The 60,948-nt window shown below is 53.5% G+C and overlaps 2 protein-coding genes across 3 annotated transcripts; both read left to right on the forward strand.

Annotated features, from left to right (window-relative positions):
- Nucleotides 1–19,098: 19,098 nt before the first annotated feature.
- Nucleotides 19,099–41,699, forward strand: LOC116958220 (uncharacterized). Its single transcript, XM_076056107.1, has 6 exons — nucleotides 19,099–19,467; nucleotides 19,569–20,925; nucleotides 32,135–32,373; nucleotides 34,218–34,343; nucleotides 36,033–36,270; nucleotides 37,483–41,699. Exons 2-6 carry the CDS (start codon nucleotides 20,127–20,129, stop codon nucleotides 38,040–38,042), a joined length of 1,962 nt encoding a protein of 653 aa, XP_075912222.1. The 5' UTR covers nucleotides 19,099–19,467; nucleotides 19,569–20,126; the 3' UTR covers nucleotides 38,043–41,699.
- A 5,164-nt stretch (nucleotides 41,700–46,863) lies between these two features.
- On the forward strand, nucleotides 46,864–60,715 carry LOC142907084 (tudor domain-containing protein 7-like). Of its 2 annotated transcripts, none has more exons than XM_076056108.1 (7): nucleotides 46,864–46,991; nucleotides 51,806–52,010; nucleotides 56,959–57,061; nucleotides 57,400–57,693; nucleotides 58,365–58,426; nucleotides 59,507–59,556; nucleotides 60,377–60,703. In XM_076056108.1, exons 2-4 carry the CDS (start codon nucleotides 51,816–51,818, stop codon nucleotides 57,480–57,482), a joined length of 381 nt encoding a protein of 126 aa, XP_075912223.1. In that variant the 5' UTR covers nucleotides 46,864–46,991; nucleotides 51,806–51,815; the 3' UTR covers nucleotides 57,483–57,693; nucleotides 58,365–58,426; nucleotides 59,507–59,556; nucleotides 60,377–60,703. The 2 variants fall into 2 exon arrangements, with proteins under 2 accessions (XP_075912223.1, XP_075912224.1); XM_076056109.1 differs by lacking the exon at nucleotides 46,864–46,991 and adding an exon at nucleotides 49,559–49,763 and having other exon boundaries at nucleotides 60,377–60,715.
- Nucleotides 60,716–60,948: the final 233 nt, after the last annotated feature.

Raw genomic sequence — 60,948 nt, forward strand, 5'->3', positions numbered from 1 at the left:
TGTGATGCATTGTGTGTGCATGGTGTGTGTGTGCATGGTGTGTGTGTGTGCGTGGTGTGTGTGATGCATGGTGTGTGTGTGCGTGGTGTGTGTGTGCGTGGTGTGGTGTGTGTGTGCGTGGTGTGTGTGCGCGTGGTGTGTGTGGTGTGTGTGTGTGTGGTGTGTGTGCGTGGTATGTGTGTGTGCGTGGTGTGTGTGTTTGCGTGGTGTGTGTGTGTGGTGTGTGTGTGGTGTGTGTGTGGTGTGTGTGGTTTGTGTGTGTGGTGTGTGTGTGGTGTGTGTGGTGTGTGTGGTTTGTGTGTGTGGTGTGCATGTGCGTGGTGTGCTTGTGCATGGTGTGTTTGTGGTGTGTTTGTGGTGTGGGTGGTGTGTATGTGTGGTTTGTGTGTGCGTGGTGTGTGTGTGGTGTGTGTGATGCATGGTGTGTGTGGTGTGTGTGTGCGTGGTGTGTGTGGTTTGTGTGTGTGTGTGTGTGTGCGTGGTGTGTGTGTGCGTGATGTGCGTGGTGTGTTTGGTGTGTGTGGTGTGTGTGTGGCTTTGTGTGTGTGTGGGGTGTGTATGGGTGTGTGTGTGTGTGTGTGCGTGCGTGGTGTGTGTGTGGTGTGTGTGTGATGCATCGTGTGTGATGTGTGTGTGTGCGTGGTGTGTGTGTGATGCATGGTGTGTGTGTGCGTGGTGTGTGTGCGTGGTGTGTGATGCATGGTGTGTGTGTGGTGTGTGTGTGATGCATGGTGTGTGTGCATGGTGTGTGTGTGTGCATGGTGTGTGTGTGTGCGTGGTGTGTGTGTGTGGTGTGTGTGGGCGTGGTGTGTGTGGTGTGTGTGTGCGTGGTGTGTGTGCGCGTGGTGTGTGTGATGTGTGTGTGTGTGGTGTGTGTGCGTGGTATGTGTGTGTGCGTGGTATGTGTGTGTGCGTGGTGTGTGTGTTTGCGTGTGTGGTGTGTGTGTGTGGTGTGTGTGGTGTGTGTGGTTTGTGTGTGTGGTGTGCATGTGCGTGGTGTGCTTGTGCATGGTGTGTTTGTGGTGTGTGTTTGTGGTGTGGGTGGTGTGTATGTGTGGTTTGTGTGTGCGTGGTGTGTGTGGTGTGTGTGATGCATGGTGTGTGTGGTGTGTGTGTGCGTGGTGTGTGTGGTTTGTGTGTGTGTGTGCGTGGTGTGTGTGTGCGTGATGTGCGTGGTGTGTGTGGTGTGTTTGGTGTGTGTGGTGTGTTTGGTGTGTGTGGTGTGTGTGTGGCTTTGTGTGTGTGTGGTGTGTGTATGGGTGTGTGTGTGTGCGTGCGTGGTGTGTGTGTGGTGTGTGTGTGATGCATCGTGTGTGATGTGTGTGTGTGCGTGGTGTGTGTGTTCGTGGTGTATGTGGTGTGCTTGGTGTGTGTGTGTGTGCGTGGTGTGTGTGTGTGGTTTGTGTGTGTGGTTTGTGTGTGTGGTGTGTGTGCGTGGTATGTGTGTGTGGTTTGTGTGCGTGGTGTGTGTGTGTGGTGTGTGTGTGGTATGCGTGTGTGGTGTGTGTGTGCGCGTGGGGTGTGTGTGGTGTGTGTGCGTGGTTTGTGTGTGGTGTGTGTTGTGTGCGTGGTGTGTGGCGTGTGTGTGTGGTTTGTGTGTGTGGTGTGTGTGTGCGTGGTGTGTGTGTGGTGTGTGTGTGTGTGTGCGTGGTGTGTGTACGTGGTGTGTGTGATGCGTGGTGTGTGTGATGCGTGGTGTGTGTGGTGTGTGGTGTGTGTGTGTGCGTCGTGTGTGTGATGCATGGTGTGTGTGTGTGGTGTGCGTGGTGTGTGTGCGTGTGGTGTGTGTGTGTGGTGTGTGTGTATGTGTGGTGTGTGTGTGTGCTGTGTGTGTGTGCGTGGTGTATTTGTGTGTGTGCGTGGTGTGTGTGGTGTGTGTGTGTGTGGTGTGTGGTGTGTGTGTGTGTGGTGTGCATGTGCGTGGTGTGCTTGTGCATGGTGTGTGTGTGATGCATGGTGTGTGTGGAGTGAGTGTGTGCGTGGTGTGTGTGGTTTGTGTGTGTGTGCGTGGTGTGTGTGTGCGTGGTGTGTGTGGTGTGTGTGGTGTGTTTGGTGTGTGTGGTGTGTGTGTGGCTTTGTGTGTGTGTGGTGTGTGTGTGGTGTGTGTGTGTGCGTGCGTGGTGTGTGTGTGGTGTGTGTGATGCATCGTGTGTGATGTGTGTGTGTGTGATGTGTGTGTGCGTGGTGTGTGTGATGCGTGGTGTGTGATGTGTGGTGTGTGATGTGTGGTGTGTGTGTGGTATGGTGTGTGTGTGTGGTGTGTGTGGTTTGTGTGTGTGTGGTTTGTGTGCGTGGTGTGTGTGATGCGTGGTGTGTGTGGTGTGTGGTGTGTGTGTGCGTGGTGTGTGTGGTGTGCGTGGTTTGTGTAATGCGTGGTGTGTGTGATGCATGGTGTGTGCGTGGTGTGTGTGATGCATGGTGTGTGCATGGTGTGTGTGTGGTGTGTGTGTGTGTGATGCGTGATGTGTGTGTGTGCGTGGTGTGTGTGTGCGTGGTGTGTATGTGCGTGGTGTTTGTGCATGGTGTGTGTGTGGTGTGTGTGATGCATGGTGTGTGTGTGTGTGCGTTTTGTGTGTGTGTGCGTTGTGTGTGATGCATGGTGTGTGTGTGCGTGGTGTGTGTGTTATGCATGGTCTGTGCATGGTGTGTGTGTATGTGTGCGTGGTGTGTGTGTGTGTGCGTGGTGTGTGTGTGTGCGTGGTGTGTGTGTGCATGGTGTGTGTGTGTGCGTGGTGTGATGCATGGTGTGTGCATGGTGTGTGTGTGTGGTGTGTGTGTGTGTGATGCGTGATGTGTGTGTGTGCGTGGTGTGTGTGTGGTGTGTGTGTGCGTGGTGTTTGTGCATGTTGTGTGTGTGTGGTGTGTGTGATGCATGGTGTGTGTGTGTGTGCGTTTTGTGTGTGTGTGCGTTGTGTGTGATGCATGGTGTGTGTGTGCGTGGTGTGTGTTATGCATGGTCTGTGCATGGTGTGTGTGTATGTGTGCGTGGTGTGTGTGTGCGTGGTGTGTGTGTGTGCGTGGTGTGTGTGTGCATGGTGTGTGTGTGCGTGGTGTGTGTGCATGGTGTGTGTGTGATGCATGGTGTGTGTGTGCGTGGTGTGTGTGTGTGGTGTGTGTAATGCATGGTGTGTGTGTGTGGTATGTGTGTGTGTGATGCATGGTGTGGGTGCATGGTGTGTGTGTGTGATGCATGGTGTGTGTGTGTGCGTGGTGTGTGATGCATGGTGTGTGTGTGTGTGCGTGGTGTGTGTGTGTGTGTGATGCATGGTGTGTGTGTGCGTGGTGTGTGTGATGCATGGTGTGTGCGTGGTGTGTGTGTGTGTGTGTGCGTGGTGTGTGGTCGTGGTTACTTATGCCCCCACCGAAGATGAACATCCGTGGAGGGATGCAGGTAAAGCCGATGAGTCAGATGCCTTCTATGACCTTCTGTCACAGGTGCTGGCTAAAGTGGCCCCTCTGGATAGAGTCATCATGTTGGGTGACTTAAATGCCCGAGTTGGTCATGATACTGGCACCTGGTCTGGAGTGATTGGAGGGCATTGGCCAGATCAGCTCAATAACAACGGTAGGAGGCTGCTAGATTTTTGTGCAGCCCATGGGCTTGTAATTACCAACACGCTGTTCCGGCATCGGCGCATCCACACAACATCATGGATGCATGCCGGGTCCAAGCAAGAACATCTGCTGGACTACATAGTGACGGACCAGCGAATGCGAGCCCATGTCCTTGACACCAGGACCTACCGTGGAGCTGATCTGCCCTCTGACCATCGACTAGTCATCTGTAAGATGCGCCTGCCATTCTTCCACTCCGGTGGTGGGTGTACACCCAGGACCCCATTCGAACATAAAGTGGCCTGGTCTCAGTTATCTGATGAAAGTTGCAAGCGAGAATTTCATCATCGCGTGCGGCTGGGATTGGCATCGTCCCCGACTCCTCCTGATGTCGAGGGTAAATGGGCGAGGTTTAGGACTGTGACTCATGCAGCTGCAATGGCTGCTTTGGGTACGCGGTCCAGATCTCCCCAGAGACCCTGGCTGACAGAGGAGGTGTTCAGGATGGTTGAGAAAAAGCGACAGGCCCACTATCATCGGCTACAGAATCCCACGTCAGAGAATGAGGAGGCTTACCGCAGCCTTCGCTCGGAGGTTCGGAGAGCCGTAAGGCGCTGCAAGGATGGGTGGTGTTCGCGGGTTGCTGAGGAGATGGAGTCTGCCTCAGTGGCCCGTGATCACAAATCTCTATTTAACTCCATCAAAAAAGTAACCTGCAGCGCCACACCTATTACCATCATTAGGGGAAAAAACGGTGATCCAATCTCCGACCCCCAGGAACAGGTTCGCAGATTTGCTGAGCATTTCTGTGAGGTCCTGGGGGAGGGAAAATCCCTCAGCCAGGAAAACATCGTGGCACAAAGTGAGGATGACCCTGCTGAGGCTGCGGTGCCTCAAATATTGGAAGAAGTCGCCCCCTGTGAGTGGCTGGCTGAGGTGCCATCTGCTGAGGAAGTATTGAAGGCGATCCGGAGTCTGAGACCAGGAAAGGCAGCGGGCAGAGATGATCTCCCAAGCGAAATGCTGAGGGAGGGTGGCGTTTGTGCACAGACTGCCCTATATGACATCATAACAACAGTCTGGACCACTGGACGGGTTCCGCAGGATTGGAAGGATGCCATGGCGGTCCCCCTTTTTTAAGAAGGGGGACCGCACAGACTGTAACAACTACAGGGGCATCTCACTCCTCAGTGTGCCAGGAAAGGTCCTGGCAAGGATTATTCAGCATCGCCTTGCCAGGCACGCTGAGGAGAGGCTTGCGGAGCCCCAATGCGGTTTCAGGAAAGGGCGGTCCTGCACAGATGCCATATTTTCTGTCCGTCTGCTACAGCAGAGGTGTAGGGAATTCCAACAAGACCTACATCTCTGCTTTATTGACCTGGTCAAGGCCTATGATACCATCAGTAGGCCTGGGCTCTGGGTCGTTCTTCGTGCTTTTGGAGTACCTGACCCTCTGCTCACGATCATTAAGGACCTTCATGATGGTGAGCGGGCCCGGGTAAAACTACGTGGCCGGGAGTCAGAGCCATTCCCTGTACACCTTGGGGTGCGACAGGGATGTCCTCTGGCTCCCACATTATTTAACATCTATTTTGACCACGTAGTTTGTGAAGCCTTCAATAGCTGTACCGGGGGAATCTCCATATGGTACAGATATAATGGGAGGCTAATCGATGCCCGGGTGCGGTCAAGGGATGGCTCCCTATTGCTCAACCACGTTATGTATGCTGATAATTTGGTAATAGCTGCTCAGTCAGAGGAGGAGTTGGAGACGCTGCTGCTGAGACTGGAGCGTGCCACTAAGCGGTGGGGCCTTACCATCAGCCCCACCAAAACTAAGCACCTGCCTGGGTATTTTGTACCATCGGACACTCCACCCCCACAACTCCCAATCGGTGATGGGGCAGTTGTGGAGAGAGTGGAGAGTTTCCCATACCTGGGCAGTGTGCTTATGACTGGCTCCAGTTTAACAGCAGAGGTCTCACTCCGAATCAGTCGAGCGGCAATATCTTTTCATCGGTTGCGTAACGCTGTGTGGAAGCTACCTGGTCTGTCGCTCCGCACTAAGCTTCAGGTCTTCTCGGCCACGGCCATTCCCTCCCTTCTCTACGCTTGCGAAACGTGGACCCCCCTAATGGAACATCTTCGCCGGTTAGAAACATTTAGGCTGGCCTGCCTACGATCCATCCTGGGTTTAACCAGACTGGATTGCGTGAGGAGCTCACAAATCCTTGAAAGATCTGGGCAGGGTCCCATCGGTGAGCTCCTCCGGCAGGCAAGGCTGCGATGGTTGGGTCATGTAGCCCGCATGCCCAGCCACCGCATGCCGAAACAGCTTTTGTTTGGCCGAATTGAGGGGGCTAAGCGGGCGCGGCACGGGCTAGAGAAGAGATGGAGTGGTGTGGTACAGGAGGACGTGGAGCTGAGTGGACTTGCCGATGACTGGTACCAGCGGTGTCAAGATCGGCCTCTGTGGAGGAGGCTCGTGAAGGATGCTACTGGGCAGTTGGAGGCAGTCGCCCTCCAACAACAACGGAGGGCGGAGGAGCGACGCTCAGAACAACGAGCGGAGCGCTGGGTGGCTAAAGTACAGTAGGTTGGCACAGTAGGGGGCACAGGTGGTGCATCAACCAGTCATCTCAGTCGACCCGTGGCACCTGGGTCTGCCCCGTGACCTCCTGCCAGCGGGCGTTCGACACTTCACGTGGCCTCAGGGTGCACATAGCCTGGCACAAGCGTCGTGGTGACGTCACCGCCACTTAGTGGCGAATGGCGGTTGTTGTTGTTGTGGTGTGTGTGCGTGGTGTGTTTGTGATACATGGTGTGTGTGTGTGTGCGTGGTGTGTGTGAGCATGGTGTGTGTGTGTGGTGTGTGTGCGTGGTGTGTGTGTGATACATGGTGTGTGTGTGATACATGGTGTGTGTGTGTGTGGTGTGTGTGTGTGATGCATGGTGTGTGTGCATGGTGTGTGTGTATGATGCATGGTGTGTGTGTGGTGTGTGATGCATGGTGTGTGCGTGGTCTGTGTGTGCGTGGTGTGTGTGTGTGCGTGGTGTGTGTGTGATACATGGTGTGTGTGTGCGTGGTTTGTGTGTGCATGGTGTGTGTGTGGTGTGTGTGTGTGGTGTGTGTGTGATACATGGTGTGTGTGTGTGTGGTGTGTGTGTGTGATGCATGGTGTGTGTGCATGGTGTGTGTGTGTGATGCATGGTGTGTGTGTGTGGTGTGTGATGCATGGTGTGTGTGTGGTGTGTGTGCGTGGTGTGTGTGTGTGTGGTGTGTGTGATACATGGTGTGTGTGTGCGTGGTGTGTGTGTGTGTGATGCATGGTGTGTGTGTGTGCGTGGTGTGTGTGTTTGTGTGTGCGTGGTGTTTGTGTGCATGGTGTGTGTGCATGGTTTGTGTGTGCGTGGTGTGTGTGTGTGTAATGCATGGTGTGTGTGTGCGTGGTGTGTGTGGTGTGTGTGTGTGTGTGATCAATGGTGTGTGTGTACGTGGTGTGTGTGTGTGCATGGTGTGTGTATGTGGTGTGTGCGTGATGTGTGTGTGCGCGTGGTGTGTGTGTGTGCGTGGTGTGTGCACGTGGTGTGTGTGTGGTGTGTGTGTGGTGTGTGTGTGATGCATGGTGTGTGTGCGTGGTGTGTGTGTGCGTGGTGTGTGTGTGTGCGTGGTGTGTGTGATGCATGGTGTGTGTGTGTGTGCGTGGTGTGTGTGTGTGCATGGTGTTTGTGTGTTTGTGGTATGCTGCATGGTGTGTGTGTGTGTCCGTGGTGTGTGTGCATGGGGTGTGTGTGATGCATGGTGTGTATGTGCGCGTGGTGTGTGTGCGCGTGGTGTGTGTGTGCATGGTGTGTGTGCGTGGTGTGTGTGTGTGGTGTGTGCGTAATACATGGTGTGTGTGTGGTGTGTGTGTGTGTGCATGGTGTGTGTGTGTGTGCATGGTGTGTGTGCGTGGTGTGTGTGGTGTGTGTGTAATACATGGTGTGTGTGTGGTGTGTGTGTGTGCATGGTGTGTGTGTGATGCATGGTGTGTTGTGTGCGTGGTGTGTGATGCATGGTGTATGTGTGCGTGGTGTGTGTGCGTGGTGTGTGTGTGTGGTGTGTGTGTGTGATGCATGGTGTGTGTGTGATGCATGGTGTGTGTGTGATGCATGGTGTGTGTGTGGTGTGTGTGATAAATGGTGTGTGTATGTGCGTGGTGTGTGTGTGCGTGGTGTGTGATGCATGGTGTGTGTGTGTATGTGTGCGTGGTGTGTGTGTGCGTGGTGTGTGTGTGTGCGTGGTGTGTGTGTGATGCATGGTGTGTGCGTGTGCGTGGTGTGTGTGTGTGGTGTGTGTGTGTGTGGTGTGTGTGTGGTGTGTGTGCGTGGTGTGTGTGTGCCTGGTGTGTGAGCATGGTGTGTGTGTGCGTGGTGTGTGTGTGTGATGCATGGTGTGTGTGTGTCTGCGTGGTGTGTGTGTGTGCGTGGTGTGTGTGGTGTGTGTGATGCATGGTGTGTGTGTGCGTGGTGTGTGTGCATGGTGTGTGTGTGCGTGGTGTGTGTGTGGTGAGTGTGTGCGTGGTGTGTGCGTGCGTGGTGTGTGTGTGTGCGTGGTGTGTGTGTGATGCATGGTGTGTGTGCGTGGTGTGTGTGCGTGGTGTGTGTGCGTGTGATGCTTGGTGTGTGTGTGGTGTGTGTGTGTGTCTGATGCATGGTGTGTGTGTGTGTGCGTGGTGTGTGTGTGGTCTGGTGTGTGTGTCGTGTGTGTGGTGTGTGTGTGGTGTGTGTGCGTGGTGTGTGTGCGTGGTGTGTGTGTGTGGATCGTGTGTGTGTGTGGTTTGTGTGTGATGCATGGTGTGTGTGTGCGTGGTGTGTGTGTGTGGTGTGTGTGTGCGTGGTGTGTGTGTGTGGTGTGTGTATGCATGGTGTGTGAGTGCGTGGTGTGTGTGTGTGGTGTTTTTGTGAGTGTGTGTGTGCGTGGTGTGTGTGCGTGATGTATGTGTGCGTGGTGTGTGTGTGCGTGGTGTGTGTGCGTGGTGTGTGTGTGTGGTGTGTGTGCGTGGTGTGTATGGTGTGTGTGGTGTGGTGTGTGTGGTGTGTGTGGTGTGTGTTTGTGGTGTGTGTGTGATGTGTGTGTGTGGTGTGTGTGTGGTGTGTGTGGTGTGGTGTGTGTGCGTGGTGTGTGTGTGCGTGGTGTGTGTGTGGTGTGGTGTGTGTGGTGTGTGTGTGTGGTGTGTGTGGTGTGTTTGTGGTGTGTTTGTGGTGTGTTTGTGGTGTGTGTGTTTGTGGTGTGTGTGTGGTGTGTGTGTGGTGTGTGTGTGGTGTGGTATGTGTGTGTGGTGTGTCCGTGGTGTGTGTGTGTGGATGGTGTGTGTGTGTGGTGTGTGTGGTTTGTGTGTGTTGCATGGTGTGTGTGCGTGGTGTGTGTGTGCGTGGTGTGTGTGGTGTGTGTGTGTGATACATGGGGTGTGTGTGTGATACATGGTGTGTGTGTGCGTGGTGTGTGTGTGGTGTGTGTGTGTGATACATGGTGTGTGTGTGTGATACATGGTGTGTGTGTGTGATACATGGTGTGTGTGTGGTGTGTGTGTGTGTGGTGTGTGTATTGTGTGTGGTGTGTGTGTGGTGTGGTGTGTGTGTGGTGTGTGTGGTGTGTGTGTGGTGTGTGTCTGGTGTGTGTGTGATACATGGTGTGTGTGTGATACATGGTGTGTGTGGTGTGTGTGTGTGGTGTGTGTGTGGTGTGTGTGTGGTGTTGTGTGTGTGTGTGGTGTGTGTGTGTGTGGTGTGTGTGTGGTGTGTGTGGTGTGTGTGTGTGATACATGGTGTGTGTGTGATACATGGTGTGTGTGGTGTGTGTGTGTGGTGTGTGTGTGGTGTGTGTGGTGTGGTGTGTGTGGTGTGGTGTGTGTGTGTGGTGTGTGTGTGGTGTGTGTGGTGTGTGTGATACATGGTGTGTGTGTGTGATACATGGTGTGTGTGGTGTGTGTGTGTGGTGTGTGTGTGGTGTGTGTGTGGTGTGGTGTGTGTGGTGTGGTGTGTGTGTGGTGTGGTGTGTGTGGTGTGGTGTGTGTGTGGTGTGTGTGTGGTGTGTGTGTGTGGTGTGTGTGTGTGTGATACATGGTGTGTGTGTGGTGTGTGTGGTGTGTGTGGTGTGTGTGTGTGGTGTGTGTGTGTGATACATGGTGTGTGTGTGGTGTGTGTGTGGTGTGTGTGTGTGTGGTGTGGTGTGTGTGGTGTGTGGTGTGTGTGGTGTGTGTGTGGTGTGTGTGTGTGATACATGGTGTGTGTGTGGTGTGTGTGTGTGTGTGTGGTGTGTGTGTGTGGTGTGTGTGTGTGGTGTGTGTGTGTGTGATACATGGTGTGTGTGTGGTATGTGTGTGTGTGGTGTGTGTGTGTGGTGTGTGTGTGGTGTGGTTTGTGTGTTGTGTGGTGTGTGTGTTGTGTGTGTGTGGTGTGTGTATGTAATACATGGTGTGTGTGTGGTGTGTGTGTGGTGTGTGTGTGTGGTGTGTGTGTGGTGTGTGTGTGGTGTGGTGTGTGTGTGTGGTGTGTGGTGTGTGTGGTGTGTGTGTGGTGTGTCTGATACATGGTGTGTGTGTGGTGTGTGTGTGGTGTGTGTGTGGTGTGTGTGTGTGTGGTGTGTGTGTGTGTGATACATGGTGTGTGTGTGTGATACATGGTGTGTGATGCATGGTGTGTGTGTGTGATGCATGGTGTGTGTGTGTGTGTGATGCATGGTGTGTGTGTGGTGTGTGTGTGTGTGATACATGGTGTGTGTGATGCATGGTGTGTGTGTGTGATGCATGGTGTGTGTGTGATGCATGGTGTGTGTGTGTGGTGTGTGTGTGGTGTGTGTGTGATGCATGGTGTGTGTGTGGTGTGTTTGTGTGTCATACATGGTGGGTGTGTGATACATGGTGTGTGTGTGTGTGATACATGGTGTGTGTGTGTGTGTGTGATACATGGTGTGTGTGTGGTGTGTGTGTGTGTGTGGTGTGTGTGTGGTGTGTGTGTGATACATGGTGTGTGTGTGGTGTGGTGTGTGTGGTGTGTGTGTGTGGTTTGTGTGTGGTGTGTGTGTGTGGGATACATGGTGTGTGTGTGATGCATGGTGTGTGTGTGTGGTGTGGTGTGTGTGGTGTGTGTGTGGTGTGTGTGTGTGATGCATGGTGTGTGTGTGGTGTGTGTGGTGTGTGTGTGTGGTGTGTGTGTGATGCATGGTGTGTGTGTGTGATACATGGTGTGTGTGTGGTGTGTGTGTGATGCATGGTGTGTGTGTGTGATGCATGGTGTGTGTGTGTGTGTGATGCATGGTGTGTGTGTGTGTGTGATGCATGGTGTGTGTGTGTGCTGACTGCAGCACCCCACCACCGGCGTATTGATGCAGGTGGGGTCCCTATTGAGATTCGCGCGGTGTTTATTCAGGTGAGGCCCTTTGAGATTCACGACGTTTTGTGGGCAGCACCTGCCACGTTGCCCTCCCCCCAGATTGCCTCCCCCCACCTCCAATAGGAGGCGAGGCGACTGTTCACCAAATGCAAGTCGGACACGTTCCGTGTCAATAGCAGTACTCGCTGTGGGTGTGTGTGGGAGGGTGTGGGTGAGAGTGTGTGTGTGTGTGGGTGTGTGTGGGTGAGAGTGTGTGGGTGAGAGTGTGCGTGTGTGTGGGTGTGTGTGGGTGAGAGTGTGTGTGGGCATGCGGGTGTGTGGGTGAGAGTGTGTGTGGGTGTGTGTGGGTGTGTGGATGTGTGTGTGGGTGTGTGTGTGGGTGAGAGTGTGCGTGTGTGTGTGGGCATGCGGGTGTGTGGGTGAGAGTGTGCGTGTGTGTGTGTGACAAGGCCGTAATTATAATAATTATTTGGGGGGAGGGACATATCCCCCACCCATGGCACCTGCTGGGTCTGTCCCGTGACCTCCTCCTGCACCTAGCTTGGCACAGCAGTCAACCCACGGCACCTGCTGGGTCTGTGCCGTGACCTCCTCCTGCACCTAGCCTGGCACAGCAGTCAACCCATGGCACCTGCTGGGTCTGTCCAGTGACCTCCTCCTGCACCTAGCCTGGCACAGCAGTCAACCCATGGCACCTGCTGGGTCTGTCCAGTGACCTCCTCCTGCACCTTCTTCATCCTGCGTTTAGGAAGGACAGCGATCATTGTGATTCCTCGTGGGCATGGCGGGGGGGGGTGGCGGCGGGGGGAGGGGGAGTGGGGGGGACTCAGCACAGGAAGCTGATTGGCTCAATTACCTCCGCCCGTGCGGCGTCCTTTGGCATCAACATCACAATGGCCCCTCCCCCTCCTCCTTCCTCTCAGCCACGAGCCCAATACACACAGACACACACACACAGACACACACACAGACACACACAGATACACACACACAGACACACACACAGACACACACACAGACACACAGACACACACACAGACACACAGACACAGATACACACACACAGACACACAGACACACACACACAGACACACACACAGATACACACACAGATACACACACAGATACACACCCACAGACACACACACAGAAACACACACAGACACACACACACAGATACACACACACAGACACACACACAGACACACAGACACAACAACCGCCATTCGCCACTAAGTGGCGGTGACGTCACCACGACGCTTGTGCCAGGCTATGTGCACCCTGAGGCCACGTGAAGTGTCGAACGCCCGCTGGCAGGAGGTCACGGGGCAGACCCAGGTGCCACGGGTCGACTGACTGAGATGACTGGCTAATGCACCACCTGTGCCCCCTACTGTGCCAACCTGCTGTGCTTTAGCCACCCGGCGCACCGCTCGTTGTTGTGAGCGTCGCTCCTCCGCCCTCCGTTGTTGTTGGAGGGTGACTGCCTCCAACTGCCCAGTAGCATCCTTCACGAGCCTCCTCCACAGAGGCCGATCTTGACACCGCTGGTACCAGTCATCGGCAAATCCACTCAGCTCCACGTCCTCCTGTACCACATCACTCCATCTCTTCTCTAGCCCGTGCCGCGCCCGCTTAGCCATCTCAATCCGGCCGAACAAAAGCTGTTTCGGCATGCGTTGGCTGGGCATGCGGGCTACATGACCCAGCCAACGCAGCCTTGCCTGCCGGATGAGCTCACCGATGGGACCTTGCCCAGATCTTTCAAGGATTTGTGAGCTCCTCACACAATCCAGCCTGCAGCTTAAACCCAGGATGGATCGTAGCCAGGCCAGCCTGAAATTTCTAACTTGTGCAGATGTTCCATTCGAGGAGTCCACCATTTCGCAAGAGTAGAGAAGGGAGGGAATGACCGTGGCCGAGAAGACCTGAAGCTTAGTGCGGAGCGACAGACCAGGTAGCTTCCACACAGCATTACGCAACCGATGAAAAGATATTGCCGCTCGACTGATTCGGAGTGAGACCTCTGCTGTTAAACTGGAGCCAGTCATAAGCACACTGCCCAGGTATGGGAAACTCTCCACTCTCTCCACAACTGCCCCATCACCGATTGGGAGTTGTGGGGGTGGAGTGTCCGATGCTACAAAATACCCAGGCTGGTGCTTAGTTTTGGTGGAGCTGATGGTAAGGCCCCACCTCTTAGTGGCACGCTCCAGGTTCAGCAGCAGCGCCTCCAACTCCTCCTCTGAGCGAGCAGCAATTACCAGATCATCGGCATACATAACGTGGTTGAGCAATAGGGAGCCATCCCTTGACCGCACCCGGGCATCGATCAGCCTCCCATTATATCTGTACCATATGGAGATTCCTCCGGTACAGCCATGGAAAGCTTCACGAACGACGTGGTCAAAATAGATGTTAACTATTGTGGGAGCCAGAGGACATCCCTGTCGCACCCCAAGGTCTACAGGGAATGGCTCAGACTCCCGGCCACGTAGTTTTACCCGGGGCCGCTCACCATCAGGAAGGTCCTTAATGATCGTGAGCAGAGGGTCAGGGACTCCAAAAGCACGAAGAACGACCCAGAGCCCCCCCCACCAGTGCCTGACCCCCAAGACCGCACGAAAATCCTCTACAACACCTGCAGAGCCGTCCCCTGGAAGGGGGGGGGGGGGCGGTGGAGATCGGATCGCCGTTCGTTCCTCGTAAGGATGGCGACGGACGAGGCGCTGCGAGTTAACTTTGTTCGATCTGTGATCGCGGGCCACTGAGGCAGATTCCATCTCCTCGGCAACCCGCGGCCGCCGCTTACCCTCGAGGCACCTCGCGGCTCTCCGAACCTCCGAGCGAAGGCGGCGGTGAGCCTCCTCGTCCTCCGATGTTGGATGTAGGGCCTGTCGCCTTCTCTCAACCGGCCGGAACTCCTGCTTCAAGGCCAGGGCCTGCTGGGCCGGTGTTGCCCGCTCGTAACCCAATGCCGCCGTCGCAGCTGCACGAGGCGCAGTCCCGAAGGTCGGACCCCATTCTCCCCGCAGCATCGGAAGGATCGGGGTGCGATGCTGAACCACAGCCGCAGGCGATGTTGAGGTGACTGCCCGTGACCATCCTCGGCTAGCTGACACAGACGAAACAGAGACAAAGATCCCCCGTGTAGCCTTAACAGAGCGTTGGGGAAAGTGCTGTTAGCGAGCTCCGTAAACACAGACCCACTCACCCACTCACCCCACCCACTCACCCACTCACCACTCACCTCACCCACTCACAAACACCCACTCACCTCACCCACTCACCTCACCCACTCACAAAAACCCACTTACCCCACCAACTCACCCACTCACTCACTCACTCACCTCACTCACCTCACCCACTCACAAACACCCACTCACCTCACCCACCTCACCCACTCACCTCACCCACTCACCTTACCGACTCACCTCACCCACTCACTCACCTTACCTCACCCACTCACCCCACCCACCTCACCCACTCACCACTCACCTCACCCACTCACCTCACCCACCCACCTCACCCACCCACCTCACCCACTCACCTCACCCACTCACCCACTCACCTCACCCACTCACCACCTCACCCACTCACCTCACCCACTCACCTCACCCACTCACCACCTCACCCACTCACCCACTCACCTCACCCACTCACCACCTCACCACCTCACCCACTCACCATCTCACCCACTCACCTCACCCACTCACCACCTCACCCACTCACCTCACCCACCCACTCACCCAATCACCCACCCACTCACCCACTCACCACCTCACCCACTCACCACTTACTCACTCACTCACCCACTCACCACCTCACCCACTCACCTCACCCACTCACCTCACCCACTCACCTCACCCACTCACCCACTCACCACTCACCCCCTCACCCACTAACCTCACCCACTCACCCCCTCACCCACTCACCACCTCACCCACTCACCTCACCCACTCACCTCACCCACTCACCCACTCACCTCACCCACTCACCCCCTCACCCACTCACCACCTCACCCACTCACATCACCCACTCACCCACTCACCTCACTCACCCACCCACTCACCCACTCACCACCTCACCCACTCACCCACTCACCTCACCCACTCACCTCACCCACTCACCCACTCACCCACTCACCACCTCACCCACTCACCCCCTCACCCACTCACCACCTCACCCACTCACATCACCCACTCACCCACTCACCTCACTCACCCACCCACTCACCCACTCACCACCTCACCACCTCACCACCTCACCAACACTCACGCACTCACGCACTCACCTCACCAACACTCACCAACACTCACCCACTCACCCACTCACCTCACCAACACTCACCTCACCAACACTCACCCCACTCACCCACTCACCTCACTCACCCACTCACCCACTCACCTCACTCACCTCACCCACTCACCTCACCCACTCACCCATTCACTTCACCCACTCACCCACTCACCTAACCCACTCACCTCACCCACTCACCTCACCAACACCCACCTCGCCCACTCACCCATTCACCTCACCCACTCACCCATTCACCTCACCCACTCACCCACTCACCTCACCCACTCACCTCACCAACACCCACCTCACCCACTCACCCATTCACCTCACCCACTCACCCACTCACCTAACCCACTCACCTCACCCACTCACCTCACCAACACCCAGCTCACCCACTCACCCATTCACCTCACCCACTCACCCACTCACCTAACCCACTCACCTCACCCACTCACCTCACCTCACCAACACCCACCTCGCCCACTCACCCACTCACCAACCCACTCACCCACTCACCACCTCACCCACTCACCACCTCACCACCTCACCCACTCACCACCTCACCCACTCACCCCACTCACCTCACTCACCCACTCACCACTTACCCACTCACCACTCACCTCACCCACTCACCTCACCCACTCACCTCACCCACTCACCTCATCCACTCACCGACTCACCTCACCCACTCACCACTCACCCACTCACCCCACCAACTCACCCACTCACCACTCACCTCACCCACTCACCACTCACCTCATCCACTCACCCACTCACCTCACCCACTCACCACCACTCACCCACTCACCCACTCACCTCGCCCACTCACCTCACCCACTCACCGACTCACCTCACCCACTCACCACTCACCCACTCACCCCACCAACTCACCCACTCACCACTCACCTCACCCACTCACCACTCACCTGATCCACTCACCCACTCACCTCACCCACTCACCTTACCCACTCACCACCACTCACCCACTCACCTCACCCACTCACCTCACTCACCCACTCACCACCTCACCACCTCAACAACACTCACCCACTCACCCACTCACCTCACCAACACTCACCTCACCCACTCACCTCGCCCACTCACCCACTCACCTCCCCACTCACCTCACCCACTCACCTCACCCACTCACCTCACCAACTCACCCACTCACCTCACCCACTCACCCACTCACCAACCCACTCACCAACCCACTCACTACCTCACCCACTCACCCACTCTCCACCTCACCCAATCACCCCACTCACCCACTCACCACTTACCCACTCACCCACTCAGCTCACCCACTCACTACTCACCTCACCCACTCACCTCACCCACTCACCTCACCCACTCACCGACTCACCTCACCCACTCACCACTCACCCACTCACCCCACCAACTCACCCACTCACCACTCACCTCACCCACTCACCTCATCCACTCACCTCACCCACTCACCTTACCCACTCACCACCACTCACCCACTCACCCACTCACCTCGCCCACTCACCTCACCCACTCACCGACTCACCTCACCCACTCACCACTCACCCACTCACCCCACCAACTCACCCATTCACCACTCACCTCACCCACTCACCACTCACCTCATCCACTCACCCACTCACCTCACCCACTCACCACCACTCACCCACTCACCTCACCCACTCACCTCACTCACCCACTCACCACCTCACCACTTCAACAACACTCACCCACTCACCTCACCAACACTCACCTCACCTCACCCACTCACCTCACCCAATCACCCACTCACCTCACCCACTCACCCACTCACCTCACCCACTCACCTCACCCACTCACCTCACCCACTCACCGACTCACCTAACCAACTCACCACTCACCCACTCACCCCACCAACTCACCCACTCACCACTCACCTCACCCACTCACCACTCACCTCATCCACTCACCCACTCACCTCACCCACTCACCTTACCCACTCACCACCACTCACCCACTCACCCACTCACCCACTCACCTCACTCACCCACTCACCTCACCCACTCACCTCACTCACCCACTCACCACCTCACCACCTCAACAACACTCACCTCACCCACTCACCCACCCCCTCACCCACTCACCACCTCACCCACCTCACCAGCTGACTAAACAATGTCCACACGATTCCTCCACTCGCTCCTTCTAATCCGCTAATGGCCCCCAGCTGCGAGACACCCCTGGAGACAATTAGCAACGCCTCGCCCCCCCCGCGGGGGGCTGATGGCTCCCCCAGGGGGCAGCGGATGGGCACGCGTGTGGGGGGCAGGGGTGGCGGGGGCGGCAAGAGCTAAAGGTCACCCGTATAGCCTCGCCACAGACCGTGCTGTCCGCAGCACTTGCCCCGACAGTTTGTTATAGCTGCTACTGCTACTACTACACGTGTAGTAGTAGTAGCTACTATTACACGTGTAGTAGTAACTGCTACTATTACACGTGTAGTAGTAACTGCTGCTACTACTACACGTGTAGTAGTAGCTGCTGCTACTACTACACGTGTAGTAGTAGCAGCTACTACTACTACACGTGTAGTAGTAGTAGCTACTACTACACGTGTAGTAGTAGTAGCTACTACACGTGTAGTAACTGCTGCTACTACTACTACACGTGTAGTAGTAGTAGCTACTACTACACGTGTAGTAGCTACTACTACTACACGTGTACTAGCTACTACACGTGTAGTAGTACTACACGTGTAGTAGTAGCTACTACACGCGTAGTAGTAGCTACTACACGTGCGGTAGTAGAAGCTACTACATAGTAGCTTCTACTACTACATAGTAGCTACTACTACACGTGTAGTATTAGTAGCTACTACACACGTAGCTACTATAAATGTAGTAGCTACGGGCCCCGCACTTTCAAGGGCCCCGCGCTAAATGCTTTCAAGCTATCAACTCCGGTTCAGTGATTCTTCACTTGCTCTATTACTATAGTACTATACCGCCTTCAACTTTTACTAACGACCGGGTGTTTAAGGTTAGCGATTTGTCGTATTATCTGGCTGTATAGCAAATGAAAAACTACAATTACTTTACTATGCAAGTTCAAAAATTGTGTTTTAATATTAACGTGCTTTTTTTTATTTAGGGCCCCTTCATAGCAACAAATGCGACTACAGTCCCAGCACTAACTTCATCCGGTAGTGGTGGTGGTAGTGGTGGTAGTGGTGGTGGTAGTTGGTGGTGGTGGTAGTGGTGGTAGTGGTGGTGGTAGTTGGTGGTGGTAGTTGGTGGTGGTGGTGGTGGTGGTAGTAGTAGTGGTGCTAGTGGTGGTGGTAGTGGTGGTTGTTGGTGGTGGTAGTTGGTATTGGTGGTGGTAGTGGTGGTGGTAGTTGGTGGTGATGGTAGTTGGTGGTGGTAGTTGGTAGTGGTGGTAGTGGTAGTTGGTGGTGGTGGTAGTTGGTGGTGGTGGTAGTGGTAGTTGGTGGTGGTGGTGGTTGTTGGTGGTGGTAGTGGTAGTTGGTAGTGGTGGTTGTTGGTGGTGGTAGTGGTGGTAGTGGTGGTGGTAGTGGTGGTGGTGGTGGTGGTTGTTGGTGGTGGTACTGGTGGTGGTGGTGGTAGTTGGTAGTGGTGGTTGTTGGTGGTAGTGGTGGTAGTGGTGGTGGTAGTGGTGGTGGTAGTAGTGGTGGTAGTTGGTGGTGGTAGTTGGTGGTGGTAGTGGTGGTGGTAGTGGTGGTGGTAGTGGTAGTAGTGGTGGTGGTAGTTGGTGGTGGTAGTGGTGGTGGTAGTGGTGGTGGTAGTTGGTGGTGGTAGTGGTGGTGGCAGTGGTAGTGGTGGTGATGGTAGTCGGTGGTGGTAGTGGTGGTAGTGGTGGTGGTGGTAGTGGTGGTGGTAGTAGTGGTGGTGGTAGTTGGTGGCAGTGGTGGTAGTGGTGGTGGTAGTTGGTGGTGGTAGTTGGTGGTGGTGGTGGCGGTCTTGCTAACACGACCTAGGGAGGAGGAAGTCTCCGATATTTGTTTTCGTCTTTACAGAGAATTATATTGGGGCTCCTTTTCAGCCCACACGCAAACAAGAGCCGGCGGACTGTGTACACACACACACGTGGTGTGTGTATACAACACGTGTGTGTGTGTTCACACACGTGTGTGTGTATATATAGGGGCTTACCGAGGCCACGGGTATAAACGTGGACACGTCTAGCAACAACCATAACCACGACTACTCAGACCCCCAAGGTTTAAACGCGGGCATCACGGCGTGAGCGGCTTGCAAGGTCCCCCAACTCGACACAGACTGATTCACACACACTCACACACACTCACATATTCACACATTCTACATATAAATACTGGTACTGACCCAGGCGTGTTCCAGGTTTGTATCCTGGACCATCGAAGACTCTCTCGTGCCCAGCTAGGGCATCTTGCAGCACAACGCAAGCGACATCCGTCTGGTGGACACGCGGCATCGCACTACGCACAGCTACCTGGTGAGCACTTAGAGCGGTGAGAGAGAGAGAGAGAGGGGGGTAGTCATACAGGCAGGACGAACGCAGTTGGACACCACGCACAGACACAGAGAGACAGACACAGAGAGACAGACACAGACACGCACACACAGACACAGAGAAACACACAGAGACACGCACACACAGACACAGAGACACACACAGACACAGAGACACACACAGAGACACACAGAGACACACACAGAGACACACAGAGACACACACAGAGACACACACAGACACAGAGAGACATACAGACACGCACAGACAGACACACAGAGAGACACACACACAGCTATAGACACAGACACACACACAGAGACACACAGACACACACAGAGACACACAGATATACACACAGACACACACAGAGACACACAGAGAGACAGGCAGAGACAGAGGAGCAGGTCCCAAGGCTCTTCGCCATGAGAGTCGCCACCACCACCACCACGACCGTCTCGACGCTAGCGGCGCTCCTCGCTACTGCGCTGTGCGTGGTCGGGCTGCCACGTGGGGTGGTGGTTATGGACACCACCACCAACACCACCACCAACAACCACCACCACCACCACAGGCAGCACCACCAACCACCAGCAGCAGCGCTAACAGCCACCACCAACACCACCACCACCAACAACAACAACAACCAGCCCCACCTGCTCGACCACCAGCACCTCTTCCAACTCAACCAAATCAACGACACAGTTCGGCAACGCCACGACGACGAGCCTCCAGCAGCAGAACATCACCAACAACATCACCAACAACATCACCAACAACATCACCAACAACATCACCAGCAACATCACCAACAACATCACCAACAGCAGCAGCAGCAGCGTCATCGTCGTCAACATCTGAACGAATCGCACGTGGCGAAGGAGGAGGAGCAGGCAGTGGAGATGGAGGAGATGGAGGATGATGATGGTGGTGGTGGTGATGATGAGAATGGGAGGCGGAACGCCGAGGAGATGAAGGCGGAGGCACTGCGGACACTGCGGGAGCTGTTCGGCCTCGAGCGGGGAGAGGTCGCCGAGGAGGGAGTCGGTGGAGGAGGTGGAGGAGGTGGCCGGGACCCCACGACCACTTCCGGCGTGGCTCCAGCGGCGGCCCGGCCGCCCCAGTTCATGGTGGACCTCTACGAGGCCGTGTCCGGGGAGGGCGGCGTGACCCGCGAGCCCGGCCTGCTGGCCGGGAATGTCGTGCGCAGCTTCCTCACCAGGGGTGAGTCGGGCTGGTGGTGGTGGTGAGTGGTGGTGGTGAGTGGTGAGTGGTGGTGGTGAGTGGTGGTGGTGGTGGTGAGTGGTGAGGAGTGGTGGTGAGTGGTGGTGGTGAGTGGTGGTGGTGAGTGGTGGTGGTGGTGAGTGGTGGTGGTGAGTGGTGGTGGCGGTGGTGAATGGTGGTGGTGGGGAGTGGTGGTGGTGGTGAGTGGTGGTGGTGGTGAGTGGTGGTGGTGGTGGTGAGTGGTGGTGAGTGGTGGTGAATGGTGGTGGTGGGGAGTGGTGGTGGGGAATGGTGGTGAGTGGTGAGTGGTGGTGGTGAGTGGTGGTGGTGGTGAGTGGTGGTGGTGAGTGGTGGTGGTGAGTGGTGGTGGTGGTGAGTGGTGGTGTTGGTAAGTGGTGGTGGTGGTGAGTGGTGGTGAGTGGTGGTGAGTGGTGGTGGTGAGTGGTGGTGGTGAGTGGTGGTGGTGAGTGGTGGTGAGTGGTGGTGTTGGTGAGTGGTGGTGAGTGGTGAGTGGTGGTGGTGGTGGTGGTGAGTGGTGGTGAGTGATGGTGGTGAGTGGTGGTGGTGAGTGGTGGTGAGACACCTTTGGAGAGAGAGAGATGTTCAGTGATGACAGTCCGCTAAAGGCTACCTAGGGGACGTCTGTCTTTGTGTGTGTGTCAGTACGTGCACCGGTCCTGGGCCTCCCCTAGGTCAACTCAGCCTCAAATTAGTACCTGACGCACTGGGAAGACAAAGGTGGCCGGGCGTGGTGCCGGCCACCCACCCCCTCGTGTGCCACAGTGCCGGCAGCCTTCATAGGTGCTGCTGTAGGATTTTATTGCATACGTATGTGATGTTTAGATTTGTGTACAATGAATGTTATGTGCATCTTGTAATTTTTTTGGGTGGTTAGTGGTGGTACAATGAACGCTGCGAATCTTAGCGGCGTTCATTGAAGCTCTGTCGTCCCGACAGGTCTGTTCTTTTCACCTGAAGAAGGCCACTTGTGTTGTGGCCGAAACGTCGTGAGAATTTTATTGTTTTATTTTATTATTTCAGTCTCATTCTACGTGGTGACTTTACCGAAAGAACCAAAGAAGATGAATCTTGTAATTGTATTATTTGTTGCGGTTGAACCCAAATCAAGAGCCGAATGGCTCACAGGGTAAATCCTAATAAATGAAACTGAAACTGCTCGCTAACATCACTTGCCCCGACAGTCTGTTAAGGCTACACGGGGGATCTTTGTCTTTGTGTACGTAGTGTATAACGTATGTGTGTCGTGTGTGTGTGTGTGTAGCATGTGTGTAGTATGTGTGTGTATAGTGTATGGGGCCGTCCATAAATTACGTCACGCACCTAGGAGGGGGGGAGGGGGGGTTAAACATTTGTGACGATGTGACGAGGGGGGGGGGTTTGAGAAATGTGACGTCACATCAAAATGCGCAACTTTAAATAAATGTTAATTAAATAGCATTGTTATAACAACACTAATTTTTGTTATTTTTTTATTACTAACTATTTGATTATTAAAATTTACTAAGGTAATTCTTTTTTATTTATTCCACGAAGGAGCATTTTGCTTCTCCATGGGAGAATGTAGAAGCATCAATTTTGCAAAAAAAAAAATTAAATGCTTGTTTATTAAACATTTAGATTCTAATGATTCTACCAGGGCTTTTCATTCTGTGGAATGAATATGTGATTGTTATAATTGTACTCTACATTTTGCTTCGTTCTACTACGAAGTTTCAAGTATTTATTTTTATAGCTATAATTACTTTTAATATTTTAGAATTCTAAGATAATTTCAATATAATATTCTGAACATTTGCAGTTTTAGTTAGACGTTGAATAATTTCAAGTGAATTTTATGCTAAATTTCAGCTTTCCCGACGCCTCCTTTTTAAAAAATGTTTTCTACTACAACATCAGAGTGCACATTAAATACGCACTACAATGACAATAGTTTCAAGTGATTTGAAGCATGTTTTATTTTCAAAATGGAAATATGGTTTGGGGGGGGGGGTGTATGTAGTATAGTGTGTGTAGTGTATGTAGTATAGTGTGTGTAGTGTATGTAGTATAGTGTGTGTAGTGTATGTAGTATGTGTGTGTAGTGTATGTAGTATAGTGTGTAGTGTATGTAGTATGTGTGTGTATAGTGTATGTAGTATAGTGTGTATAGTGTATGTAGTATGTGTGTAGTGTATGTAGTATAGTGTGTATAGTGTATGTAGTATGTGTGTGTAGTGTATGTAGTATGTGTGTGTGTGTATAGTGTGTAGTATGTGTGTGTGTAGTGTATGTAGTATAGTGTGTATAGTGTATGTAGTATGTGTGTGTAGTGTATGTAGTATGTGTAGTGTATATAGTATGTAGTATAGTGTGTAGTGTATGTAGTATGTGTGTATAGTGTATGTAGTATGTGTATGTATAGTGTATGTAGTATGTGTATGTGTAGTGTATGTAGTATGTGTGTGTAGTGTATGTAGTATGTGTGTGTAGTGTATGTAGTATGTGTGTGTAGTGTATGTAGTATAGTGTGTATAGTGTATGTAGTATAGTGTGTAGTGTATGTAGTTAGTGTGTGTGTAGTGTATGTAGTATAGTGTGTGTGTAGTGTATGTAGTATAGTGTGTGTAGTGTATGTAGTATGTGTGTGTGTAGTGTATGTAGTATGTGTGTGTGTAGTGTGTATGTAGTATGTGTGTGTAGTGTATGTAGTATGTGTGTGTAGTGTATGTAGTATGTGTGTGTGTAGTGTATGTAGTATGTGTGTGTGTAGTGTATGTAGTATGTGTGTGTGTAGTGTATGTAGTATGTGTGTGTATAGTGTATGTAGTATGTGTGTGTATAGTGTATGTAGTATGTGTGTGTGTAGTGTATGTAGTATGTGTGTGTGTAGTGTATGTAGTATGTGTGTGTGTAGTGTATGTAGTATGTGTGTGTGTAGTGTATGTAGTATGTGTGTGTGTAGTGTATGTAGTATGTGTGTGTGTAGTGTATGTAGTATGTGTATGTAGTATAGTGTGTGTAGTGTATGTAGTATGTGTGTATAGTATGTGTGTGTGTAGTGTATGTAGTATGTGTATGTAGTATGTGTGTGTAGTGTATGTAGTATGTGTGTGTGTAGTGTATGTAGTATGTGTGTGTGTAGTGTATGTAGTATGTGTGTGTAGTGTATGTAGTATGTGTGTGTGTAGTGTATGTAGTATGTGTGTGTGTAGTGTATGTAGTATGTGTGTGTGTGTAGTGTATGTAGTATGTGTGTGTAGTGTATGTAGTATGTGTGTGTATGTAGTATGTGTGTGTGTAGTGTATGTAGTATGTGTGTGTGTAGTGTATGTAGTATGTGTGTGTGTAGTGTATGTAGTATGTGTTTATAGTGTATGTTGTGTGTAGTGTATGTAGTATGTGTATAGTGTATGTAGTATGTGTGTATAGTGTATGTAGTTTGTGTGTATAGTGTATGTAGTATGTGTGTATAGTGTATGTAGTATGTGTGTATAGTGTATGTAGTGTGTGTGTATAGTGTATGTAGTGTGTGTGTAGCGTATGTAGTATAGTGTGTGTAGTTTATGTAGTATAGTGTGTGTAGTGTATGTAGTATGTGTGTGTATAGTGTATGTAGTATGTGTGTATAGTGTATGTAGTATGTGTGTATAGTGTATGTAGTATAGTGTGTGTAGCGTATGTAGTATAGTGTGTGTAGTGTATGTAGTATACTGTGTGTAGTGTATGTAGTATAGTGTGTAGCGTATATAGTATGTGTGTATAGCGTATGTAGTATGTGTGTGTAGCGTATGTAGTATGTGTGTGTAGCGTATGTAGTATGTGTGTGTAGCGTATGTAGTATGTGTAGCGTATGTAGTATGTGTGTGTAGCGTATGTAGTATAGTGTGTGTAGCGTATGTAGTATAGTGTGTAGCGTATGTAGTATGTGTGTGTAGCGTATGTAGTATGTGTGTGTAGTGTATGTAGTATGTGTGTGTAGTGTATGTAGTATGTGTGTGTGTAGTGTATGTAGTATGTGTGTGTGTAGTGTATGTAGTATGTGTGTGTGTAGTGTATGTAGTATGTGTGTGTGTAGTGTATGTAGTATGCGTGTGTGTATAGTGTATGTAGTATGTGTGTGTGTATAGTGTATGTAGTATGTGTGTGTATAGTGTATGTAGTATGTGTGTGTATAGTGTATGTAGTATGTGTGTGTATAGTGTATGTAGTATGTGTGTGTATAGTGTATGTAGTATGTGTGTGTATAGTGTATGTAGTATGTGTGTGTATAGTGTATGTAGTATGTGTGTGTAAAGTGTATGTAGTATGTGTGTGTAAAGTGTATGTAGTATGTGTATAGTGTGTGTAAAGTGTATGTAGTATGTGTATAGTGTGTGTAAAGTGTATGTAGTATGTGTATAGTGTATGTAGTATGTGTATAGTGTATGTAGTATGTGTATAGTGTATGTAGTATGTGTATAGTGTATGTAGTATGTGTGTGTGTAGTGTATGTAGTATGTGTGTGTGTAGTGTATGTAGTATGTGTGTGAGTAGTGTATGTAGTATAGTGTGTAGTGTATGTAGTATGTGTGTATAGTGTATGTGGTATGTGTGTATAGTGTATGTGGTATGTGTGTATAGTGTATGTGGTATGTGTGTGTAGTGTATGTGGTATGTGTGTATAGTGTATGTGGTATGTGTGTGTAGTGTATGTGGTATGTGTGTATAGTGTATGTGGTATGTGTGTGTAGTGTATGTAGTATGTGTGTGTAGTGTATGTAGTATGTGTGTGTAGTGTATGTAGTATTTGTGTGTATGTAGTATGTGTGTGTATGTAGTATGTGTGTGTATGTAGTATGTGTGTGTATAGTGTATGTAGTATGTGTGTATAGTGTATGTAGTATGTGTGTGTGTAGTGTATGTAGTATGTGTGTATAGTGTATGTAGTATGTGTGTATAGTGTATGTAGTATGTGTGTGTATAGTGTATGTAGTCTGTATGGTGTATGTAGTATGTGTATAGTGTATGTAGTATGTGTATAGTGTATGTAGTATGTGTGTGAGTAGTGTATGTAGTATGTGTGTGTGTAGTGTATGTAGTATGTGTATAGTGTATGTAGTATGTGTATAGTGTATGTAGTATGTGTGTGTAGTGTATGTAGTATGTGTGTGTGTATGGTGTATGTAGTATGCGTGTGTGTGTATAGTGTATGTAGTATGCGTGTGTATAGTGTATGGAGTGTGTGTGTGTATAGTGTATGTAGTATGTGTGTGTAGTGTATGTAGTATGTGTATAGTGTATGTAGTATGTGTGTATAGTGTATGTAGTATGTGTGTATAGTGTATGTAGTATGTGTGTATAGTGTATGTAGTATGTGTGTGTGTGTAGTGTGTAGTATGTGTGTGTGTAGTGTGTAGTATGTGTGTGTGTAGTGTATGTAGTATGTGTGTGTGTAGTGTATGTAGTATGTGTGTGTAGTGTGTGTGTGTAGTGTATGTAGTATGTGTGTGTATAGTGTATGTAGTATGTGTGTGTATAGTGTATGTAGTATGTGTGTATAGTGTATGTAGTATGTGTGTAGTGTGTAGTATGTGTGTGTGTAGTGTATGTAGTATGTGTGTGTGTAGTGTATGTAGTATGTGTGTGTAGTGTGTAGTATGTGTATAATGCCACGCATTTTAGAGTTATTTTGGCGATGACGATGATGATGATGACTACGATGACGATGATGATGACGAAGATGACGGTGATGATGACGAAGATGACGACAATGACGGTGATGATGACGGTGATGATGACGACGATGACTGTTATGATGACGATATGATGACGACAATGACGGTGATGTGACGATGATGATGACGACAATGATGGTGACGATGACGACAATCAGAATCAGAATCAGAAAGGGTTTTATTCGCCATGTAAGTTCACACCGACACGGAATTTACTTTGGCAGGATGGTGCATACATTCAACATATAGGAATCTAAAATCTTAAATAAGTTTTAAACAAGTCTTACTATAATAAGGGTTAAAAGTCTAACACCAAGGGGCTGAAGTATATAAAATTAAATACATATCGAATATAAAATAGCTTTAAGATATAATTTAAAAATAAAAAATACAAATAGGGTAACATAGTTAATATCGGCAAGGTGTCGTTATGTAGATCAAATGTTAAAAACAGTGTTAGCCCTTGGCCTTGTTTAACAGGCCAGCAGCAGATGGGAAGAAACTGTTTTTATGGCGTGAGGTTTTGGTCCTGATGGACCGAAGCCTTCTGCCGGAGGGGAGTAGCTGAAACAGAGAGTGTCCAGGGTGGGAGAAATCGGCCATAATATTCCTCGCTCGCCTCATGGACCTTGTCGTGTGCAGGTCCTCGAGGGTTGGTAGATTGCAGGCAATCACCTTCTCAGCAGTGTGGATGACACGCTGCAGTCTGCTCTTGTCCTTGGCAGTGGCAGCAGCATACCAGACGGTTATGGAGGAGGTGAGGATGGATTCAATGATCGCTGTATAGAATTGCACCATCATTGTCTTTGGCAGGTTGAATTTCTTCAGCTGCCGTAGAAAGTACATCCTCTGTTGAGCTTTCTTGGTGAGGGAGCTGATGTTCAATTCCCACTTGAGGTCCCGGGAGAGAATAGTGCCCAGGAAGCGGAAGGACTCTACAATTTTTACTGGGGAGTCTAACAGGGTGATGGGGGTGAGTGGTGCTGTATTCTTCCTGAAGTCCACAACCATCTCAACTGTCTTTAGAGCATTTAGCTCTAAGTTGTTCTGGCTACACCAGGTCACCAGATTGTCAGCTTCCCACCTATAGTCAGACTCATCCCCACCAGAGATCAGCCCAATGAGGGTGGTGTCATCCGCAAACTTCAATAGTTTGACGGACAGATGATTGGAGGTGCAGCTGTTGGTATACAGGGAGAAGAGCAGAGGGGAAAGGACGCAGCCCTGAGGAGTTCCGGTGCTGATGGACCTGGAGCCAGAGACTTGTGTTCCCAGCTTAACGCACTGCTTCCTGTCAGACAGGAAGTCTGTGATCCATTTACAGGTGGTGTATGGCACGTTCAGCTGGAAGAGCTTGTCCTGAAGCAGGGCAGGGATGATGGTGTTGAAGGCAGAGCTGAAGTCCACAAACAGGATCCTGGCGTAGGATGCTGGGGCGTCCAGATGCTGTAGGGTGAAGTGGAGGGCCATGTTAACTGCATCGTCCACAGACCTGTTGGCTCTGTAGGCAAACTGAAGGGGGTCCAGGAGAGGGTCTGTGATGGCTTTGAGGTGTGCCAGGACCAGGCGCTCAAAAGACTTCATTACCACAGATGTAAGGGCGACCGGTCTGTAATCATTTAGTCCTGTTGGCCTTAGCTTTTTGGGCACAGGGATGATGGTGGAGGACTTGAGACAGGCTGGTACATGGCATGTCTCCAGGGAGGTGTTAAAGATGTTGGTGAACACCGGAGACAGCTGGTCAGCACAGTGCCTGAGGGTGGCTGGAGAGACAGAGTCCGGCCCGGCTGCTTTGCGTGGATTCTGCCTCTTGAAAAGTCTATTAACTTCTCCCTCCTGAAAGGAGATAGTCGTCTCTGTAGTATTGGTGGGGGATGGGGCCTCTTGGGTTGGAAGGGGTGGTTCAGGACAGTCCAATTGTCTTTCAAATCTACAGTAGAACTCGTTCAGGTCGTTGGCTAGGCGGGAGTCGTTAGTGGTGTGGTGGGCTCTGGGTTTGTAGTTGGTGATCTGCCTGAGCCCTCTCCAGACAGAAGCAGCGTCGTTTGTAGAGAACTGGTGTTTTAGTCTCTCTGAGTACAGTCGTTTAGCCTCTCTCACCGCTTTGCTAAACCTGTTCTTCGACTCCTTGAATCTGTCTCTATCTCCACTCCTAAACGCTTCCTCCTTCTCCAACCTCAACCTTCTGAGCTTTGCTGAGAACCAGGGCTTATTGTTGTTAAAGTTCACCCTGGTACGTGTTGGGATACAGCAGTCCTCACAGAAGCTGATGTAGGACGTCACAGCCTCTGTGAGTTCATCCAGACTATTGGTAGCAGTCGTGAACATATCCCAGTCAGTACAGTCTAAGCACGCCCGCAAATCTTCCACAGCCTCACTGGTCCACTGTTTAGATGTCCTCACAGCAGGTTTACAGAGTTTTAGTTTCTGCCTGTATGCAGGAATCAGGTGGACCATGGCATGGTCAGAGTGTCCTAGTGCTGCTCGGGGGACGGCGTGGTAGGCTCTACTGACTGTAGTGTAACAGTGATCCAGAGTGTTCCCTTCTCTGGTTGGGCATTTAATGAATTGTATGTATTTGGGGAGTTCGTGGCTGAGATTACCTTTGTTAAAGTCGCCAAGTACGATAACCAACGAATCTGGATTTGCTCGCTCCACACTCAGAATCTGATCGGCGAGCATGCGTTGGGCCTCTTTAACCTGAGGACAAGGCGGCAAATAAACTCCGACCAAAATGAGCGACGCGAACTCGCGAGGCGAGTAAAACGGTTTACAGGTTATAAAAATTGATTCAAGGAGTGGAGAACAATGTTGCAGAATCACTGTGACATCTACACACCAGCCACTGTTAATGTAAAAACAAATACCACCGCCTTTCGTCTTGCCGGAGAGTGCTATGTCACGATCCGATCTTACAAGATGGAATCCTGCTAGTTGTAGCGAAGTGTCCGGAATCAAATCACACAGCCATGTTTCCGTGAAGCACAATGCAGAAGCTGAAAGAAAGTCTTTGTTTTTTACCATCAGTAGCTGAAGTTCATCCATTTTGTTGCACAGTGAACGTACGTTGGAGAGGAAAAAGCTCGGAAGCACTGTTCGGATCCCGCGTCTGCGTAGCCGTACTAGAGCCCCCGACCGTTTACCCCTTGGGCGGCGTTTCGTCGCTTGAGCAAAGCCTAGCGCGGCATTGACTAGAATGCCTACTAATTCTGCCGCTGGAAGCAGAAAAGTAGGAATTAAATCCACAGGAGTTGTTTCCCTGATATTTAAAAGTTCGTCTCTTGTTAGAGAACTCCGAAAATCTTGGCAAAACACTGAATTGACAGACAAAACAAGACAAAACAGGGCGCACCGACCGGCTGAGGCTACCATCATCAGCGCCATCTTCGCACCAGCACGGGTGTGCTGAACAGCAGGCCTCTCTCACCAGCACTGGTGTGATGAACAGCAGGACTCTCTCACCAGCACTGGTGTGTTGAACAGTAGGCCCCTCTCACCAGCACGGGAGTGGTGAACAGCAGGCCCCTCTCACCAACACAGGTGTGATGAACAGTAGGCCTCTCTCACCAGCATGGGAGTGAACAGCAGGCCCCTCTCACCAACACGGGGGTGATGAACAGCACGCCCCTCACACCAGCACGGGTGTGATGAATAGTAGGCCTCTCTCACCAGCACGGGTGTGATGAACAGCAGGCCCCTCTCACCAGCACGGGTGTGTTGAACAGCAGGCCCCTCTCACCAGCACGGGTGTGTTGAACAGCAGGCCCCTCTCACCAGCACGGGTGTGTTGAACAGCAGGCCCCTCTCACCAGCACGGGTGTGCTGAACAGTAGGCCCCTCTCACCAGCACGGGTCTGTTGAACAGCAGGCCCCTCTCACCAGCACGGGTGTGCTGAACAGTAGGCCCCTCAACACGGGTGTGCTGAACAGCAGGCCTCTCTCACCAACACGGGTGTGCTGAACAGTAGGCCCCTCAACAGCAGGCCCCTCTCACCAGCACGGATGTGATGAACAGCAGGCCCCTCTCACCAGCACGGGTGTGTTGAACAGCAGGCCCCTCAACACGTGTGAGCTGAACAGCAGGCCTCTCTCACCAGCACGGGTGTGCTGAACAGCAGGCCCCTCTCACCAGCACGGGTGTGCTGAACAGCAGGCCCCTCAACACGTGTGAGCTGAACAGCAGGCCTCTCTCACCAGCACGGGTGTGCTGAACAGCAGGCCCCTCTCACCAGCAATGACGGTGATGTGACGATGATGATGATGGTGACGACGGTGATGATGACGACGATGCTCATGATGGCGACACTTTCAACGCGCTACCATTGGCGACGGCCAGGTCTGAATTGGTCTGCATGGAGCTATGGCGCCGATAAGAGGGGTTGACAGCGCTGCGTTAAACCCACCACCACCACCACCACGTGTGTGTGGTGTGAGTGTGTGTGGTGTGAGTGTGTGTGGTGTGTGTGTGTGTGTGGTGTGTGTGTGGTGTGTGTGTGGTGTGTGTGTGGTGTGTGTGTGGTGTGTGTGTGGTGTAGTGTGGTGTGTGTGTGGTGTGAGTGTGTGTGTGGTGTGAGTGTGTGTGTGGTGTGAGTGCGTGTGGTGTGTGCGTGTGGTGTGAGTGTGTGTGTGGTGTGGTGTGAGTGTGTGTGTGGTGTGTGTATGGTGTGTGTGTGGTGAGTGCGTGTGGTGAGTGTGTGTGGTGTGGTGTGAGTGTGTGTGGTGTGTGTGGTGTGTGGTGTGTGTGGTGTGTGTGGTGTGTGTGTGGTGTGTGTGGTGTGTGTGTGGTGTGTGTGGTGTGTGTGGTGTGTGTGTGGTGTGTGTGTGTGGTGTGTGTGGTGTGTGTGGTGTGTGTGGTGTGTGTGGTGTGTGTGGTGAGTGCGTGTGGTGTGTGTGTGGTGTGAGTGTGTGTGGTGTGTGCGTGTGGTGTGTGTGTGTGGTGTGGTGTGAGTGTGTGTGTGTGGTGAGTGTGTGTGGTGTGTGTGTGTGGTGTGAGTGTGTGTGTGGTGTGAGTGTGTGTAGTGTGTGGTGTGAGTGTGGCGAGTACGTGTGGTGAGTGTGTGTGGTGTGTGTAGTGTGTGGTGTGAGTGTGGTGAGTACGTGTGGTGTGTGTGGTGTGGTGTGAGTGTGTGTGCGTGTGCATGGAGCTAGGGCGCCGATAAGAGGGGTTGACAGCGCTGCGTTAAACCCGCCACCACCACCACCACCACCGCCACCACCACCACCACCACGCGAGCACGGCCAATCACTCAGTGGGTTTGCGTCGCGCCAACGAAACGTGGTGCCAATTCCTCACCGGTAGCGCGGCACGCACGCACGCCGGGCTGCGCGTCGGGGGGAGATCAAAACCGCGGACACTTCGCCCCGGCAATCACGACGACGATGACGATGACGACGATGTCCAGCGGCGGCGGACCGCAGAGTTGCGGCTGACGTGATCCCCGCCCTCATACCCCGCTCCGGGCGCGTGTCTCTGCTCCCGTCTTCGCGTTCGCCAGCGGAGTCGGAGCGCTCGCTGTTCGTGTTCGACGTGGGGCGGGTGGCACGTGCCGAGCGCGTGCTCTCTGCCGAGCTGCACGTGTTCCGCACGCGTCACGCTCAGCCGCGTGGTGGGGCGGCGGCCTCGGCGGCCGCGGCTGCGGCGGCGGCGGCGGCGGCGGCGCCTGGCGGCGGCGGGGAGCAACCGGGCGGCTCCTACTCCCACTCGTCGCGGAGACACCAGCAGCACTACTGCCAGGTAGGTAGCGTTCACCCACTCGCTCATGCACTCGCTCACTAATACACTCACTCACTAATACACTCACTCACTAATACACTCGCTCGCTAATACACTCACTCACTCACTAATACACTCGCTCACTAATACACTCACTCGCTAATACACTCGCTCGCTCATACACTCACTCACTCACTAATACACTCGCTCGCTCATACACTCACTCACTAATACACTCGCTCGCTCATACACTCACTCACTCACTAATACACTCGCTCACTAATACACTCACTCACTAATACACTCGCTCGCTCATACACTCACTCACTCGCTAATACACTCACTCACTAATACACTCGCTCACTAATACACTCACTCGCTCATACACTCACTCACTCACTAATACACTCGCTCACTAATACACTCACTCACTAATACACTCGCTCGCTCATACACTCACTCACTCGCTAATACACTCACTCACTAATACACTCGCTCACTAATACACTCACTCGCTCATACACTCACTCACTCACTAATACACTCGCTCACTCATACACTCGCTCACTAATGCACTCGCTCACTAAGTAATATACTCGCTCGCTCGCTAATACACTCACTCACTAATACACTCACTCACTAATACACTCACTCACTAATACACTCACTCACTCGCTAATACACTCACTCACTAATACACTCACTCACTAATACACTCGCTCGCTCATACACTCACTCACTAACTAATACACTCGCTCACTCATACACTCACTCACTAATACACTCGCTCACTAATACACTCACTCACTCACTAATACACTCGCTCACTAATACACTCACTCGCTCATACACTCACTCACTCACTAATACACTCGCTCACTCATACACTCACTCGCTAATACACTCACTCACTAATATACTCACTCACTCACACACTCACTCACTAATACACTCGCTCACTCATACACTCGCTCACTCGCTCATGCACTCGCTCACTAATACACTCGCTCACTAATACACTCGCTCACTCATACACTCACTAATACACTCGCTCACTCATACACTCACTCACTAATACACTCGCTCGCTCATACACTCACTCACTCGCTAATACACTCACTCACTAATACACTCGCTCACTAATACACTCGCTCGCTCATACACTCACTCACTAATACACTCGCTCACTCATACACTCACTCACTAATACACTCGCTCGCTCATACACTCACTCACTCGCTAATACACTCACTCACTAATACACTCGCTCACTAATACACTCGCTCGCTCATACACTCACTCACTCACTAATACACTCGCTCACTCATACACTCGCTCACTAATGCACTAGCTCACTAAGTAATATACTCGCTCGCTCGCTAATGCACTCACTCACTAATACACTCGCTCACTAATATACTCACTCACTCGCTAATACACTCACTCACTAATACACTCACTCACTAATACACTCGCTCGCTCATACACTCACTCACTAACTAATACACTCGCTCACTAATACACTCACTCACTCACTAATACACTCGCTCACTAATACACTCACTCGCTCATACACTCACTCACTCACTAATACACTCGCTCACTCATACACTCACTCGCTAATACACTCACTCACTAATATACTCACTCACTCACTAATACACTCACTCACTAATACACTCACTCACTAATACACTCACTCACTAGTACACTCACTCACTACTGCCAGGTAACACTCACTCACTAATACACTCACTCACTACTGCCAGGCAACACTCACTAACTAACACGCTCACTCACTACTGCCAGGTAACACTCACTAACTAACACTCTCACTCTGTACTCCCCACCCTCCTCCCCCCCAGGTGAACGTGTTTGCGCTGCACGGTGCACCACCCGTCCAGGGGCACACCGCGAGCGGCCGCCTCGTGGCCTCGCGCCTCGTGTCTGTGTACGGGGCCACGTGGGAGGTGTTCACGGTGACTCGCGCGGTGAGTACCCACCCCACCCTCCCTCTTGCCACAGGCTACGCACCGGCCCACTCACAGGCCCACCCACAGGCCCACTCACAGGCCCACCCACAGGCCCACCCACAGGCCCACCCACAGGCTCACTCACAGGCCCACTCACAGGCCTACTCACAGGCCCACCCACAGACACACTCACAGGCCCACCCACAGGCCAACCCACAGGCTCACTCACAGGCCCACCCACAGGCCAACCCACAGGCCCACTAACAGGCCCACCCACAGGCCCACCCACAGGCTTACCCACAGGCCCACTCACAGGCCCACTCACAGGTCCACCCACAGGCCTACTCACAGGCCTACTCACAGGCCCACCCACAGACCCACTCACAGGCCCACTCACAGGCCCACTCACAGGCCCACCCACAGGCCCACTCACAGGCCCACCCACAGGCCCACTCACAGGCCCACCCACAAGCCCACCCACAGGCCTACTCACAGGCCTACTCACAGGCCCACCCACAGACCCACTCACAGGCCCACCCACAGGCCCACCCACAGGCCCACCCACAGGCTCACCCACAGGCCCACCAACAGGCCCACCCACAGGCCCACTCACAGGCCCACTCACAGGCCCACTCACAGGCCCACCCACAAGCCCACCCACAGGCTTACCCACAGGCCCACTCACAGGCCCACTCACAGGCCCACCCACAGGCCCACCCACAGGCCCACCCACAGGCCCACCCACAGGCCTACTCACAGGCCCACCCACAGACCCACTCACAGGCCCACTCACAGGCCCACTCACAGGCCCACCCACAGGCCCACTCACAGGCCCACCCACAGGCCCACTCACAGGCCCACCCACAAGCCCACCCACAGGCCTACTCACAGGCCTACTCACAGGCCCACCTACAGGCCCACTCACAGGCACACCCACAGGCCCACCCACAGGCCCACCCACAGGCCCACCCACAGGCTCACCCACAGGCCCACCAACAGGCCCACCCACAGGCCCACTCACAGGCCCACTCACAGGCCCACTCACAGGCCCACCCACAAGCCCACCCACAGGCTTACCCACAGGCCCACTCACAGGCCCACTCACAGGCCCACCCACAGGCCCACCCACAGGCCCACCCACAGGCCCACCCACAGGCCCACCCACAGGCCTACTCACAGGCCCACCCACAGACCCACTCACAGGCCCACTCACAGGCCCACTCACAGGCCCACCCACAGACCCACTCACAGGCCCACCCACAGGCCCACTCACAGGCCCACCCACAGACACACTCACAGGCCCACCCACAGGCCCACCCACAGGCCCACCCACAGGCCCACCCACAGGCCCACCCACAGACACACTCACAGGCCCACCAACAGGCCCACCCACAGGCCCACCCACAGGCCCACTCACAGGCCCACCCACAGGCCCACCCACAGGCCCACTCACAGGCCCACTCACAGGCCCACCCACAGGCCCACTCACAGGCCCACCCACAAGCCCACCCACAGGCCTACTCACAGGCCTACTCACAGGCCCACCTACAGGCCCACTCACAGGCACACCCACAGGCCCACCCACAGGCCCACCCACAGGCCTTAAGGCAGCTCAAACCTGACGGCGGCGACTCTCCCTGTGGCGGCTCAGCTCACAGCCTCACCACCGTCGTGACCCCCGACCCCCGCCCCCTTCGCCCCCGGCAGGTCCAGTCCTGGGTGTCGGACCGCAGCTCCAATCACGGCCTGCTGGTCACCGTGGACAACCTGTCCCACGGCCACGCCGAGCGGGGGGACGGGCCGGCGGGCCGGCCCGCGTCGGCCGACCGAGGGGACACCCTCAAGTTCGTGAGCGGCAGGGACCGCCAGGTCGGCAGGGAGCCGATGCTCGTCGTGTTCTCGGACGACGGCCGCAGGTCGGCGTTCGGCCGCAACCCTGGCCACGGTGAGCGGGAGGTGGAGGAGGTGATTGGAGGAGGTGGAGGAGGTGATTGGAGGATGTGGGGGAGGTGGTTAGAGGAGTAGGAGGTGGTGATTGGAGGAGGAGGTTAGAGGAGGAGGGGGTTAGAGGAGGAGGGGGTTAGAGGAGGAGGAGGAGGTGGTGGTGGTTGGAGGAGGTGGAGGAGGGGGTGGTGGTGGTGGTGGTTGGAGGAGGAGGAGGAGGGGGTGGTGGTTGGAGGAGGAGGGGGTGGTGGTGGTGGTGGTGGTTGGAGGAGGAGGAGGAGGAGGTGGTTAGAGGAGTAGGAGGTGGTGATTGGAGGAGGAGGTGGAGGAGGGGGTGGTGGTTGGAGGAGGAGGGGGTGGTGGTGGTTGGAGGAGGAGGTGGTTGGAGGAGGAGGTGGTTGGAGGGGGTGATGGTGGTTGGAGGTGGTTAGAGGAGGAGGAGGGGGTGGATGTGGTTGGAGGAGGTGGTTAGAGGAGGAGGGGGTGGAGGTGATTGGAGGAGGAGGTGGAGGAGGAGGGGGTGGTGGTGGTTGGAGGAGGAGGTGGTTAGAAGAGGAGGGGGTGGTTAGAAGAGGAGGGGGTGGAGGTGGTGATTGGAGGAGGAGGTTAGAGGAGGAGGAGGTTAGAGGAGGAGGAGGTTAGAGGAGGAGGAGGTGGAGGAGGAGGTGGTTAGAGGAGGAGGGGGTGGAGGTGGTTGGAGGAGGAGGTGGAGGAGGAGGGGGTGGTGGTGGTTGGAGGAGGAGGAGGAGGTGGTTAAAAGAGGAGGGGGTGGAGGTGGTTGGAGGAGGAGAAGGTGGTTAGAGGAGGAGGCGGTGGTGGTGGTTGGAGGAGGAGGTGGTGGTTATAGGAGGAGGGGGTGGAGGAGGTGATGGTTGAAGGAGGTGGTTAGAGTAGGAGGTAGTGGTGATGGTTGGAGGGGGAGGAAGAGGTGTTAGAGGTGTGGGTGGTGGTGGAGGAGGTGATCGTTGGAGGAGGTGGTGGTGTAGAGGAGGTGGTGTAGAGGAGGTGGTGGTGGTGTAGAGGTGGTGTAGAGGAGGTGGTGGTGGTGTAGAGGAGGTGGTGGTGGTGTAGAGGTGGTGTAGAGGAGGTGGTGGTGGTGTAGAGGTGGTGTAGAGGAGGTGGTGGTGGTGTAGAGGTGGTGTAGAGGAGGAGGTGGTGGTGGTGGTGTCGAGGAGGCGGTGACGTTGGACGCCGTTGTTGTTCACCGCCTCAGACTACGAGCTGCCGAGCGACTCCGCCGACGCCGCCGCCGCCGCCGCCGCCGCCCTCCGCCGCCTCTCGCGATCCCGCCGCAACCTCCCCAAGCCGTCCACCTCCTCAACCTCGTCCTCCTCGTCGCCGGCCGACTCCCCCGCCAGACCGCAGGCGCCGAAGCCGCCGTCGGCTTCGGCGTCGGCGTCGGAGGGCTCGGGGCCTTGCCGCCGCCACCCGATGTACGTCGACTTCCAGGAGGTGGGCTGGTCCGGCTGGGTCATCTCCCCGCGCGGCTACAACGCCTACTCCTGCGCCGGCGCCTGCCCCTTCCCGCTGGGCCACGCGTTGCGGCCCACCAACCACGCGACGGTGCAGAGCGTCGTGCGGGCCCTGCGGCCGCCCTCCTCCTCCTCCTCCTCCTCGGCGGCGGCGGCGGGGGGCCGAGGGTCGGCGGTGCGGGCGCCGTGCTGCGTCCCCGACGAGCTCTACTCCATCAACCTCCTCTACTACGACGAGGCGGGCAACGTTGTGCTCAAGCAGTACGACGACATGGTGGCCGTCAGCTGCGGCTGCCACTGACAAGCGGCCGCGGCCGGTTGCTCCTCCTCCTCATCCTCCTCCTCGTCGTCGTCGTCGTCGCCGCAACCCGGTGACCCCATTGGAACGACGACGACGACGACGACGACGACGGTGAACCTCAACGGGGGGGGGGGGGGGTCACCGTCTTTTTTTTTGCCGCGCGCCGAACGGAAAAACGTCTCGAGCGGTTGCCGCGACGAACGATGGGTTGCGCCGCTGCCGCCTCGCGGTCACCCCGGAGAGAAGAGTGTGGGCTCAGAGAGAAGAGAGAAGAGTGTGGGCTCAGAGAGAAGAGAGACAGAGAGAAGAGTGTGGGCTCAGAGAGAAGAGAGAAGAGTGTGGGCTCAGAGAGAAGAGAGAAGAGTGTGGGCTCAGAGAGAAGAGAGACAGAGAGAAGAGTGTGGGCTCAGAGAGAAGAGAGAAGAGTGTGGGCTCAGAGAGAAGAGTGTGGGCTCAGAGAGAAGAGAGAAGAGTGTGGGCTCAGAGAGAAGAGAGAAGAGTGTGGGCTCAGAGAGAAGAGAGAAGAGTGTGGGCTCAGAGAGAAGAGAGAAGAGTGTGGGCTCAGAGAGAAGAGAGACAGAGAGAAGAGTGTGGGCTCAGAGAGAAGAGAGAAGAGTGTGGGCTCAGAGAGAAGAGAGACAGAGAGAAGAGTGTGGGCTCAGAGAGAAGAGAGAAGAGTGTGGGCTCAGAGAGAAGAGAGACAGAGAGAAGAGTGTGGGCTCAGAGAGAAGAGAGACAGAGAGAAGAGTGTGGGCTCAGAGAGAAGAGAGAAGAGTGTGGGCTCAGAGAGAAGAGTGTGGGCTCAGAGAGAAGAGAGACAGAGAGAAGAGTGTGGGCTCAGAGAGAAGAGAGATGGAGAGAAGAGTGTGGGCTCAGAGAGAAGAGTGTGGGCTCAGAGAGAAGAGTGTGGGCTCAGAGAGAAGAGAGACAGAGAGAAGAGTGTGGGCTCAGAGAGAAGAGAGACGGAGAGAAGAGTGTGGGCTCAGAGAGAAGAGTGTGGGCTCAGAGAGAAGAGTGTGGGCTCAGAGAGAAGAGAGACAGAGAGAAGAGTGTGGGCTCAGAGAGAAGAGAGATGGAGAGAAGAGTGTGGGCTCAGAGAGAAGAGTGTGGGCTCAGAGAGAAGAGTGTGGGCTCAGAGAGAAGAGTGTGGGCTCAGAGAGAAGAGAGATGGAGAGAAGAGTGTGGGCTCAGAGAGAAGAGTGTGGGCTCAGAGAGAAGAGTGTGGGCTCAGAGAGAAGAGTGTGGGCTCAGAGAGAAGAGTGTGGGCTCAGAGAGAAGAGAGACAGAGAGAAGAGTGTGGGCTCAGAGAGAAGAGAGACGGAGAGAAGAGTGTGGGCTCGGAGAGAAGAGAGAAGAGTGTGGGCTCAGAGAGAAGAGAGAAGAGTGTGGGCTCAGAGAGAAGAGAGAAGAGTGTGGGCTCAGAGAGAAGAGAGAAGAGTGTGGGCTCAGAGAGAAGAGAGAAGAGTGTGGGCTCAGAGAGTAGAGAGAAGAGTGTGGGCTCAGAGAGTAGAGAGAAGAGTGTGGGCTCAGAGAGAAGAGAGAAGAGTGTGGGCTCAGAGAGTAGAGAGACAGAGAGGACTCTGAGAGAGAGAGACAGAGAGAGGACTCTGAGAGAGAGAGAGACAGAGAGGACTCTGAGAGAGAGAGAGACAGAGAGAGGACTCTGAGAGAGAGAGAGACAGAGAGAGGACTCTGAGAGAGAGAGAGACAGAGAGAGGGGACTCTGAGAGAGAGAGAGAGACAGAGAGAGGGGACTCTGAGAGAGAGAGACAGAGAGAGAGGACTCTGAGAGAGAGAGACAGAGAGAGAGAGGACTCTGAGAGAGAGAGAGACAGAGAGAGGGGACTCTGAGAGAGAGAGAGACAGAGAGAGGGGACTCTGAGAGAGAGAGAGACAGAGAGAGAGGACTCTGAGAGAGAGAGAGGAGACTTGGAGATGCGAGGAGGAGGAGCCGCAGACGCGGAGTGTGAAGCCAGCAGCCGCCAGCGGCAGTAGCCACGCGGCGGCGAGGAACGAAAGCCGCCGGTAGAGGCAGCTTTGCCGGAGGCCCCCCCCCCCCCCCCCAGGGCCCCCCCCCCCCCAGGCCCCCCGGACTGGGCCCAACCGATCAAACGATAACCGAGCGCGCCCGCCACGGGCGACATTGCCCCAATGCGTTATGTGCACTTCGAAATGCGTAACGACCCCTGTACAATAGCGACGATTGATATTTATAAAGCGTGAGTAAATGACGCGCCTGAGGGATGCTGCTGCTGCTGCTGCTGATGCATCGTGGGGAGGCAGGGGGGGGGGTGGGAACGGTGAGAGGAGACTGGACGGACGGATTCCAAGAAGTCCGTCGCTCGCACGTCAGTCCCACGGCCACCCCCCGACCTCGCCGCCCCGTGCGAGTCCGCGTTGTAAGTCCAATGCGAGCCGACGGGGATTTGTCAACGCGAATGATTGTGTATGTGTGTGTGTGTGCGCGTGCACACGCGCGCGTCTGTAAACGCGTGTGTGTGTGTGCGCGCGTCTGTAAATACTTATGTGTGTGTGTGTCTGTAAATGTGTATATGTGTGTGTGTATATGTGTGTGTGTGTGCGTCTGTAAATGTGTATCTGTGTGTGTGTGTGCGTCTGTAAATGTGTATATATGTGTGTGTATGTGCGTCTGTAAATACTTATGTGTGTGTGTGCGTCTGTAAATGTGTATATGTGTGTGTGTATATGTGTGTGTGTGTGTGCGTCTGTAAATATGTATGTGTGTGTGTGTGTGCGCGTCTGTAAATGTGTATATGTGTGTGTGTGTGTGCGTCTGTAAATATGTATGTGTGTGTGTGTGTGCGCGCGTCTGTAAATGTGTATCTGTGTGTGTGTGCGTCTGTAAATGTGTATATATGTGTGTGTGTATATATGTGTGTGTGTGCGTCTGTAAATATGTATGTGTGTGTGTGTGTGCGCGCGTCTGTAAATGTGTATCTGTGTGTGTGTGCGTCTGTAAATGTGTATATATGTGTGTGTGTATATATGTGTGTGTGTGCGTCTGTAAATATGTATGTGTGTGTGTGTGCGCGCGTCTGTAAATGTGTATATGTGTGTGTGTATATGTGTGTGTGCGTCTGTAAATATGTATGTGTGTGTGTGTGCGCGTGTCTGTAAATGTGTATATGTGTGTGTGTATATGTGTGTGTGTGTACGTCTGTAAATATGTATGTATGTGTGTGTGTGTGCGCGCGTCTGTAAATGTGTATATGTGTGTGTGTATATGTGTGTGTGTGTACGTCTGTAAATATGTATGTGTGTGTGCGCGCGTCTGTAAATGTGTATATGTGTGTGTGTATATGTGTGTGTGTGTGTAAATGTGTGTGTGTGCGCGCGTCTGGGTGCAAGCCTTCCGTCGTGCTTTGTTGCCGGGTCTCGTGCGGGTTCTGTGCGTGCCTCAATGCAAGCCCGACACGATGGCAGTGTACGGGGGTGGGTGGGGGGTGGGTGGGGGTGGGGGGTCTCATCTGCGTGCGTCTCTCGTCTGCGTGCCCGTGAGCCTTGTAACGATTCGACTCGCGGATTTGCGCGGCTCCTGGATGGCACTCACGGCCCTCCACCCCCCGCCCCCCCCCCCATCGTCGCCGTTCGTCTGCGCGAGCGAACGCGAAAAATAAAGTGGAGATCGTGACGTCACTCGCAAGCGTGCACCCCCCCCTCTCTCTTTGGGGGTTCTCTCTGTGTGTGTGCGCGCGAGTCGGTGAGTCTGTGTGTGATTCACCGGCGAAACGGCACGGTGCTCGGATTGTAAATGCTGCTGCAGCCTTACCCTCCGACACGCCACCGCTGTGCCGGACTCGGAACGAAATTGGCACCCTTTTTTTTTGTTGGCGTGATGCAACCTTGCCGATTGGCTGTGTCGGGTGGTGGCGGGCTCAACGACACACGCGCGCGTTTTTATTTTACGCGATCGAACCCAAAAGGAACCTCTCGCGGATGCCATCGGCCGCGAAGGCAGCCTGCCGCTCCGTGTTTACGCTGTGGGTCTCATTCGCCGCCAAGTGGCGGTGACGTCACCCCGGCGCTTGTGCCAGGCCAAGTTCACTTTGAGGCCATAACACACAACACAAAGACCCGTATAGCCTCGGCAGACTGTTGGGGCAAGTGCTGTTAGCGAGCAGCACCTGTGAAGGGTGGCCAGCAACCAACGCCCTCTGTCTCCCCGGTGACAATATTTACACACTGCACCAGGTACTCATTTGAGGCTGAGTCGACCTAGGTTTGGAGGCCCCATTCACCAGTTCAGACAATCGTCACTGGTGTTGGCCGTGAGCGTAGCGCTGCATAGCGCTAACCGCTACACTACCGCTCGCCATCCATAACACCAATACAGCCGCCGTTCTCCACTAAGTGAGCACACTGCCCAGGTATGGGAAACTCTCCACTCTCTCCACAACTGCCCCATCACTACAGCGTCACCGTCCGGCACCACCGGACGGTGACGCTGTAGTGGATGCGAGCGATGCCATGGTGGGTGGGGGGGGCGGGGGAACGGCCAATTCCATTATGCTTTTACCCTCATGTCGCGCGTAGCCGCCATAGCGGCCAATGGGGGCTCTGGATGGGTGCGAGGGGCTGGTAACCCCTCCACCTTCAACACAAGTGCAGACAGTCCCCGGGTTACGGAAGCCCCCCCCCCCCCCCCCGACTTACGGAAATCCGACCTTACGGAAATGCTGCGCCATAAATAGTGTCAAAAGAAAATGTTCAGTGTCAATGCCCGGAAATGTTTCGCGTTTAGTTAAGTGAGCACAAGCAGTGCTGCGCGGTGAGGTTGCGGATGAATACCGCGGAGCGAGGAGGCATAAGGTGGGCAAAGCCGTCTTACGCCTCACTTGAGCTTCGCCAGGATGAAGGTAAATGGAATTTTCCTTTGATTTCCGATGGAAAATGGTTCCGTTTCCGACATACAAAAAAATTCCGTAAACCTGGGGACTGCCTGCAACCACTAAAATGCATGTTAAAAATGTAACCAACAAAGACAAAGATCTCCCGTATAGCCTGTGACAGACTGTTGGGGCAAGTGCTGTTAGCGAGCAGCACCTATGAAGGCTAACCGGCACGGCACACGAGGGGGTGGGTGGCCAGCACCACGCCCGGCCGACTTTGTCTCCTTCGTGACGATATTGTTTCGCACCGCACCAGGTACTCATTTGAGGCTGAGTCGACCTAGGAGGAGAGGCCCAGGACCGGCTCAAATAATCGTCACCGGTGTTGGCCGTGAGAGGGAATCGAACTCGGGTCCCTGGAACACACACACACACAGACCCTTCTCAATCAAGCTGATCATTGATTGTCCAGGTCCGGTGAAACCGGCAAGATCGCTCCAAAGGCTGTGATGAAATAGTGAATGTGTATGGTCTGACTTTAACGTAGCTATTTCTATGAGCAGTTACAAGCTAATCACTCAGCTATTTCAATGCTAAATTCTATGCTAATTCCATTGTCAAGGGGTGCCTCTGCGGATGTGTATGCTTTAACTTAGCTATTTCAATGCTAAATTCTATGCTAATTCCATTGTCAAGGGGTGCCTCTGCGGATGTGTATGCTTTAACTTTTAACATAACTATTTCTGTGACCAGTCACAAGCTAATCATTCAGCCATTTCAATGCTAAATTATATGCTAATTCCTTTGTCAAGGCGCTTTGTTCCTCTCACACAGCTTAAAGGCCGTGATCTGAAAGTGGCTCTTTCACTCCAGCGCTGTCCTACCAGACAGTCTCGTCCCTTCACCTGATGAAGGCCGCTTGTGTTGTGGCCGAAACGTCGTGAGAATATTATTGTGTTATTTTATTTCATCAATTTATTATTTTATTATCATTCTACGTGGTGACTTTACCGAAAGAACCAAAGAAGATGAATCATTGCAGTCACGAAAGCTTTAAATCGAAAAAAAGGTAGAAGATTTCGATTTAAAGCTTTCGTGACTGCAAGGATTCATCTTCTTTGGTTCTTTCGGTAAAGTCACCACGTAGAATGAGAATAAAATAATAAATTGATAAAATAAAAGAACACAACAATATTCTCACGACGTTTCCGCCACAACACAAGCGGCCTTCGTCAGGTGAAGGGACGAGACTGTCTGGAGGACAGCGAGCGCTGGAGTGAGAAAGCCACGCTGAGATCACGACCTTTAAGCTGTGTGAGAAGAAACAAAGCGCCTTGACAAAGGAATTAGGTAGAAGATACCATTTGGTACCCGGCTAGCTTCTAGGACACAAGCAACGCGGAAGAAAAATCTGAAAATCTTGAGATTTTTTTTATTTCAAGGTCCCCAAATCTCTATTTTTTTTTGTTAGTGGCCCATAAACACGTCTGTTGCCTGGTGACATTCAGAAAACCGTTCCAAATATAAGATGATGTTTTTATTGACTTATTTCGTTTGACAAGAAAGCGTTAGATGGCGAAGAAAATGAAAGCGAGAACCGCTGCGGTTGGGTTCTTTCTCCGATAGTTTTTTTTTAGATATTTCGGAGTCAAGCAGTGGGTTTTGAACGACAAAAATTGACGGCATTTGATGACGTTCACATCTGAATCATTCGCAAAAGGGTAAAACATTGGAGAGTTCGTCCTCGCAAAGTATTAAGTTCAACACATTCTCCTGCGGAGGGAGCTGGTAGGAACGTTGGGTTGCTCGGTCAATGGCCAGGGTCAACGGCGGCACCACCACGTGGTGTGTTCAGCACAATATGCCCGACTGTGAGGGCGGGCACAAGCCGGCGTGAGTCGGTTAAACGTTGAGTTTTATAAGGGCACCACGGGGTGACCAGCCCCTCCCCACCCAGCACCACCCCTCCCACCCCCCACCCAGCCACACCCTCCCCACCCAGCCCCTCCCCACCCAGCCCCTCCCCTCCCGCCCCCCACCCAGCCCCACCCTCCCCACCCAGCCCCTCCCCACCAAGCCCCTCCCCACCAAGCCCCTCCCCACACTCCCCACCCAGCCCCTCCCCACCCAGCCCCTCCCTCCCCTCCCCACCCAGCCCCTCCCTCCCCTCCCCACCCAGCCCCTCCCCACCCAGCCCCTCCCCACCTAGCCCCTCCCCACCCTCCCCACCCAGCCCCTCCCTCTCCTCCCCACCCAGCCCCTCCCTCCCCTCTCCACCCAGCCCCACCCCTCCCATTTTTGTATGCACGACGGACGGACGGACACAATAATCCCCCGTGGGCTGCTGGTGGTGTAACAACCAGGAGGTTCCTACACAGTATTCAGTTTGCCGTTCTTGCCAATATCAGCAGAACGGAATCTTTAAATCGAAGAGGTTGAATCAAGCCGTGAACACTTTTGTTGTGTGTGGGTTATCGAATTAAATCCCAAATGTAGCTGTCTGATCGTAGATAAAAATTGTAAAAAAAAAATCAACTTAATTAAATAATGTGAGATTAATTATAATTATATTTCATCAATATGCAGCGTATGAAAAAATAAAGTTTTTTTTTACCCTTTCTGCCAATAAAACAGCTGTTAAGATGCTCGAACGCCAAATAGAAACCTTTGGCAAGGTTATAATATTACATTTACACCTCGTATTATGTTTTTTTTTTAAATAATATTATTTTTCTCCATCCTACTGATGCTGTAGGAAGAAGAAATTCCCCCCCAGCCCCCCCCCCCCAAAAATATTATTTGGGTCTTTCGGTAAAGTCACGTCGATAGATAGGTTCAAATATCTACGTGACTTTACCGAAACACCCAAAGAATATGAATTTCTGCACTCACGAAATCTTTAATTCGAAATGTCCCACACCACCCCCATTTAATCGGCAGCCATCCACACAACAACAACAACAACCGCCATTCGCCACTAAGTGGCGGTGACGTCACCACGACGCTTGTGCCAGGCTATGTTCACCGTGAGGCCACGTGAAGTGTCGAACGCCCGCTGGCAGGAGGTCACTGGGCAGACCCAGGTGCCACGGGTCGACTGACTGAGATGACTGGCTGATGCACCACCTGTGCCCCCTACTGTGCCAACCTGCTGTGCTTTAGCCACCCGGCGCTCCGCTCGTTGTTGTGAGCGTCGCTCCTCCGCCCTCCGTTGTTGTTGGAGGGCGACTGCCTCCAACTGCCCAGTAGCAGCGTCCTTCACGAGCCTCCTCCACAGAGGCCGATCTTGACACCGCTGGTACCGGTCATCGGCAAGTCCACTCAGCTCCACGTCCTCCTGTACCACATCACTCCATCTCTTCTCTAGCCCGTGCCGCGCCCGCTTAGCCCCCTCAATCCGGCCAAACAAAAGCTGTTTCGGCATGCGGTGGCTGGGCATGCGGGCTACATGACCCAGCCATCGCAGCCTTGCCTGCCGGAGGAGCTCACCGATGGGACCCTGCCCAGATCTTTCAAGGATTTGTGAGCTCCTCACACAATCCAGTCTGGTTAAACCCAGGATGGATCGTAGGCAGGCCAGCCTAAATGTTTCTAACCGGCGAAGATGTTCCATTAGGGGGGTCCACGTTTCGCAAGCGTAGAGAAGGGAGGGAATGACCGTGGCCGAGAAGACCTGAAGCTTAGTGCGGAGCGACAGACCAGGTAGCTTCCACACAGCGTTACGCAACCGATGAAAATATATTGCCGCTCGACTGATTCGGAGTGAGACCTCTGCTGTTAAACTGGAGCCAGTCATAAGCACACTGCCCAGGTATGGGAAACTCTCCACTCTCTCCACAACTGCCCCATCACCGATTGGGAGTTGTGGGGGTGGAGTGTCCGATGGTACACACACACACACGTGCCTGCCTTATCAAGACTACGGTTTACACGGCGGCGCGCTTATCAGCACTGGGGTTTCAAAATGCTGTGGCGCGCGTGGCGTCTGTTTGAAAGGGCCCGCCATCTTGCACAGGTGGTGGTGGTGGTGGTTGTTGTGGTCTCGTTGTGGTTGGTGGTGGTTAAAGAATCGCGGCGAGAAATACAAAGGCGAGCACAGGTACGCCCCCTCCCCCACCTCTGCCGCCGCAAACGCCGAGCGGCCAGTAACAAACAGAGTCGTTGGTGAGTTCGAGCGAGGGTTGTTAGGTGGTGGTTCGTGTGATGAGATCCTGGGAAGAGCAGAGGTGGAGTTTGGTGGGTGGTGAGGTGAGTGAGTGGGTAGGTGAGCGAGTTGGTGGGTGGATAGGTGAGTCAGTTGGTAGGTGGGTAGGTGAGTCAGTTGGTGGGTGGGTAGGTGAGTCAGTTGGTGGGTGGGTAGGTGAGCGAGTTGGTGGGTGGGTAGGTGAGTCAGATGGTGGGTGGGTAGGTGAGCGGGTCGGTGGGTGGGTAGGTGAGCGAGTTGGTGGGTGGGTAGGTGAGTCAGTTGGTGGGTGGGTAGGTGAGTCAGTTGGTGGGTGGGTAGGTGGGTGGGTCTGTGGGTGGGTAGGTGAGCGGGTCTGTGGGTGGGTAGGTGAGTGAGTTGGTGGATGGGTAGGTGAGCGAGTTGGTGGGTGGGTAGGTGAGCGGGTCTGTGGGTGGGTAGGTGAGTGAGTTGGTGGGTGGGTAGGTGAGCGAGTTGGTGGGTGGGTAGGTGAGTCAGTTGGTGGGTGGGTAGGTGAGTCAGTTGGTGGGTGGGTAGGTGAGCGGGTCTGTGGGTGGGTAGGTGAGCGAGTTGGTGGGTGGGTAGATGAGTGAGTTGGTGGGTGGGTAGGTGAGCGGGTCTGTGGGTGGGTAGGTGAGCGGGTCTGTGGGTGGGTAGGTGAGTGAGTTGGTGGATGGGTAGGTGAGCGAGTTGGTGGGTGGGTAGGTGAGTCAGTTGGTGGGTGGGTAGGTGAGTCAGTTGGTGGGTGGGTAGGTGAGCGGGTCTGGGGGTGGGTAGGTGAGCGAGTTGGTGGGTGGGTAGGTGAGTCAGTTGGTGGGTGGGTAGGTGAGTCAGTTGGTGGGTGGGTAGGTGAGTCAGTTGGTGGGTGGGTAGGTGAGCGAGTTGGTGGGTGGGTAGGTGAGTCAGATGGTGGGTGGGTAGGTGAGCGGGTCGGTGGGTGGGTAGGTGAGCGAGTTGGTGGGTGGGTAGGTGAGTCAGTTGGTGGGTGGGTAGGTGGGTGGGTCTGTGGGTGGGTAGGTGAGCGGGTCTGTGGGTGGGTAGGTGAGTGAGTTGGTGGATGGGTAGGTGAGCGAGTTGGTGGGTGGGTAGGTGAGCGGGTCTGTGGGTGGGTAGGTGAGTGAGTTGGTGGGTGGGTAGGTGAGCGAGTTGGTGGGTGGGTAGGTGAGTCAGTTGGTGGGTGGGTAGGTGAGTCAGTTGGTGGGTGGGTAGGTGAGCGGGTCTGTGGGTGGGTAGGTGAGCGAGTTGGTGGGTGGGTAGATGAGTGAGTTGGTGGGTGGGTAGGTGAGCGGGTCTGTGGGTGGGTAGGTGAGCGGGTCTGTGGGTGGGTAGGTGAGTGAGTTGGTGGATGGGTAGGTGAGCGAGTTGGTGGGTGGGTAGGTGAGTCAGTTGGTGGGTGGGTAGGTGAGTCAGTTGGTGGGTGGGTAGGTGAGCGGGTCTGGGGGTGGGTAGGTGAGCGAGTTGGTGGGTGGGTAGGTGAGTCAGTTGGTGGGTGGGTAGGTGAGTCAGTTGGTGGGTAGGTAGGTGAGTCGGTGGGTAGGTGAGCGGGTCTGTGGGTGGGTAGGTGAGCGGGTCTGTGGGTGGGTAGGTGAGTGAGTTGGTGGGTGGGTAGGTGAGTGAGTTGGTGGGTGGGTAGGTGAGTTGAGTGGATGGGTGGGTAGGTGAGTGAGTGAGTGGGTTGGTGAGTTGAGTGCATGGGTTGGTAGGTGAGTGGATGGGTTGGTGAGTTGATGGGTGGGTAGGTGAGTTGATGGGTGGATAGGTGAGTCAGTAAATGGGTGGGTAGGTGAGTTGAGTTGATGGGTGGGTAGTTGAGTGGATGGGTTGGTGAGTTGATGGGTGGGTAGGTGAGTTGATGGATGGATAGGTGAGTCAGTAAATGGGTGGGTAGGTGAGTTGAGTTGATGGGTGGGTAGTTGAGTGGATGGGTTGGTGAGTTGATGGGTGGGTAGTTGAGTGGATGGGTTGGTGAGTGAGTGGATGGGTAGGTGAGTTGAGTGGATGGGTGGGTAGGTGGATGAGTGGGTAGGTGGATGAGTGGGTAGCTGGGTGGGTGGGTAGGTAGGTACCATAACTGGCAATGGTTACTCATTGTAATTTGTATACATTAATTAACACCCCCCCCCACATCGCTCAAGAAGTGCTCACAAGTGATGCCATCACATCTACCACTCTAAGGCACGCAATTTGGCTGTCCGCCTGATTAAGCTGATCGTAATTACTGGCGAAACGTCGTACTCGGCTTGTAAATGTTGTGGCTTGGCTATCCAACACTTGTCTCCTGGACTAGTATACACTACACTATACACTACACTATACACTACACTATACACTACACTACACGATACACGAGTGCTGTACTAGTATACTACACTATATACTACACAACTATACACTACACGATACACTAGTGCTGTACTAATATACTACACTATACACTACACTATACTACACTATACACTGGTGCTGTATTAGTATATACTACACTATACACTACTATACACTACACAATACACTAGTGCTGTACTCGTATATACTACACTATACACTACAATATACACTAGTGCTGTATTGGATGTTAGCGTGTTAAGTCAAAGCTATATCTTTGTATTAGTTGTCAGTATCAAAGTATCAAAAGTAACAATTCGATTTGGCACCTTTTCTGGCCTCGCAACATATACAATATCAAGGGTATGTTCACAATGCAGACACGTGATTCCTTTTGAAGGTTAAAATCTATTTACGCAACACCTGTTTCATTGTCAGAAAGGGTACAAAACCTCTTTGTTATTTTTAATATTTTTTAAAGTTTGTGGTTATTCACCTCACGCCAAATTTATGTCAGCCTGAAGCCACTAGGCCTCTGTTGTTGCGTAGAAGCCTGTTTGAAGGCCCGAGCGTGAATGGAGTTCTACATTGCGCGCACAACTAATCTATATACACGTGTATTAAAGTGGGCAAACGCGTGCATCTGTTAACCGATGTAAAGTTAGCACGCACTTTTATATTGGACCTCGAGGTAAAACATTTTATCGTATTTCGAGGGGCCAAAAAAGTTTTTTTTTAGTAAGGCCGCAATTCCGAGCCCGCTCGGGCCTTTTCAAGGCTCCAGATGTCTTATAACCAAACCCAATCTCATTACGTTTAATTCTCTCAAACTTAACACGTTGTTACAACAAAAGGTAAGGTTTTATTTGAGGCATGAATCAATGTGCAAAGGAAACGTTAGTTAAGAGGGGGGTCACAAGACTTTGGGGACAACCCCTTGTCTCTTTGATTACGGCCTTAAGGTCTCATTAGCCTAATGGGGTTAACATCTCAACACGACTATTGTTTGGTTTGCCAGAAAGGTGTACGCAAAAAAAACCTCCCTATTCTTATTTTTCACGACTTTAAAGTTTGTTGTTGTTCACCTCACGCCAAAATTTACGTCAGCTTGAAGCTACTAGGCCTCTGTTGTTGCGTAGAAGCCTGTTTGAAGGCCCGAGTGTGTACTGCGTTATACATTGCGCGCAACAATGACGCAAACAAACGTGTATTAAGCTCATCAAACGCGTGCATCTGTTAACCGACGTAAAGTTAGCACGCACTTTTATGTATTGGACCTCGAGGTAAAACATTTTATCGTCGTATTTCGAGGGGGCCAAAAAAAGTGTTTTAGTAAGGCCGCAATTCCGAGCCGACTCGGGCCTTTTCAAGGCTCCAGATGTCTTATAACCAAACCCAACCTCCTTACGTTTAATTATCTAAAACTTAACACGTTGGTACAACAAAAGGTAAGGTTTTATTCAAAGCAGGAATTAACATCTGAACGTCTTTCCGTCTTAACATCTTATCATCTGGACATCTTATGATCTTAACATCTGAACATATCTTAACATCCTAACAGAAGCTTAACATATGAACATCTGAACGCCTTATCGTCTTAACATCTTATCATCTGGACATCTTATCATCTCAACACCTTAACATCCGAAAATCTTATCTTAACAAAAGCTTAACATCTTAACACACCTCTCGCATGTTTTATTGCCAGAAAGGGGTAAAAACCTATTACTCTTTATTCGTAACTTTGATACTGGCAGAAACAATAAATCCCTTTTTTAATGCGACCCTACTGGTGTGGTTGTTCAAGCGTGCAAAACATCGCCGCTTGGGGAGAGAGACAAAGGCGGCCGGGAGTGGCGTGGGACCCGGCCACACCACCCCCCCCCTCCCCCGTAAGCTCGCCGGTCCTGGGCCGCCTCTTAGGTTGACTCAGCCTTCAACGAGTCAGTACCTGGTGCTGTGTTACAGTGTAAAAACATCGCCGCTTGGGGAGAGAGACAAAGGCGGCCGGGAGTGGCGTGGGACCCGGCCACACCACCCCCCCCCCCCCTCCCCCGTAAGCTCGCCGGTCCTGGGCCGCCTCTTAGGTTGACTCAGCCTTCAACGAGTCAGTAGCTGGTGCTGTGTTACAGTGTAAAAACATCGCCGCTTGGGGAGAGAGACAAAGGCGGCCGGGGGTGGCGTAGATCCTGTCGACCCGGCTTTAAACGAGCCGGTACTTGGCGCGGGCGTGCAAACGTCGGCACTATTGGGAGAGACAAAGGCGGCCGGGTTGTGTGCGCGGTTCCGGCCACAACAACAGCAACAACAGCAACAACAACAGCCCTCCTCACAGGCGCCGGCCCCCCCAACAACCGCGGGAGGCCGTCCCGGGCGTTGACGGCGTTGGGCGTCTTCGCCGGCAGGCGCGCGACGATGCCCGGCGCTGACGAGGCGGCGATGCTCCGCTCCGTGCTGCTGTCGCGCCGCGGTGGCGTGGAGCTGCGGCGACTGCGCGCCGAGTTCCGGGAGCTCACGGGGCGCGAGCTGCCTGGCGGCGGCGACGGACTCGAGTCGTACCTCGTGTCTCAGCCCGGCGTGGTCCGTCTGGAGCGAAGGAGCGACGGCACGGTGAGGAGGCGGAGGAGGGCGGCGCTCGCCGCAGACGAGGTGGTGGTGGCGGCGGTGGTGGTGTTGGCGGTGGTGGTGGTGTTGGCGGTGGTGGTGTTGGCGGTGGTGGCGGCGGCGGTGGTGGTGTTGGCGGTGGTGGTGTTGGCGGCGGTGGTGTTGGCAGCGGCGGTGGTGTTGGCAGCGGTGGTGGTGTTGGCGGTGGCGGTGGTGTTGGCAGCGGTGGTGGTGGTGGTGGTGGTCTCGAAACACACAGAGACACAACGAGACCCATTGAGACCCACAGAGACCTGTAGAGACCCACAGAGAAACACAGAGACCTGTAGAGACCCACAGAGAAACACAGAGACCTGTAGAGACCCACAGAGACCTGTAGAGACCCACAGAGACACAGAGATCTGTAGAGACACACAGAGACCCACAGAGACACACAGAGACCTGTAGAGACCCACAGAGACACACAGAGACCTGTAGAGACCCACAAGACACACAGAGACCTGTAGAGACCCACAGAGACCCACAGAGACACACAGAGACCTGTAGAGACCCACAGGGACACACACAGACCTGTAGAGACCCACAGATACCCACAGAGACACACAGAGACCTGTAGAGACCCACAGAGACACACAGAGACCTGTAGAGACCCACAGAGACACAGAGACCTGTAGAGACCTGTATAGACCCACAGAGACACACAGAGACATGTAGAGACCCACATAGACAACAGAGACCTGTAGAGACCTGGAGAGACCCACAGAGACCTGTAGAGACACACAGAGACACACAGAGACCTGTAGAGACCCACAGAGACACACAGAGACCTGTAGGGACCCACAGAGACCTGGAGAGACCCACAGAGACCTGTAGAGACACACAGAGACACACAGAGACCTGTAGAGACCCACAGAGACACACAGAGACCTGTGGGGACCCACAGAGACCTGTAGAGACACACAGAGACCTGTAGAGACCCACAGAGACACACAGAGACATGTAGAGACCCACATAGACAACAGAGACCTGTAGAGACCCACAGAGACCTGTAGAGACCTGGAGAGACCCACAGAGACCCACAGAGACCTGTAGAGACACACAGAGACACACAGAGACCTGTAGAGACCCACAGAGACACACAGAGACCTGTGGGGACCCACAGAGACCTGTAGAGACACACAGAGACCTGTAGAGACCCACAGAGACACAGAGACCTGTAGAGACCCACAGAGACCCACAGAGACACACACAGACCTGTAGAGACCCACATAATTGTAGAGACCCACAGAGACCTGTAGAGACCCACAGAGACACAGAGACCTGTAGAGACCCACAGAGACACACACAGACCTGTAGAGACCCACAGAGACACACAGAGACAGACCCACAAAGACACACAGATACCTGTAGAGACCCACAGAGACCTGTAGAGACCCACAAAGACACACAGAGACCTGTAGAGACCTGTAGAGACCCACAGAGACCTGTAGAGACACACAGAGACACAGAGACCTGTAGAGACCCAGAGACACACAGAGACCTGTAGAGACACACAGAGACTTGTAGAGACCCACAGAAACCCACAGAGACATACAGTGAGGGAATAAAGTATTTGATCCCCTGCTGATTTTGTACGTTTGCCCACTGACATAAGAGATGATCAGTCTATAATTTTAATGGTAGGTTTATTTGAACAGTAAGAGACAGAATAACAACAAAAATATCCAGAAAAACGCATGTAAAAAATGTTATAAATTGATTTGCATTTTAATTAGGGAAATAAGTATTTGACCCCCTCTCAATCAGAAAGATTTCTGGCTCCCAGGTGTCTTTTATACAGGTAACAAGCTAAGATTAGAAGCATACTCTTAAAGGGAGTGCTCCTAATCTCAGCTTGTTACCTGTATTAAAGACACCTGTCCACAGAAGCAATCAATCAATTAGATTCCAAACTCTCCACCATGGCCAAGACCAAAGAGCTCTCCAAGGATGTCAGGGACAAGATTGTAGACCTACACAAGGCTGGAATGGGCTACAAGACCATTGCCAAGCAGCTTGGTGAGAAGGTGACAACAGTTGGTGCGATTATTCTCAAATGGAAGAAACACAAAATAACTGTCAATCTCCCTCGGCCTGGGGCTCCATGCAAGATCTCACCTCGTGGAGTTGCATGAGAACGGTGAGGAATCAGCCCAGAACTACACGGGAGGATCTTGTCAATGATCTCAAGGCAGCTGGGACCATAGTCACCAAGAAAACAATGGGTAACACACTACGCCGTGAAGGACTGAAATCTTGCAGCGCCCGCAAGGTCCTCCTGCTCAAGAACGCACATATACATGCCCGTCTGAAGTTTGCCAATGAACATCTGAATGATTCAGAGGACAACTGGGTGAAAGTGTTGTGGTCAGATGAGACCAAAATGGAGCTCTTTGGTATAAACTTAACTCGCCGTGATTGGAGGAGGAATGATGCCTATGACCCCAAGAACACCATCCCCACCGTCAAACATGGAGGTGGAAACATGCTTTGGGGGTGTTTTTCTGCTAAGGGGACAGGACAACTTCACCGGATCAAAGGGACGATGGACGGGGCCATGTACCGTCAAATCTTGGGTGAGAACCTCCTTCCTTCAGCCAGGGCATTGAAAATGGGTCGTGAATGGGCATTCCAGCATGACAATGACCCAAAACACACGGCCAAGGCAACAAAGGAGTGGCTCAAGAAGAAGCACATTAAGGTCCTGGAGTGGCCTAGCCAGTCTCCAGACCTTAATTCCATAGAAAATCTGTGGAGGGAGCTGAAGGTTCGAGTTGCCAAACGTCAGCCTCGAAACCTTAATGACTTGGAGAAGATCTGCAAAGAGGAGTGGGACAAAATCCCTCCTGAGATGTGTGCAAACCTGGTGGCCAACTTCAAGAAACATCTGATCTCTGTGATTGCCAACAAGGGTTTTGCCACCAAGTACTAAGTCATGTTTTGCAGAGGGGTCAAATACTTATTTCCCTCATTAAAATGCAAATCAATTTATACAATTTTTGACATGCGTTTTTCTGGATTTTGTTGTTATTCTGTCTCTCACTGTTCAAATAAACCTCCCATTAAAATTATAGACTGACCATTTCTTAGTCAGTGGGCAAACGTACAAAATCAGCAGGGGATCAAATACTTTTTTCCCTCACTGTAGGTGGTTGAGTAGGTAAGTGGGTGGTTGAATAGTGAGTGAGTAGTTGAGTGGGTGAGTGAGTGGTTGAGTGGGTGAGTAAGTGGGTGGTTGAGTAGGTGAGTGAGTGTGAGTGGTTGAGTAGGTGAGTGAGTGGGTGTGTAAGTAGGTGGTTGAGTAGGTAAATGAGTGGGTGAGTAAGTAGGTGGTTGAGTAGGTAAGTGGGTGGTTGAGCAGGTGAGTGAGTGTGAGTGGTTGAGTAGGTGAGTGAGTGGGTGTGTAAGTAGGTGGTTGAGTAGGTAAGTGGGTGGTTGAGTAAGTGAGTGGTTGAGTTGCTGAGTGAGTGAGTGGGTAAGTGGGTGGTTGAGTTGCTGAGTGAGTGAGTGGGTAAGTAGGTGGTTGAGTAGGTGAGTGAGCGGGTGTGTAAGTAGGTGGTTGAGTAGGTGAGTGGATGGTTGAGTAAGTGAGTGGTTGAGTGGGTGAATGGGTGTGTAAGTGGGTGGTTGAGTAGGTGAGTGAGCGGGTGTGTAAGTAGGTGATTGAGTAGGTGAGTGAGCGGGTGAGTAAGTAGGTGGTTGAGTAGGTAAGTGGTTGGTTGAATAGTGAGTGAGTGGGTGAGTAAGTGAGTGGTTTAGTAGGTGAGTGAGTGGGTGAGTAAGTTGGTGGTTGAGTAGGTGAGTGAGCGGGTGTGTAAGTAGGTGGTTGAGTAGGTGAGTGAGCGGGTGAGTAAGTAGGTGGTTGAGTAGGTAAGTGGTTGGTTGAATAGTGAGTGAGTGGGTGAGTGAGTGGTTTAGTAGGTGAGTGAGTGGGTGAGTAAGTTGGTGGTTGAGTAGGTGAGTGAGCGGGTGTGTAAGTAGGTGATTGAGTAGGTGAGTGAGCGGGTAAGTAGGTGGTTGAGTAGGTAAGTGGTTGGTTGAATAGTGAGTGAGTGGGTGAGTAAGTGAGTGGTTTAGTAGGTGAGTGAGTGGGTGAGTAAGTTGGTGGTTGAGTAGGTGAGTGAGCGGGTGTGTAAGTAGGTGATTGAGTAGGTGAGTGAGCGGGTGAGTAAGTAGGTGGTTGAGTAGGTAAGTGGTTGGTTGAATAGTGAGTGAGTGGGTGAGTAAGTGAGTGGTTGAGTAGGTGAGTGAGCGGGTGAGTAAGTTGGTGGTTGAGTAGGTGAGTGAGCGGGTGTGTAAGTAGGTGGTTGAGTAGGTGAGTGAGCGTGTGTGTAAGTAGGTGGTTGAGTCGGTAAGTGAGTGAGTGGTTGAGTGGGTGAGTGAGTGGTTGAGTGGGTGAGTGGGTGAGTGAGTGAGTGGTTGAGTCGGTGAGCGTGGTGGCTGAATAGTGAGCGGGTGACGTCGGTTCTAAATGTGGGGTGGGGAAAAAAAAAAGCGGAGGACCACGAATCAAAATCCACGTCCGGGTTGCCCATCGAACGCACGACCTCCTGTTGTACACCCGGCGCGGCGGTTAACATCCCCCCCCTTAGACCGCCGTGCCGCCCCTGCCAAATAATAAACTCGGCGCGGCGGCAGGCCGGCCGTGCGGTCGGCTCGGCGGCCCCTCCTGCGCAAGCGTCCGCGGGACGCGCCGGAGGGCCGAGCGCGTTGCCGCGGGCGACGGCCCGCGGCAACGCTGACGACACCTCGGCCGTGAGCGGCCCTCTCACACGCTCGCACACACCCGCTGGTCGGGTGAGAGATCCGACGGAGGAGGAGGAGGAGGAGGCGGTGGCAGGTGCCGGTTAGCCCCGGCTACCCACCCATAGTCCCCCCCCCCCCCCCGCCCGCCGATCCGTGCTGTGTGGCGCAGGTCGTGTGCCACGCGGTGGAGACGAAGGAGGTGGCCAGGGTCAGCCGGATGATCTCCGTCACCAGGGGCAAGACGAGCAGCCGGAGCAGGAAGTCGCTGCACGGTAGGGCGGGGCCTCCTCCTCCTCCTCCCCTCGCCACTGCCCCCTCCCCACTGCCCCCTCCCCACTGCCCCCTCGCCACTGCCCCCTCGCCACTGCCCCCTCCCCACTGCCCCCTCGCCACTGCCCCCTCCCCTCGCCACTGCCCCTGCCCCCTCCCCTCGCCACTGCCCCATGCCCTGCCCCCTCCCCTGCCCCCTCCCCTCGCCACTGCCCCCTCCCTACTGCCCCATGCCCTGCCCCCTCGCCACTGCCCCCTCCCCTGCCCCCTCCCCTCGCCACTGCCCCCTCCCCACTGCCCCATGCCCTGCCCCCCTCCCGTGCGGTCGTGGTGGCTGCAGCGAGCGCCCCGGCCAAGTCCCCTCTGGGCTGCTCCGCGCGACGGGGGGGAGCGCCGCCCCCGCCTCCTGGCGGCCTCGCGTGACCTCGAGCCACTCGCGACCTCGCCCGACCTCCTCCTCCTCCTCCTCCTCGTCGTCCGCGAGAGGGCGCGTTCCCACCGTGGTGTTCAAGACGACGGCCCTGATGGCGGCTCCGGCTCCCCCTCCTCCTCCTCCTCCTGGCCACGTGGACCTCGGCGGGGGCCGCGGCAGCGCCGCAAATCCACCCTCCCTTTCCCGGCGTCTCGGCGACAGGTGGCACGTCGTCACCGTCGCCGCTGCCATCGTCGTCGTCATTACTGTAGTCGTCGTCGCCGTCGTTGTTGTAATCGTCGTCATTATTGTAGTCATCGTTGTCATCTGCCGAACCGAGTGGACGAACGTGTCGAACGGTCGTTATTAATTCATCATCGTCGTCGTCGTCGTCGTCATCGTCATCATCGTCATCATCGTCATCGTCATCATCGTCATCATCGTTATTGTCGTCATTGTCATCGTCGTCCTCGTCATCTGCCGAACCCAAGTGGACGAACGTGTCGAATGGTCGTTATTAATTCATCATCGTCGTCGTCGTCATCATCGTCATCATCGTGATCGTCGTCATCATCGTGATCGTCGTCGTCATCGTCGTTATCGTCGTCATCGTCGTTAGTGTCGTCATCGTCATGGTCGTCATCTGCCGAACTGAGTGAACGAACGTGTCGAATGGTCGTAATTAATTCATCATCATCGTCATCATCGTCATCATCGTCATCATCGTCGTTGTCATCATCGTCATCGTTGTCGTCATCTGCCGAACCGAGTGAACGAACGTAATTAATTCGTCGTCTTCATCGTCGTCGTCGTCATCTGCTCAACGGAGTGAAACTGCAGGAGCCCGAGGTCTGCGATTGTTCTCATGCTCATTTTCACTTGTCACGCTTTAGGCACGGAGATTCTGAAGGCTTTGAGAGTCGCCACAGAGCCTTGTCCAGCCCTGGCGTTGAAGGTCAGAGTGGTGAGCGTTGGGTCTGTGGGTTATCGAGTGGTGAGCGTTGAGTCTGTGGGTCAGAGTGGTGAGCGTTGGGTCTGTGGGTTATCGAGTGGTGAGGGTTGGGTCTGTGGGTTATCGAGTGGTGAGCGTTGGGTCTGTGGGTTATCGAGTGGTGAGCGTTGAGTCTGTGGGTTATCGAGTGGTGAGCGTTGAGTCTGTGGGTTATCGAGTGGTGAGCGTTGAGTCTGTGGGTTATCGAGTGGTGAGCGTTGGGTCTGTGGGTTATCGAGTGGTGAGCGTTGAGTCTGTGGGTCAGAGTGGTGAGCGTTGAGTCTGTGGGTTATCGAGTGGTAAGTGTTGGGACTGTGGGTCAGAGTGGTGAGCGTTGAGTCTGTGGGTCAGAGTGGTGAGCGTTGAGTCTGTGGGTTATCGAGTGGTGAGCGTTGGGTCTGTGGGTTATTGAGTGGTGAGCGTTGGGTCTGTGGGTTATCGAGTGGTGAGCGTTGGGACTGTGGGTTAGAGTGGTGAGCGTTGGGTCTGTGGGTTATCGAGTGGTGAGCGTTGGCTCTGTGGGTCAGAGTGGTGAGCGTTGGGTCTGTGGGTTAGAGTGGTGAGCGTTGCGTCTGTGGGTTATCGAGTGGTGAGCGTTGAGTCTGTGGGTTATCGAGTGGTGAGCGTTGAGTCTGTGGGTCAGAGTGGTGAGCGTTGTGTCTGTGGGTTATCAAGTGGTGAGCGTTGAGTCTGTGGGTTATCGAGTGGTGAGCGTTGGGTCTGTGGTATATCGAGTGGTGAGCATTGGGTCTGTGGGTTATCGAGTGGTGAGCGTTGTGTCTGTGGGTTATCGAGTGGTGAGCGTTGGGTCTGTGGGTTATCGAGTGGTGAGCGTTGGGTCTGTGGGTCAGAGTGGTGAGCGTTGAGTCTGTGGGTTATCAAGTGGTGAACGTTGAGTCTGTGGGTCAGAGTGGTGAGCGTTGAGTCTGTGGGTTATCGAGTGGTGAGCGTTGTGTCTGTGGGTTATCGAGTGGTGAGCGTTGGGTCTGTGGGTTTTGTTGTCAACACCGAGAATCAACGTGTTTTTTTTTTCTTTCCCCGCAGTGCCCACGTTGAACTGGGGCCCTGTGAGATCCACGGAGCCAGTGATGGAGGTCAGTGTGGGCCGTGTACCCCCACCACGCTTACCGCTCCACGTGGGGTCCGCTCCTCGTCGATATTTCGGGCGAGGCCACGTTGGAGTCATCCCGGCCGAAATCCGTGTCATCGGGAACCCTCCAGCAACACGACGTAGCACTCACTCGACCGCTCGCTCGTTCCTCACCCACTCACTCGCTCGCTCGCTCGCCCACCCACTCACCCACCCACTCATCCGCTCGCTCACCCACTCGCTCACTCACCCACCCACTCGCTCGCTCACTCGCTCACCCACTCACCCACCCATTCATCCGCTCGCTCACCCACTCGCTCGCTCACTCACCCACCCACTCACCCACCCACTCACCCGCGAGCTCGCTCACCCACTCACCCACTTGCTCACCCACTCACAATCGGCGAGCGTCACTAAATGCCCAGTCACCTGTTTCGCAGCATCACACTGTGGTTTTAACCAAACAGAAATATTTCGGAGGAAGAATTTTTTTAAACTACGTAATAACAATCTTTATTCAAACCTAATACTTGGTTATGTCTGCTCCATGGTGGACCTTGCTGGAAGGAGGTGGACTCGTGAACAGGTCTACCTTGGTCCATCATGAACCTACTATCTCCCAAGTCCACTCCACATTGACCATCACCCTCCTATCTCAGAGTCCACCCTTATTGGCCTGTCGGCCTCCTGTCAACCTCCTATTTGTGGACCGTACTTTAATGTCCAGGTCCACCATGATCGACTGTCCACCTACCACCAAGGGATTGTTCACCCCCCCCCTCCTCTCCCACCGTCGGTTCTTTGCCGTTGTCCACCCTGCGCAGGTGACGTCGGCGTCGTCTGTCCCCTCCACCGTCGCTGGGCCCCGCGCTCACTCGCCCCCCAGCGTGGAGACCATCACGCTCGCCCTGCGGAGGTGGACACTCACGGGTGGCGGCGGTGGTGGCGGTGGTGGCGGTGGTGACCGTTGGTTGACACAGCCAGGTCGCCCCCAGGGAGAGGTGTCCACCCTGGGGGCACCGGAAGTGAGGCCTCCGATGAGGGCGAAGCTGTTCAGGAGTCCATCTCCTTCCTTAAGGTTTGCCGCTGTTGTCCACCATCAACCTTGCATCACCAAGTCCACCCACCTCGACCATCAACCTTGCATCTCCAAGTCCACCCACCTCGACCATCAACCTTGCATCTCCAAGTCCACCCACCTCGACCGTCAACCTTGCATCTCCAAGTCCACCCACCTCGACCATCAACCTTGCATCTCCAAGTCCACCCACCTCGACCATCAACCTTGCATCTCCAAGTCCACCCACCTCGACCATCAACCTTGCATCACCAAGTCCACCCACCTCGACCATCAACCTTGCATCTCCAAGTCCACCCACCTCGACCATCAACCTTG

The sequence above is a fragment of the Petromyzon marinus genome, chromosome 74 (assembly GCF_048934315.1).
Source record: "Petromyzon marinus isolate PM22_M1 ecotype Great Lakes invasive population chromosome 74, UKy_Petmar_22M1.pri1.0, whole genome shotgun sequence".
Lineage (NCBI taxonomy): Eukaryota > Metazoa > Chordata > Hyperoartia > Petromyzontiformes > Petromyzontidae > Petromyzon > Petromyzon marinus.

What these genes read in the sequence shown, in the direction of transcription:
- LOC116958220 (XM_076056107.1), top strand. Translation starts at nt 20,127, where the DNA reads ATGAGAGTCGCCACCACCACCACCACGACCGTCTCGACGCTAGCGGCG. An exon ending in TGTTCACGGTGACTCGCGCG is followed by an intron (nt 34,344 to 36,032) that starts GTGAGTACCCAC and finishes CGCCCCCGGCAG; the next exon opens with GTCCAGTCCTGGGTGTCGGA. An exon ending in CGGCCGCAACCCTGGCCACG is followed by an intron (nt 36,271 to 37,482) that starts GTGAGCGGGAGG and finishes TCACCGCCTCAG; the next exon opens with ACTACGAGCTGCCGAGCGAC.
- LOC142907084 (XM_076056108.1), top strand. Translation starts at nt 51,816, where the DNA reads ATGCCCGGCGCTGACGAGGCGGCGATGCTCCGCTCCGTGCTGCTGTCG. An exon ending in AGCGAAGGAGCGACGGCACG is followed by an intron (nt 52,011 to 56,958) that starts GTGAGGAGGCGG and finishes TGTGTGGCGCAG; the next exon opens with GTCGTGTGCCACGCGGTGGA. An exon ending in GAGCAGGAAGTCGCTGCACG is followed by an intron (nt 57,062 to 57,399) that starts GTAGGGCGGGGC and finishes TGGTGGCTGCAG; the next exon opens with CGAGCGCCCCGGCCAAGTCC.